Source organism: Pseudoliparis swirei, chromosome 20 (genome assembly GCF_029220125.1).
Source record: "Pseudoliparis swirei isolate HS2019 ecotype Mariana Trench chromosome 20, NWPU_hadal_v1, whole genome shotgun sequence".
Taxonomy (NCBI): Eukaryota; Metazoa; Chordata; class Actinopteri; order Perciformes; family Liparidae; genus Pseudoliparis; species Pseudoliparis swirei.
In genome coordinates this window covers 29,029,187-29,098,300 of record NC_079407.1, presented here as the reverse complement: position 1 = coordinate 29,098,300, position 69,114 = coordinate 29,029,187, and the positions used below count along the sequence as shown (strand labels likewise).

The 69,114-nt window shown below is 51.9% G+C and overlaps 3 protein-coding genes across 5 annotated transcripts; all 3 read left to right on the top strand.

The window, feature by feature from the left end:
• The first annotated feature begins 2,121 nt into the window (after positions 1-2,121).
• On the top strand, positions 2,122-9,362 carry zbtb38 (zinc finger and BTB domain containing 38). 3 transcript variants are annotated; one of them, XM_056441672.1, is made up of 2 exons: positions 2,122-2,269; positions 5,859-9,362. In XM_056441672.1, exon 2 carries the CDS (start codon positions 5,859-5,861, stop codon positions 8,961-8,963), a length of 3,105 nt encoding a protein of 1,034 aa, XP_056297647.1. In that variant the 5' UTR covers positions 2,122-2,269; the 3' UTR covers positions 8,964-9,362. The 3 variants fall into 3 exon arrangements, with proteins under 3 accessions (XP_056297647.1, XP_056297646.1, XP_056297645.1); XM_056441671.1 differs by lacking the exon at positions 2,122-2,269 and adding an exon at positions 5,510-5,672; XM_056441670.1 differs by lacking the exon at positions 2,122-2,269 and adding an exon at positions 5,510-5,724.
• Positions 9,363-15,758: 6,396 nt separating this feature from the next.
• LOC130211351 (ras GTPase-activating protein 2-like) lies at positions 15,759-58,906 on the top strand. The gene is made up of 15 exons (XM_056442090.1): positions 15,759-16,014; positions 18,309-18,432; positions 28,259-28,362; positions 28,440-28,534; positions 29,177-29,253; positions 31,720-31,803; positions 32,149-32,221; positions 44,044-44,120; positions 44,582-44,683; positions 46,209-46,362; positions 49,362-49,510; positions 54,809-54,923; positions 55,068-55,089; positions 55,549-55,816; positions 55,929-58,906. The coding sequence occupies exons 1-15, from the start codon at positions 15,960-15,962 to the stop codon at positions 55,957-55,959; spliced, it is 1,530 nt and encodes a 509-aa protein (XP_056298065.1). The 5' UTR covers positions 15,759-15,959; the 3' UTR covers positions 55,960-58,906.
• Positions 58,907-59,692: 786 nt separating this feature from the next.
• rnf7 (ring finger protein 7) lies at positions 59,693-62,369 on the top strand. The gene is made up of 3 exons (XM_056441219.1): positions 59,693-59,860; positions 59,943-59,990; positions 62,181-62,369. The coding sequence occupies exons 1-3, from the start codon at positions 59,695-59,697 to the stop codon at positions 62,297-62,299; spliced, it is 333 nt and encodes a 110-aa protein (XP_056297194.1). The 5' UTR covers positions 59,693-59,694; the 3' UTR covers positions 62,300-62,369.
• Positions 62,370-69,114: the final 6,745 nt, after the last annotated feature.

The window sequence follows — 69,114 nt, the reverse complement described above, 5'->3', positions numbered from 1 at the left end:
CAGGACCAGGGAACCTCCAGGACTAGGGAACCTCCAGGACTAAGGAACCTCCAGGACCAGGGAACCTCTGCAGGACTAGGGAACCTCTCCAGGACCAGGAACCTCTGCAGGACCAGGGAACCTCCAGGACCAGGGAACCTCTGCAGGACTAGGGAACCTCTCAGGACCAGGGAACCTCTGCAGGACCAGGGAACCTCCAGGACCAGGAACCTCTGCAGGACTAGGGAACCTCTCCAGGACCAGGGAACCTCCAGGACTAGGGAACCTCTCCAGGACCAGGGAACCTCTCCAGGACCAGGGAACCTCTCCAGGACTAGGGAACCTCTCCAGGACCAGGGAACCTCTCCAGGACTAGGGAACCTCTCCAAGACCAGGGAACCTCTGCAGGACCAGGGAACCTCTCCAGGACCAGGGAACCTCTCCAGGACTAGGGAACCTCTCCAGGACCAGGGAACCTCTCCAGGACTAGGGAACCTCTCCAGGACCAGGGAACCTCTCCAGGACTAGGGAACCTCTCCAGGACCAGGGAACCTCTCCAGGACTAGGGAACCTTTCCAGGACCAGGGAACCTCTCCAGGACTAGGGAACCTCTCCAGGACTAGGGAACCTTTCCAGGACCAGGGAACCTCTCCAGGACTAGGGAACCTTTCCAGGACCAGGGAACCTCTCCAGGACTAGGGAACCTCTCCAGGACTAGGGAACCTTTCCAGGACCAGGGAACCTCTCCAGGACTAGGGAACCTCTCCAGGACTATGGAACCTCTCCAGGACTAGGGAACCTTTCCAGGACCAGGGAACCTCTCCAGGACCAGGGAACCTCTCCAGGACCAGGGACTTTAGTTGACATGAGGTCATCGTTGGTGTGTTTCACTAGTTTTGTTCTCTTTGATGTTTCCCTGACTGTAAACAACAACAACAGCAGCTGCGCTGGTTTCCCCTCCAGACTGTGTCGTGGCTCGAGGATGCAGGAGGAAGAGCGGGTCCTGGTTGGCCCACTGTGTCACTGGCTGGTGGTGCTTGACCCCATAGAGCCGCTCATAGACGGATTAAGAAACCACGGGCCCCTGGGCCTGGACGTGTCAAGGCCCCCCGTCCGCAAATTGTATTACAAATACAATAAAGGTTAAAAAAAAAAAAAAAAAAAAAAAAAAAAAAAACCTTATCGTGAACTTGCCTGTCTCCAGTTTACTAACTTTAAATATTCGATAGTTGTAACTAGTGTTGTCAGTTTAACGGTGTTAACGCAAACCCATTTTAACGCCGTTCATTTTTTTATCGCGAGTTTACCGCGAGATATTTTTTTAAATAAACTGTTCAAAATAGTTTTTTTAAGCTCATGTAAGGAATCTCACTTGTCCCAGTTAAGGCCTACCAGTAAAACCTATTTAAAGGAGCATACAGTGAAATGTTATGATGTGTTATGATTGAGGGGCTCCATTCAGACAGATCAGGGGTGGATAACATCATAATGGGGTCTTCATGAAGAACAACTTTACAGAAATACATAAACAGCGCATTTGTGTGTGTTGGGGGTGCTTAGACAGAGCTCTACTGCTATTGTTTTGCACTTGCTTTTTGGATTTCTCCCTACAGAGTTGAAGGGCCCATATTGCATGGAGTACTCAGCTCCTCTAAAGTCCTCTAGATAAACTGAGGGGATAAACACTCACTTGAAAGGTATCATGATGGTTTCTTTCTTGTGACATCTTCAAAGTGAATGTTTAGGCTATTCTTTAGTTTCTCAGTCGGACTATTGGGGCCCTGTTACTGACATGAATGACTTAAGCCTGGCATATACCGGCTACGGCGCATCGTGTCATATCATCATATTCATATCAATACAATGTTAATCACAGCGACGTCACGCGCGGAGGCTCAGGCCCAGGGGCCCCCTGAGCTCATGGGCCCCTGGGCCCGGTAGGCCCGTTGGTTAATCCATCCCTGGAGCCGCTGGTTCCCTTCTCTGCATCATGTGACATGACACCTGCTGCAGGAAACGAGATGCTTCCTAAGGAGCCTCCCGCAGCAGAGGACCCGACGCTCTGTGAGGCTCCGCCCCCTCTCGCCCCCCCCCCCCCCCCCGGTCTGCAATGCTGACGCATCCATCAGCAGCTCCACGCCGGGACCGAGAGGCTGCGGAGAGCAGGACTCCCTCAGCCGCCGCTCTGCCTCTCAGCTCACTGGGAGAAGAGCATCCAGAGCATCCAGAGCATCCTCAGGTCTACAGGACGACGTCTCACAGGCTCTGACGACCTCACCACAGCTGTGATGTAATACCCTCTCACACAGAGGCATGAAGCAGATGGTGCAGCGTGATGCACCACGGTGCATGTTGTTGTTGTTGTGAGGCTAGAGAGACGGACTGAGCCTGATGCTCAAGAGGTTTCCCCTCGTGGTGAACATGGAGCTGTGAGGGTTAATGTGTCGTGTTGCACAGCGGAGACCCTCACACGCTGCTGCGCTGTAGCATGTAGCACGTAGCATGTAGCACGTAGCCTGTAGCACGTAGCCTGTAGCCTGTAGCCCAGCTGCTGCTGACGGGGCTCCAGCGTCTCGCTCTGGCTACAGAGACGTATCCGCTTCCTGCTGGAAGGCGTGCGCTGCTCAGCGGCACAGAGGCAGACAGTCAGCTGGAGCTGATGGAGGGAGGAGGAGCAGGAGGAGGAGGAGGAGCAGCTTCTGACAGCAGTGTTCAGCGACAGCAGAGGAACTCCACCAGCTCGTCACCGTCACACCGTGAGGACGCTCTGGAGGGACGTCTGCATGTTCCCATCACAGCGGATCCAGAGGAGCGCCGCTCTCTCTGTCTGTCGGGCTCCTGGTCTGAGGGTCTGAGTCGAGACTTAAAGAGAAGAAACACGAGCTCTGGAGGTGGAGGTGGCGTCGCTCTGGAGGTGAAGGTGGCGTCGCTCTGGAGGTGAAGGTGGTGTCGCTCTAGAGGTGAAGGTGGTGTCGCTCTGGAGGTGAAGGTGGCGTCGCTCTAGAGGTGGAGGTGGCGTCGCTCTGGAGGTGAAGGTGGCGTCGCTCTGGAGGTGAAGGTGGTGTCGCTCTAGAGGTGAAGGTGGTGTCGCTCTAGAGGTGAAGGTGGTGTCGCTCTGGAGGTGGCGTCGCTCTGGAGGTGGAGGTGGCGTCGCTCTAGAGGTGAAGGTGGTGTCGCTCTAGAGGTGAAGGTGGTGTCGCTCTGGAGGTGGCGTCGCTCTAGAGGTGGAGGTGGCGTCGCTCTGGAGGTGAAGGTGGCGTCGCTCTGGAGGTGAAGGTGGCGTCGCTCTGGAGGTGAAGGTGGTGTCGCTCTAGAGGTGAAGGTGGTGTCGCTCTGGAGGTGAAGGTGGCGTCGCTCTGGAGGTGAAGGTGGTGTCGCTCTAGAGGTGAAGGTGGTGTCGCTCTAGAGGGGAAGGTGGCGTCGCTCTGGAGGTGAAGGTGGCATCGCTCTAGAGGTGAAGGTGGTGTCGCTCTGGAGGTGGCGTCGCTCTGGAGGTGAAGGTGGCGTCGCTCTGGAGGTGAAGGTGGTGTCGCTCTAGAGGTGAAGGTGGTGTCGCTCTAGAGGTGAAGGTGGCGTCGCTCTGGAGGTGAAGGTGGCATCGCTCTAGAGGTGAAGGTGGTGTCGCTCTGGAGGTGGCGTCGCTCTGGAGGTGAAGGTGGCGTCGCTCTGGAGGTGGAGGTGGCGTCGCTCTGGAGGTGGAGTCGCTCTAGAGGTGAAGGTGGCGTCGCTCTGGAGGTGGAGGTGGTGTCGCTCTAGAGGTGAAGGTGGCGTCGCTCTAGAGGTGAAGGTGGTGTCGCTCTGGAGGTGAAGGTGGTGTCGCTCTAGAGGTGAAGGTGGTGTCGCTCTAGAGGTGAAGGTGGCGTCGCTCTGGAGGTGGAGGTGGCGTCGCTCTGGAGGTGGAGGTGGCGTCGCTCTGGAGGTGGAGGTGGCGTCGCTCTGGAGGTGGAGGTGGCGTCGCTCTGGAGGTGAAGGTGGCGTCGCTCTGGAGGTGGCGTCGCTCTGGAGGTGGAGGTGGCGTCGCTCTGGAGGTGGAGGTGGCGTCGCTCTGGAGGTGGAGGTGGTGTCGCTCTAGAGGTGAAGGTGGCGTCGCTCTGGAGGTGGAGGTGGCGTCGCTCTGGAGGTGGCATCGCTCTGGAGGTGAAGGTGGCGTCGCTCTAGAGGTGGAGGTGGCGTCGCTCTGGAGGTGAAGGTGGTGTCGCTCTGGAGGTGAAGGTGGTGTCGCTCTAGAGGTGAAGGTGGCGTCGCTCTGGAGGTGAAGGTGGTGTCGCTCTGGAGGTGAAGGTGGCGTCGCTCTGGAGGTGAAGGTGGTGTCGCTCTGGAGGTGAAGGTGGTGTTGCTCTGGAGGTGAAGGTGGCGTCGCTCTAGAGGTGGAGGTGGCGTCGCTCTGGAGGTGAAGGTGGCGTCGCTCTGGAGGTGAAGGTGGTGTCGCTCTAGAGGTGAAGGTGGCGTCGCTCTGGAGGTGAAGGTGGCGTCGCTCTAGAGGTGAAGGTGGTGTCGCTCTGGAGGTGGCGTCGCTCTGGAGGTGAAGGTGGCGTCGCTCTGGAGGTGAAGGTGGCGTCGCTCTGGAGGTGGAGGTGGCGTCGCTCTGGAGGTGGAGTCGCTCTAGAGGTGAAGGTGGCGTCGCTCTGGAGGTGGCATCGCTCTGGAGGTGAAGGTGGCGTCGCTCTGGAGGTGGCGTCGCTCTAGAGGTGGAGTCGCTCTGGAGGTGAAGGTGGTGTCGCTCTGGAGGTGAAGGTGGTGTCGCTCTAGAGGTGAAGGTGGTGTCGCTCTAGAGGTGAAGGTGGCGTCGCTCTGGAGGTGAAGGTGGCATCGCTCTAGAGGTGAAGGTGGTGTCGCTCTGGAGGTGGAGGTGGCGTCGCTCTAGAGGTGAAGGTGGTGTCGCTCTGGAGGTGAAGGTGGCATCGCTCTGGAGGTGGAGGTGGCGTCGCTCTGGAGGTGAAGGTGGCGTCGCTCTGGAGGTGGAGGTGGCGTCGCTCTGGAGGTGGCGTCGCTCTGGAGGTGGAGGTCCTCTGTGGAACCAGAACCTCTCTGTGAGCTCCGGCTCGGTCTCATCCGGTGAATCCCAGTCGGAGCTGTGTGTTGCTATGACGACGTAGGCTGAAGGGCGGCGGCCATGTTGGATTTGTTGCACTAACGCAAAACACACATAGCGCTCTGCCATGGTTTATTTACTATCATACAATAAGACTCGTCATTTAATTAAATAAGGAATCAAACTGCTTGTTATTTTCATTCAACTTGAGACTAACTTCAAAGTATAATTTGTGCAGATTAAAACCAGATAAATTAAAGTAGAAGTCTTAAAGAACGGAGAGTAAACAAGTGAACAGACCCATGGCGAGGAGCAGGAGAAGGAGGAGCAGGAGGTGGAGGAGGAGCAGGAGGAGCAGAAGGAGGAGCAGGAGGTGGAGGAGGAGCAGGAGGTGGAGGAGGTGGAGGAGGAGCAGGAGGAGCAGGAGGTGGAGGAGGAGCAGGAGGTGGAGGAGCAGGAGGAGAAGGAGGAGGAGGAGCAGGAGGTGGAGGAGCAGGAGGTGGAGAAGGAGGAGGAGCAGGAGGTGCTGTTGACTGAGACTGGAGGAGGAGCACAAACAGTCGTCCAGACTCTTCACCCATCTGCGTCTCTTCTCTTCAGACTCGTCCTGGGCCGTGTGCAGCAGCTGTAGCCACGCCCACTCCTCATCTCACCAGATGAGGTCAGAGCGCCTGTCAGTTATCATGTGCTGAATTAGTTTCAGAGCCGATGAGGTGAGGCTGAGCAGGACATCACTGCCCCCTAGTGGTAGAGCACCAGAACAGCTCAGATATAAATCCAATCCAAAGTGCAGACCTTCCTCTGGGTGTTCTGCAGTCTGATGACTCCTGGTCTCTTCTTCCTGTAGATGGCGGCGGCGTCCCCCAGCATGCAGAGCCTCGAGGACCGCTCTCACCCCCGCACGCTGCTCAGCCGGCTCGGCGAGCAGCGCTCCCACGGCCTCTTCTGTGACGTCACCGTGGTGGTGGAGGACGTGAAGTTTCGGGCCCACGGGAACATCCTGGCCGCCTGCAGCGGATACTTCAGGAACGCTCTGACGTCTCCGGAGGCCTGGAGCTCCGGCCAGGTGCTGGAGCTGAGGGACCTGAAGTCCGAGGTGTTCGCCAGCATCCTCGACTTCATCTACTGCTCCGAGGTGACCTCCCCCGGTCCAGAGCCCCCGGGGGGGCTGGTGGCCGCTGGGAAAAGACTGGGCATCCCTTTTTTAGAGAAGCTTGCAGAGCAACAGGCCGGACGTGTTGGATCCACAGACCGCAGGGCTCCGGAGGCCATCGCCAGAGGGCCCCGCATCACCAACGCCTTCTCCATCACCGAGGTGTGTCCGGGGAACCACCAGTTCACGCCTCCGGTCCAGACCAGAGAGAGGCTCCCACCGACTGACCCCTCCCCCTCCCGCCTGTCGGAGCACTCGTACGCAGTCAGCCGGTCGGCTGGAGGCGCGGACAGCAAGCCGAAGCTCCTCGACGGGAACGCCGGCCCTCTGAAGAAGCGCCACAGGCTGAGGGGAACTTTGTGTCTCGGCATTCTTCCGGCTGCGGCTGGAACACCGACAGATAAACTCACGCTGGCTGCACCTGCTGCCGCCGCGAGCCCGCCGCCGCCGCTGACTTCAGAGGCAGAGGCCGGCGTCGGCTCGCCTGACGACGCTCTAACGGAGCGAGGCCCCCCGACTCTGTCCCGCCACTCAGAGGACAGCATTTCCATCGACGGGTGTGACCTCTGCCCCGAGGTCTTCACCAATCGAGCTCTGCTCGGCGTCCACGCAGAGGTGCACAACAAGCGCTTCGTCAGTCATTTGTTTTGCAAGTTCTGTCACAGGAAGTTCATCCACCTCAAGCGGCTTCGCCACCACGAGCAGGCCTGTCCCCGAGCGGCCCGCGGCGCTCCTGGCATCTCCAGCAGAGAGGCGGAGCTCCATGCAGGCGGCGCCCCGGACACGGCAGAGCTCTCCACGCCGTACGCCCCGGGACCGCTTCCACCGGAGCGACCCCACGCGGAGAGGCCGGCGAGGCGGTACGGCTGCAGTGTGTGTCAGCGGGTCTACCGCACCGTGTCCAGTCTGAAGCGCCACGAGAACGTCCACTCCTGGCGGCGGGCGTATCCGTGCCACTACTGCAACAAGGTGTTTGCGTTGGCCGAGTACCGGACCAAGCACGAGGTCTGGCACACGGGCGAGCGGCGCTACCAGTGCATCTTCTGCCTGGAGACGGTCATGACGTATTATATCTTAAAGAACCACCAGAAGTCGTTCCACGGCATCGACCCCGGCCTGGCGGTGAAGAAGAAGTCGGCCAGCGTGTATCCCATCAAGCTCTACAGGCTGCTGCCCACGACGTTCAGGAAGAGGCGCTACAAGACGTACAGACAGACGTACGCGGAGGAGGAGGAGCCTGCGTTCCCTCTGACGTTCATGGCCACGACGAAGACGGTGGCGCCCGTCGTGCCTCGCATCGGCTTCGGCAAGCCGGACGTGGATGGAAGCCCGACCCGTGGCGTGGACATCCAGAGGGGCTCGAGAGCAGAGGACCGCGTCTCTGTGCAGGCGGAGGCTCCGGGAGGTCTGCCGGGGCTCAGGGACTCGGCGCACATCGGTCACGTGCCGTTCCTCAACTCTTTGAGCGCGGTGCAGAGGTTCGGTGAGTTCTCGGCTTCTGCAAAAAGAGTCGAGGATATGACCACGGAGACGCTTCAGTCGGGCGCCGACGGTCCGGGGCGCGACACGAAGATGGGAGCCAAGACAGAAACGTACATCGCCAAACCCGCGTGCCCGGGTCCGTCCGTGGCCGGCGGCGCCATGCCCCTCTGTCAGATAACCGTGAAGATGGGCAATGAAGCCGTCGTCCGGCGCCGGATCAAAGGCTCCAAACTCTTCCCTCGAAAGAAAAGGAGACTTCGAGAACTGAGTGAGGAGGAGAGTCCTCCAGCAAGGGAGGAGTCCGAGAGCCCGAGGCTGAGACAGGAAGTCCCGTCCGCCACAGAGACGGAGACGCTGGACGAGCCCGACTGTGATGCGGCGGACAAGCTGTGGCGTCCCTACTACTCCTACAAAGCCAAGAAGAAAAGGAAGAAGCTGAGGTTCAAGCACGGAAAGCTTCTGTTTCAGGTTCATCCTGAACCGCCTCCCGCCGAGGGCCGCCTCGACAGAGGGGCCCGGCTCACGGACGAGAGCCCGTCAGGCGGCGGAGAGGCGAGACGGAGAGAGACCTCCAGCCCGAGGACCCCCTACAGCTGTGACATCTGCGACAGCGCCTTCATCACGGAGACGGGGCTGAGAGCTCACGTCATCGGTTCACATCCCTGCTTCTGCCGGACCTGTGGGAAGCAGGGGCCCCCGGGGGAGGCCCCCACCGGCGGGGACTACGTCTGCGACCGCTGTATGGAGATAGGCTCCTGCTTCGACAACGCAGCCAGGAGCCCCAACCCGGAGAAGAAGTACCGCTGCTCCTTCTGCCCCCAGCGCTTCCTCTACCTCGCCACCAAGAGGAGCCACGAGCAGAAGCACCGGGGGGCCGCGGAGGAGGGGTACGAGTCCGACGACTCGGCACGGCGGAGGGAAGACGACATCAAAGCAGAGGACGGGGGCGGCGTCATCAAGAGGGAAAGGCTGGAAGAGGGACGTGGTCCCATTGGCTGCTCCATCGGGCCGAAAGCTGAGGATACGACGGACTTCACGTCCTCTTCAAACTTCAAAGGCCCGTTGTCTCCATTGTTTCCCCCGACAACCCCAAAGATGAAACATAAAATGTCTCAAAGAGATGCTCAGCCCCCTCCTCTGACGGCTGGCGACGCAGATGGAAACCAGGCCGTCGAGTCGGGGTCGAGGACAGCCGGTCCCGAGGGTCTGGAGAAGTCCTGCAGACCCTTCAGGAGAACCGACCCCGACTCTCAAGGTACCCACGCGTCTGGACGCAAGCCAGAGGAGTGGATGTGCAAAGAGGAGCCGTTGTTTTAGAGGTCTGTGGACATCGGCCAAAGAGGAAGTGAATCGACTTCACTTGGGAACGAAGGTTGTGACGTTCACAGCTGAGCTCAATAAAACGACTCTAAACACGAGGAACACGCATGACTCACATGATGTGGCTCCGTGACGATGGTTCACCCTCAGGACCATATGTTGGGATCATTTAGGACCTTCTGACAGACGTTGTCTATGCATCCAGGAACATGAGTTGGAGAACTGAGAAGCTTCCTGTCGTTACAGCACCACTTTAAAACATGTTGCACTTTATTCATAGACGACTATAGAGATATTCTGTTGGTTCAATACTTTGACCATTCAATAAGCACCATTAAAATCATTATCATAAAAAACATGTAAAACTACTTAAATAAATGTTGTAGGTATTCTGAACACATCCTGTCTTCCTTCAGCCAAGTATCGAACATGTTGATCATCAGTTCACAGAATTGAGTGACTTATAAGCAGATTCACTCGTTCTGACGGTGAGGACAAAGAGCTCAATATTTTAAAATGTATATTATATTATTTATTTTTTGTTGCAAAAACAAAACAAACAGAATATATATAGATTTTTTTTGTAACACCCCAAAATAAAAATACATTAAAAAAAAGTATTTTTTTTGTAACACCAAAAATATATATATATATACAAATTAAAAAAAGAAATCAAGGAGCAGTTACCCTCCTGGAGGCAGCAGTGTGTCAGTTACCCTCCTGGAGGCAGCCGTGTGTCAGTTACCCTCCTAGAGGCAGCCGTGTGTCAGTTACCCTCCTGGAGGCAGCCATGTGTCAGTTACCCTCCTAGAGGCAGCCGTGTGTCAGTTACCCTCCTAGAGGCAGCAGTGTGTCAGTTACCCTCCTAGAGGCAGCCGTGTGTCAGTTACCCTCCTAGAGGCAGCAGTGTGTCAGTTACCCTCCTGGAGGCAGCCATGTGTCAGTTACCCTCCTGGAGGCAGCAGTGTGTCAGTTACCCTCCTAGAGGCAGCAGTGTGTCAGTTACCCTCCTAGAGGCAGCAGTGTGTCAGTTACCCTCCTGGAGGCAGCCGTGTGTCAGTTACCCTCCTGGAGGCAGCAGTGTGTCAGTTACCCTCCTGGAGGCAGCCATGTGTCAGTTACCCTCCTGGAGGCAGCAGTGTGTCAGTTACCCTCCTAGAGGCAGCAGTGTGTCAGTTACCCTCCTGGAGGCAGCCGTGTGTCAGTTACCCTCCTGGAGGCAGCCGTGTGTCAGTTACCCTCCTGGAGGCAGCAGTGTGTCAGTTACCCTCCTGGAGGCAGCCATGTGTCAGTTACCCTCCTGGAGGCAGCAGTGTGTCAGTTACCCCCCTGGAGGCAGCCGTGTGTCAGTTACCCTCCCTGGAGGCAGCAGTGTGTCAGTTACCCTCCTGGAGGCAGCCGTGTGTCAGTTACCCTCCTGGAGGCAGCCGTGTGTCAGTTACCCTCCTGGAGGCAGCAGTGTGTCAGTTACCCTCCTGGAGGCAGCCATGTGTCAGTTACCCTCCCTGGAGGCAGCAGTGTGTCAGTTACCCCCTGAAGGCAGCCGTGTGTCAGTTACCCTCCTAGAGGCAGCAGTGTGTCAGTTACCCTCCTGGAGGCAGCAGTGTGTCAGTTACCCCCCTGGAGGCAGCAGTGTGTCAGTTACCCCCTGGAGGCAGCCGTGTGTCAGTTACCCTCCTAGAGGCAGCAGTGTGTCAGTTACCCTCCTGGAGGCAGCCGTGTGTCAGTTACCCACCTGGAGGCAGCAGTGTGTCAGTTACCCTCCTAGAGGCAGCAGTGTGTCAGTTACCCTCCTGGAGGCAGCAGTGTGTCAGTTACCCTCCTGGAGGCAGCAGTGTGTCAGTTACCCTCCTAGAGGCAGCAGTGTGTCAGTTACCCTCCTAGAGGCAGCAGTGTGTCAGTTACCCTCCTGGAGGCAGCAGTGTGTCAGTTACCCTCCTGGAGGCAGCCGTGTGTCAGTTACCCTCCTAGAGGCAGCAGTGTGTCAGTTACCCTCCTGGAGGCAGCAGTGTGTCAGTTACCCTCCTGGAGGCAGCAGTGTGTCAGTTACCCTCCTGGAGTCAGCCGTGTGTCAGTTACCCTCCTGGAGGCAGCAGTGTGTCAGTTACCCTCCTGGAGGCAGCCGTGTGTCAGTTACCCTCCTAGAGGCAGCAGTGTGTCAGTTACCCACCTGGAGGCAGCAGTGTGTCAGTTACCCTCCTAGAGGCAGCAGTGTGTCAGTTACCCTCCTGGAGGCAGCAGTGTGTCAGTTACCCTCCTGGAGGCAGCAGTGTGTCAGTTACCCTCCTGGAGGCAGCCGTGTGTCAGTTACCCTCCTAGAGGCAGCAGTGTGTCAGTTACCCTCCTGGAGGCAGCCGTGTGTCAGTTACCCTCCTAGAGGCAGCAGTGTGTCAGTTACCCACCTGGAGGCAGCAGTGTGTCAGTTACCCTCCTGGAGGCAGCAGTGTGTCAGTTACCCTCCTGGAGGCAGCCGTGTGTCAGTTACCCTCCTAGAGGCAGCAGTGTGTCAGTTATCCTCCTGGAGGCAGCAGTGTGTCAGTTACCCTCCTGGAGGCAGCAGTGTGTCAGTTACCTCCTGGAGGCAGCCGTGTGTCAGTTACCTCCTAGAGGCAGCAGTGTGTCAGTTACCCTCCTGGAGGCAGCCGTGTGTCAGTTACCTCCTGGAGGCAGCCGTGTGTCAGTTACCCTTCTGGAGGCAGCAGTGTGTCAGTTACCCTCCTGGAGGCAGCAGTGTGTCAGTTACCCTCCTAGAGGCAGCAGTGTGTCAGTTACCTCCTGGAGGCAGCCGTGTGTCAGTTACCTCCTGGAGGCAGCAGTGTGTCAGTTACCTCCTGGAGGCAGCAGTGTGTCAGTTACCTCCTGGAGGCAGCCGTGTGTCAGCTACCCTCCTGCAGGCAGCCGTGTCAGTTACCTCCTGGAGGCAGCAGTGTGTCAGTTACCCTCCTGGAGGCAGCAGTGTGTCAGTTACCTCCTGGAGGCAGCAGTGTGTCAGTTACCCACCTGGAGGCAGCAGTGTGTCAGTTACCCTCCTGGAGGCAGCAGTGTGTCAGTTACCCTCCTGGAGGCAGCCATGTGTCAGTTACCCTCCTGGAGGCAGCAGTGTGTCAGTTACCCTCCTGGAGGCAGCAGTGTGTCAGTTACCCTCCTGGAGGCAGCCGTGTGTCAGTTACCCTCCTGGAGGCAGCAGTGTGTCAGTTACCCTCCTGAGGCAGCAGTGTGTCAGTTACCTCCTGGAGGCAGCAGTGTGTCAGTTACCCCCTGAAGGCAGCCGTGTGTCAGTTACCCTCCTAGAGGCAGCAGTGTGTCAGTTACCTCCTGGAGGCAGCAGTGTGTCAGTTACCTCCTGGAGGCAGCAGTGTGTCAGTTACCTCCTGGAGGCAGCAGTGTGACAGTTACCCTCCTGGAGGCAGCAGTGTGTCAGTTACCTCCTGGAGGCAGCAGTGTGTCAGTTACCTCCTGGAGGCAGCAGTGTGTCAGTTACCTCCTGGAGGCAGCAGTGTGTCAGTTACCCACCTGGAGGCAGCCGTGTGTCAGTTACCTCCTGGAGGCAGCAGTGTGTCAGTTACCCTCCTGGAGGCAGCAGTGTGTCAGTTACCCTCCTGGAGGCAGCAGTGTGTCAGTTACCCTCCTGGAGGCAGCAGTGTGTCAGTTACCCACCTGGAGGCAGCAGTGTGTCAGTTACCCTCCTGGAGGCAGCAGTGTGTCAGTTACCCTCCTGGAGGCAGCCGTGTGTCAGTTACCCTCCTGGAGGCAGCAGTGTGTCAGTTACCCTCCTGGAGGCAGCCGTGTGTCAGTTACCCTCCTGGAGGCAGCAGTGTGTCAGTTACCCTCCTGGAGGCAGCAGTGTGTCAGTTACCCTCCTGGAGGCAGCAGTGTGTCAGTTACCCTCCTGGAGGCAGCAGTGTGTCAGTTACTGGCCTTCCGTGAGCATCAAAGGGCTCCAACTCCCTTAAGGATGCTCGCTCACGCTTCTATTCCAGCGTAATCAATAAAAACCCTGGAAACTCTAAACAGCTTTTTTCTACAATAAATCATCTCCTGAAGCCACAACCATCCTCTTCAACTGAGGCTACAGAGGAGCGATGCAACAGCTTCATTGACTTCTTCAGAACAAAGGTCAACAACATCCGCTCTCCGATGGCCAGCTCTCCGACTCGGCTTCCCTCTGACCCCAACATCTTATCTGCGAGTGTGCTGTCTCCTCTCGATCTCGCTGAGGTTCAGGAGAGCCATGTCGAGAAAATCCTCAGAAATATGAAATCCTGTACCTGTACCCTGGACCCCATTCCCACTGCTCTGCTCAAGTCACATATCCCCACTCTCAGTCCTTTCATCACCAAAGTTGTGAACCTTTCCCTTCGCTCTGGCTGTGTCCCTCCTGTGCTCAAGGTTGCTGTCATCCGTCCCATTCTGAAGAAGCCCACCCTGGACCCGGAGGTTCTCGCCAACTACAGGCCTATCTCCAACCTTGCCTTCCTGTCCAAGGTGTTGGAGAAGGTAGTTGCTTCTCAACTTCAAGACCATCTCAAAAACAACAACTTATTTGAAAAATTCCAGTCAGGATTTGGTTCAGCCCACAGCACTGAAACAGCTTTACTAAAGGTGACAAATGACCTGCTGATGTCAGCCGATGCAGGATCACCCTCACTCCTCATCCTCCTGGATCGGACTGCTGCCTTTGATCCAGTGGATCACACCATCCTCCTAGAGCGCCTCCACACCACCATTGGACTATCAGACTCTGCACTCCAGTGGTTCCAGTCCTTTCTGGCAGAACTGAATATGTTTCACTGGGAAGATGCAGGTCCAGACGGCTCCCAGTCTCCTGTGGTGTTCCACAGGGGTCGGTGCTCGGACCAATCCTCTTCATTATCTACATGCTCCCCCTCGGCCGTGTCATCAGCAGACATAGGATGTCCTTCCATTGTTATGCTGACGACACACAGCTTTACATCAAAACTGCCCCAAACCCCTCTGCAGCCATGTCATGTGTCACCGCCTGTCTTGGGGAGATAAAGGCGTGGATGAGCAACAACTTTCTCCAGCTCAACAGCAGCAACACTGAAGCCCTCCTTGTTGGCACTCCAGGTTCAGACATCATCCATAACTCACCTCACCTTTGACAGTCAGGTCATTCCCCTCTCCTCCACAATCACCAATCTGGGAGTTCGGTTTGACCCCCACCTGACCTTTACTGACCATATAAAATTCCTGTGCAAAACCTCCTTTTATCATCTAAAAAACATCTCCAAACTCCGCCCCATTTTAACCCTGTCAGACGCAGAGAAGCTCGTCCACGCCTTCATCTCCTCGAGACTGGACTACTGCAACTCTCTCTACACTGGGATCACTGACAAGAACATCACCAAACTACAATATATCCAAAACAGCGCTGCCAGGGTCCTGAGGGGAGTCCGGAAATATGACCACATATCACCCATTCTCCAATCACTGCACTGGCTGCCTGTTTCATTCCGGATTAACTACAAGGTCCTAGTACTCACATATAAATGCATCAACGGACATGCACCCCCCTACCTACAAGAACTTATCACTCGCCTAACCTCCACCCGCACCCTCAGATCCACAGGCCGCTCGCTCCTTCGGGTCCCCGACACCAAGCTCCGCACCATGGGCGACCGGGCCTTTGCTCGGCAGCGCCACGCTTGTGGAACAGTCTCCTGACCACCTGAGGGAAACTCAGACACTGAACTCTTTTAAAACTGGCCTAAAAACCTTTTTATTCAGGAAGGCATTTCTTTTACCTTGAGTTAATTTATTGTCAGCTATTACATTCTGATTTTTTTTCTTTTTATGGGTTGCTTTAACTATGTTATAATCGGTTTTATTTGTTTTTACTATATGTGTGGCACTGAGATTCTTTGAAGGAAGAGTGCGATAAAAATGAAATGCATTATTATTATTATTATTATTATTACCCACCTGGAGGCAGCAGTGTGTCAGTTACCCTCCTGGAGGCAGCAGTGTGTCAGTTACCCACCTGGAGGCAGCAGTGTGTCAGTTACCCTCCTGGAGGCAGCAGTGTGTCAGTTACCCTCCTGGAGGCAGCAGTGTGTCAGTTACCCTCCTAGAGGCAGCAGTGTGTCAGTTACCCTCCTAGAGGCAGCAGTGTGTCAGTTACCCTCCTGGAGGCAGCAGTGTGTCAGTTACCCTCCTGGAGGCAGCAGTGTGTCAGTTACCCTCCTGGAGGCAGCAGTGTGTCAGTTATCCTCCTGGAGGCAGCAGTGTGTCAGTTACCCTCCTGGAGGCAGCAGTGTGTCAGTTACCCTCCTGGAGGCAGCAGTGTGTCAGTTACCCTCCTGGAGGCAGCAGTGTGTCAGTTACCCACCTGGAGGCAGCAGTGTGTCAGTTACCCTCCTGGAGGCAGCAGTGTGTCAGTTACCCTCCTGGAGGCAGCAGTGTGTCAGTTACCCTCCTGGAGGCAGCAGTGTGTCAGTTACCCCCTGGAGGCAGCAGTGTGTCAGTTACCCTCCTGGAGGCAGCGTGTGTCAGTTACCTCCTGGAGGCAGCAGTGTGTCAGTTACCCTCCTGGAGGCAGCAGTGTGTCAGTTACCCTCCTGGAGGCAGCAGTGTGTCAGTTACCCTCCTGGAGGCAGCAGTGTGTCAGTTACCCTCCTGGAGGCAGCCGTGTGTCAGTTACCCTCCTGGAGGCAGCAGTGTGTCAGTTACCCTCCTGGAGGCAGCAGTGTGTCAGTTACCCTCCTGGAGGCAGCAGTGTGTCAGTTACCCTCCTGGAGGCAGCAGTGTGTCAGTTACCCTCCTGGAGGCAGCCGTGTGTCAGTTACCCTCCTGGAGGCAGCCGTGTGTCAGTTACCCTCCTGGAGGCAGCAGTGTGTCAGTTACCCTCCTGGAGGCAGCCGTGTGTCAGTTACCCTCCTGGAGGCAGCAGCGTGTCGGTGACGCGCCTCTCTCCGGCTGCCCGCTCAGGAACGGATGTGATGAACCGGCGCTGAGCGGCGACGACAGGCCGACATGGCGGAAGAGGACAAGCGGGTCCGGGTTCTCCAGAGCCTGCGGGGGAAAATATGTAAGTGTGACGGCCCCATGTTTACTCCCCCGGCTCTCCAGCTCCCCGCCGCCCGGCTCCCCGCGCGAGGAGCCGGGCGGCGGGGAGCCGGAGAGCCGGAGGGCCGGAGGGCCGGAGGGCCGCGGCGGCCGCGGTCCGCTGGTTGCTCCGCTGGTTAGCTCAACATGCTAACGGGGAGCTAGCCGCCGGTTGGGGGTTCTTCACCAACCGGCGGCTCACCAGGCGGCTTAACCGTAACGTTATTACTACGTGTTTGTTACCGGGGGTAATAGTCGGTGTGGAGCTACCGGGGGTTATGGCCGGTGTTACGGTTTAACCGGCGACTCTGTTAACTGGTGACGTTCAGCCGAACGGGTCCGTTGTTGCCGGTTCAACGTCGCCAGTTAACACGGTCGCTCCTTAAACCGCAACACCGGTGTGCAGGTACCGGGGGTAATGGCCGGTGTGGAGGTGTGTGTCTCTCTCTGAGTGCGTGTATGTCTCTCTGTGTGTGTGTGTGTGTCTCTATGTGTGTGTCTCTCTGTGTGTGTGTGTGTGTGTGTCTCTCTCTGTGTGTGTCTCTCTGTGTGTGTGTGTGTGTCTCTCTCTGTGTGTGTCTCTCTGTGTGTGTCTCTCTCTCTCTGTGTGTGTGTGTGTCTCTATGTGTCTCTCTCTCTGTGTGTGTGTGTGTGTCTCTCTATGAGTGCGTGTATGTCTCTCTGTGTGTGTGTGTGTCTCTATGTGTGTGTCTCTCTGTGTGTGTGTGTGTGTCTCTCTCTGTGTGTGTCTCTGTGTGTGTGTGTGTGTGTCTCTATGTGTGTGTCTCTATGTGTGTCTCTCTCTGTGTGTGTGTGTGTGTCTCTCTCTCTGTGTGTGTGTGTGTGTGTGTGTGTGGTCTCTCTCTGTGTGTGTGTGGTCTCTCTCTGTGTGTGTGTCTCTCTGAGTGTGTGTCTCTCTGAGTGTGTGTCTCTCGGTGTGTGTGTGTGTGTCTCTCTGAGTGTGTGTCTCTCTGAGTGTGTGTCTCTCTGTGTGTGTGTGTGTGTGTCTCTGAGTGTGTCTCTCTGTGTGTGTGTGTGTGTCTCTGAGTGTGTGTCTCTCTGTGTGTGTCTCTGAGTGTGTGTCTGAGTGTGTGTCTCTCTGAGTGTGTGTCTCTCTGTGTGTGTGTGTGTGTCTCTCTGAGTGTGTGTCTCTCTGAGTGTGTGTGTGTGTGTGTGTGTGTGTCGTTGCCCTCTGACCTGCACATGGAGGCTGATGAGGATCCAGGTGAACATGGAGTCATCCTGACGGTTCTATGAGCCTCAGAGGAAGAGTCAACAAATACACATACACACACATGGTGACACAGGTGTGTGTGTCAACAGATACACATACACACACGGTAACACACTACACAGGTGTGTGTGTCAACAGATACACATACACACACATGGTAACACACTACACAGGTGTGTGTGTGTCAACAGATACACATACACACACATGGTAACACACTACACAGGTGTGTGTGTCAACAGATACACATACACACACATGGTAACACACTACATCCGCTACATCTGGTTCACCTGGTTGTCCCCTCTCAGCTCACCTGTGGGCTCGTGTCCCTGAGGGTGGAGGTGGTGGTGGTGGAGGTGGAGGTGGTAGTGGAGGTGGAGGTGGAGGTGGTAGTGGTGGTGGTGGTGGAGGAGGTGGAGGTGGTAGAGGTGGAGGTGGAGGTGGTAGTGGAGGTGGTAGTGGAGGTGGAGGTGGTAGTGGAGGTGGTAGTGGAGGTGGTAGTGGTGGTGGTGGAGGTGGAGGTGGAGGTGGTAGTGGAGGTGGTGGTGGAGGTGGTAGTGGTGGTGGTAGTGGAGGTGCAGGTGGAGGTGGTAGTGGAGGTGGTAGTGGTGGTGGTGGAGGTGGTAGTGGAGGTGGAGGTGCAGGTGGAGGTGGTAGTGGAGGTGGTGGTGGTGGAGGTGGAGGTGGTGGTGGTGGTGGAGGTGCAGGTGGAGGTGCAGGTGGAGGTGGTGGTGGAGGTGGTGGAGGTGGTAGTGGTGGTGGTGGTGGTGGTGGTGGTGGTAGTGGAGGTGGTAGTGGAGGTGGAGGTGGAGGTGGTGGTGGTGGAGGTGCAGGTGGAGGTGGTGGTGGTGGTGGTAGTGGTAGTGGAGGTGGAGGTGGTGGTGCTGGTGGAGGTGGAGGTGGTGGTGGTGGTGGTGGTGGTTGAGGTGCAGGTGGAGGTGGTGGTGCTGGTGGAGGTGGAGGTGGTAGTGGAGGTGGTGGTGGTGGTGGTGGTGGTGGTTGAGGTGCAGGTGGTGACGTGTCCTCCTCTCGGTCTGCAGGTGAAGCTAAGAACCTCGGTCCGGTCTCGGGTCCAAACCGACAACGGGACCTCTGCACCTTCTGCACCATCAGTCTGGACCAGGAGGAGGTGTTCCGCACCAAGGTGTTCGACAAGAGCGTCAGGTGAGCACGGCCACACCTGGGCCTTCTTACTTCTACTAGTGCAGGGGTGCTCAATAGGTCGATCGCGGCGACCTGCCAGTCGATCGCGGCGTAGTATTGGTAGATCGCATGACATAAAAAAAATTGGCCCGCCCCCCTGTCACTTTCTCTATAGCGCAACATCACAGCAGAAGCATGTCATTTCTGTCTCTACGTGTTGCGTTGACAGTCCTCTGCCCGCCGTCTCGTGCGCCGCGGAGCTCCGACACCGGCAAAGAAAAAGTCACTAGCCCCCCCCCCCCCCCCCGTCGGTCGATCGCCTTGACTTGGTCACATAATAAGTAGCTCGCATGCTGAAAAAGTGTGAGCACCCCTGTACTAGTGGTACAGTCCAGGTGCTGCTGGGCCTTCTTCTTCTTCCTGGCTGACTTTGGTGACTTTCTGGCGTCCATTATCCGCTACGATAGGATCCTCATGCTCGGGGACTTTAACATCCACGTTAACAAGAGCGCGGATACATTCGCTGTGGACTTCATTAACCTTGCGGACTCTTTCAACTTCATTCAACATGTGTCTTGTCCGACCCACGAGAAAAGTAATACACTGGACCTTGTCTTCACTCTCGGGCTAAATATTCACAATGTATGCATTGAAGATATGCTGTTATCTGACCACATGTCCGTAATGTTCAGTTTATCTTTCGACAATGATTTTGTGCCAGAAAAACGTGTGAAAATATCTCGCATTATAAATAACAAAGCTGTAGTGAATTTCAGAACTAGTTTCCCCAGCAATGTTTTGATGGCGCAGTCTGATGACGTGGACTGCGCAGTGAGCTTGTTTAACGCCCACTGCGCAGCCATTCTGGATAGTGTAGCTCCCCTTGTCACCGCTCTGTCCGTCCAACTAATCCATCTCCTGGATGAATGAGGAAATCTATGCGCTCAGGCTACAACGGCGCAGAGCTGAGAGACGGTGGAGAGCTGCTAACCTAGAAGTCCATCGACTCTTCTATAAAGATCTCACAGCTGATTTTAACACTCTGGTGGAAACTACTAGGGCTGCTTACTTTAAAACCTCATTATCTCCAGCAAAACAACCCCAAAGTGTTATTTAACACCATCAGCAAAATCGTGGCTCGCCTCTTCCATCGATTCCTGTGTCTTCAGACAAGGAATGTAACACCTTCCTGTTGTTTTTTGTAAACAAGATTGCAGATGTTAGAGCCAACATCAACCCCCCCCCCTGCCCCGGTCCCCAGTCCAGTTTCTGTACCATCAATGAGCAACTTCTCACCTGTTGAGCTGGAGGAGGTGTTGGAGGTAGTAAATGCCATGAAGACCTCCTCTAGTCCCCTAGACATCCTGCCCACCTCCCTGCTAAAAGAAGCTATCTCTTCTGTTGCCCCAGTCTGGTCAAAATTATAAACATGTCTCTGGTCACGGGTGTGGTGCCTTCTTATTTTAAGCAGGCGGCTGTCCAACCTCTCCTCAAAAAGCCCAACCTGGACCCCTCCTCTCCCCTAAACTACAGGCCCATATCTAAGCTACCTTTTATTTCAAAGGTACTGGAGAAAGTTGTAGCTAACCAACTTAACCTCCACCTGGCCACACACAACATTGGTGACAAGTTTCAATCCGGTTTCCGTAAGAAACACTCCACCGAGTCTGCCCTTCTTGGAGTATCTAATGACATCATGATGGCCTCCGACTGTGGCAAAAGTTCTGTTCTGGTCCTGCTAGACCTGAGTGCAGCTTTTGACACAGTCGACCATAGTATTCTCCTAGATAGGCTAAAGAACTGGGTTGGGGTGTCAGGTCTAGCACTAAAATGGTTTGCCTCTTACCTCAGTGAGAGACATTTCTCAGTGTCAGCTGGTCCATATAAATCCGACTCCGCCCTCTGCACTGCGGGTACCACAAGGCTCGGTGCTGGCCCCGTTACTCTTTGCCCTATACCTGATCCCATTGGGTCAGCTGATCAGAACATTCTCTGGCATCACATACCACCTTTATGCTGACGACATCCAGCTGCTTTGCTCTTTTAACCGGAGCAAATGCAGTCCCTCAGCATCCTGATGGAGTGTTTAGCCGCCATCGGGGGTTGGATGGCTAACAACCTCCTGCAATTAAATGCAACCAAGACCGAGGTGTTGGTCATCGCCTCCGATGGCACCAGAGCCAGGGTACTAGAACATCTGGGCCCTCTCAAAAACAATGTCCACCCAACCATTAAAAACCTCGGTATTCATTTTGACCAGGCAATGCTGCTGGATAAACACGTCATGACTCTGAGTCGCAATTGCTTTATCCACCTGCGAAACATCGCGAAATTGCGTTCCATCATCGCCCACTCTGAGATGGAAATGGCTATACATGCCTTTGTATCCTCCAGACTGGATTATTGCAACTCACTGTTCACCTGTCTAAACCAGGCATCCATAAACCGCCTCCAACTGGTTCAAAATGCAGCTGCCAGATTACTCACCAGGTCAAAGAAATCGTGTCACATTACCCCTATACTGGCTGCCCTACACTGGTTACCAATCCAGTACAGGATCCAGTACAAAGTACTTCTCTTTACCTTTAAGTCCATACACGGCCTCGCCCCAGTTATATACATGACCTCATCATACAGCACACCCCAGCCGGTCCTTACGGTCAGCTGACCAGGGCTCCTGGCAGTGCCGCGCACACGATTAAAAACAAAAGGCGATCGGTCCTTTGCTGCAGTGGCCCCACGCCTGTGGAACACACTTCCGCAGGTGTTGAGAGCAGCTCAGTCCGAAAATAGCTTCAGAAATCAGCTAAAACACATCTCTACAAACAGGCATTTCTGGGTTAGGTTTCTGTGTGTTATCGGTTTTCTGCTCTCTATGTTTAATTTACTGTTTGTTGGTTTCTTCTACTGCGTTTGTGACTGCTCAAAAGTCTTGTGTACTGGAGGTAATGCACCCGCAATTTGTGATGTAGCACTGGCTTCTGCACCTTGCTGCTATGCTTAACATGATGATATTGATGATGTTGTACTGTTTTTACTGTTTTTATTGTAAAGCACTCTGTGTATTCGTACTGCGAAGGGCGCTATATAAATAAACTTTTACTTACTTACTTACTTACTTCTTACTTCTACTAGTGGTACAGTCCAGGTGCTGCTGGGCCTTCTTACTTCTACTAGTGGTACAGTCCAGGTGCTGCTGGGCCTTCTTACTTCTACTAGTGGTACAGTCCAGGTGCTGCTGGGCCTTCTTACTTCTACTAGTGGTACAGTCCAGGTGCTGCTGGGCCTTCTTACTTCTACTAGTGGTACAGTCCTGGTGCTGCTGGGCCTTCTTACTTCTACTAGTGGTACAGTCCAGTGAGGTGCTGCTGGGCCTTCTTACTTCTACTAGTGGTACAGTCCTGGTGCTGCTGGGCCTTCTTACTTCTACTAGTGGTACAGTCCAGTGAGGTGCTGCTGGGCCTTCTTACTTCTACTAGTGGTACAGTCCAGGTGCTGCTGGGCCTTCTTACTTCCACCAGTGGTACAGTCCAGGTGTTGCTGGGCCTTCTTATTTCTACTAGTGGTACAGTCCAGGTGCTGCTGGACCTTCTTACTTCCACTAGTGGTACAGTCCAGGTGCTGCTGGACCTTCTTACTTCCACTAGTGGTACAGTCCAGTGAGGTGCTGCTGATGGTGAAGTTACAGGTAACTCAACGTTGTAAGAAGTTCCACCGTTCATACTTTAGTTCCACGAGATGCCACCAGACTGTCATCATGATTCAGGAAGTGCAGACGTCCTTTTTCCAGTTGTTGGATGTCCAAACGGTAAGAAAGACTGAACACAGGTAGAAAGTATGAAGTCATAGAGAATCCAGCAGGTAGAGGTGAGTCCCCGTGAGTCCCCTGGAGGGTTGGTGCTCCAGAGACTCACAGGAGGAGCGTGTCTCCGGGTCCATGCGGGGCGCACCGCGTCTTCAGCTGTTTGCTGAAGGAATCCAAACGTCTTCATGGGGAGAGGCTCAGGATCAGGCTCAGGCTCAGGTTCAGGTTCAGGCTCAGGCTCAGGTTCAGGCTCAGGCTCAGGCTCAGGCTCAGGCTCAGGCTCAGGTTCAGGCTCAGGCTCAGGTTCAGACTGAGGCTCAGGCTCAGGTTCAGACTGAGGCTCAGCCTCAGGCTCAGACTGAGGCTCAGACTGAGGCTCAGGTTCAGGCTCAGGCTCAGACTGAGGTTCAGGCTCAGGTTCAGACTGAGGCTCAGCCTCAGGCTCAGACTGAGGCTCAGCCTCAGGCTCAGACTGAGGCTCAGACTGAGGCTCAGGTTCAGGCTCAGGCTCAGACTGAGGTTCAGGCTCAGGTTCAGACTCAGGCTCAGGTTCAGACTGAGGCTCAGGCTGAGGCTCAGGTTCAGGTTCAGGTTCAGACTGAGGTTCAGGCTCAGGTTCAGACTTAGGCTCAGGCTCAGGTTCAGGTTCAGACTGAGGCTCAGGCTCAGGTTCAGACTGAGGCTCAGGCTCAGACTGAGGCTCAGGCTCAGGTTCAGACTGAGGCTCAGGCTCAGGTTCAGACTGAGGCTCGGGCTCAGGTTCAGACTAAGGCTCAGGTTCAGTTTCAGACTGAGGCTCAGGCTCAGGTTCAGGTTCAGACTGAGGCTCAGGCTCAGGTTCAGGTTCAGACTGAGGCTCAGGCTCAGGTTCAGGCTCAGGCTCAGGCTCAGGCTCAGACTGAGGTTCAGGCTCAGGTTCAGACTGAGGCTTAGGCTCAGACTGAGGCTCAGGCTCAGGTTCAGACTGAGGCTCAGGTTCAGGCTCAGGTTCAGACTGAGGCTCAGGCTCAGACTGAGGCTCAGGCTCAGGTTCAGGTTCAGACTGAGGCTCAGGCTCAGACTGAGGCTCAGGTTCAGGTTCAGACTGAGGCTCAGGCTCAGGTTCAGACTGAGGCTCAGGCTCAGGTTCAGGTTCAGACTGAGGTTCAGGCTCAGGTTAAGACTGAGGCTCAGGCTCAGACTGAGGTTCAGGCTCAGGTTCAGACTGAGGCTCAGGCTCAGGTTCAGGTTCAGACTGAGGCTCAGGCTCAGGCTCAGGTTCAGACTGAGGCTCAGGTTCAGACTGAGGCTCAGGTTCCGGTTCCTCCTTTTGTTCTGAAGCAGCAGGGAAGCTGTCCTGAGGGTTTGCCGTGCAGCTGTCAATCAAACGAACTCCTTCACAGGTCCACTGGTCTGTAGATACAGTAAATCACACAGTGAAGACTTTTCGTGGTGGACTGCTCGTCTGCTGCAGAGGTCACGTGATCTGTGGACTGAAACATTCAGATCTCTAGACACAGGATTCATGTTCTACTCTCCGCTAACATGAATCTATCATCATGTCAACCAGCTATGGAGGGATATGAGCATAACACCGAATGGCACTAGAGGCAGCCGGTCTCTGCTCCTGTTCTGAGGCCGTGATCACCTGAAGGTGTCTCAGGTGGTACTCCAGGCGGAGGAGGGGGATGTGGACTGAACGCTGAACGTTTCGCTGGCCTCATGGAGCGCCCATAGTCAATGTGTGACTCGTGTGTTTCTGCCGGCGTGGGGGAGAAGTCTGACGGCGCCGCCCAGAGGAGCCCAGAGGAGCCCAGAGGAGCCCAGAGGAGCCCAGAGGAGCCCAGAGGAGCCCAGAAGAGCCCAGAGGACCACAGAGGAGCCCGGTTCTTATCTCGTTTCGCAACTCCTGAGACAGACCAACTTCCTCCTGACGCCGCCAGGAGGGTCAGCTCTGAGGGAGGGATCCTCCCACGCTCGCTCTCTCTCCCCCCTCCCTCTCTCTCCCTCTCTCCCCCCTCCCTCTCTCTCTCCCCCCCTCCTTCCCTCTCTCTCTCCCCCCTCCTTCCCTCTCTCTCCTCCCCCTCTCTCTCTCTCCCCCCTCTATCTCTCCCCTCCTCTCTCTCTCTCCCCTCTCACTCCTTCTCTCTCTCTCTCTCTCTCTCTCACTCTCTCCCTCTCTCTCTCCCTCCCTCTCTCTCTCCCTCTCTCTCTCCCTCCCTCTCTCTCTCTCTCTCTCTCTCTCCCCTCCCTCCTCTCTCTCCCCTCTCCCTCTCTCTCTCCCCTCCCTCCTCTCCCTCCCCTCTCTCTCTCCCTCTCTCTCTCTCTCCCCTCTCTCCCCACCCTCCTCTCTCTCCCCTCTCCCTCTCTCTCTCCCCTCCTTCTCTCTCTCCCCTCCCTCTCTCTCTCCCCTCCTCTCTCCCCCCTCTCCTCCCCTCTCTCTCTCTCTCCCCCCCCTCCCCCCCTGTGTGGTGTCTGACTCATGAGCTGCTGCTGATGTTCAGAAGGCTTCATGGAGGCCTGTGGTCTGGAGGAAGCAGACATGTCCTCCCTGTCCTCTGATGGAGGAGGCGGTGCAGGAGGGTTATGTTGCGTAATGGAGGATGTGTGGGCGTTCACCGGATGAGCCAGCAGAGCGTTGGTGTCCTCTCAGCAGCGATGAGGTGAGACCCTGAGGCGGCGAGCGTCACAGGGTCTCACCAGGTCACTAGAAGAGGGACTGAAGCTCTTGGCAGCTGATGGACGTCAGGCTCCGGATGGCCTGGATGAAGGTTAACAATATTTAATGGAAAGAAGTTTAACAAACAGTCGAGGCTCAGAGTCGTGGGTTTCGTGGTGATCCGGGCTCAACAGGAACCAGCCTGAAGGACCCGGGTCAAGACCAGAGAGAACCATGTTCCCCCAGTCCAGAGTCTTAGTCCCAGAATCAGCCAATCAGCTCCTCTCAAAGGTAGTTCAGCCTCTAACACCTTCCTGTTGGATAAAAGTCCCGCTATCAGAATGGAGGGGTCAAAGGTCACGACCCCCGGGTCAAAACGGCACTTCCGGTCAAGTCACTAAACAAGTATTTTCACAATAAAAGTCCCGTCTGTTATTGTCCTGTTAAAGTCACTTCACGGCTTCAGCCGGCTGAAACTAACATTCACTCCACACACACACACACAGGACCTCTTAAACAGAACATGACCTCTGCTTCACATTCATAACAATAATAATATTCTCCCTAATGTAATATCTTTCTGTATGTATTAATTTAAAGCTCATGACGTGTCACCTGTCTCTCTCTCTGGGTCCTCATGACGTGTCACCTGTCTCTCTCTCTGGGTCCTCGTGACGTGTCACCTGTCTCTCTCTCTGGGTCCTCGTGACGTGTCACCTGTCTCTCTCTCTGGGTCCTCGTGATGTGTCACCTGTCTCTCTCTCTGGGTCCTCATGACGTGTCACCTGTCTCTCTCTGGGTCCTCGTGACGTGTCACCTGTCTCTCTCTCTGGGTCCTCGTGGCCGTGTCACCTGTCTCTCTCTGGGTCCTCATGACGTGTCACCTGTCTCTCTCTGGGTCCTCGTGACGTGTCACCTGTCTCTCTCTGGGTCCTCATGACGTGTCACCTGTCTCTCTCTCTGGGTCCTCGTGACGTGTCACCTGTCTCTCTCTCTGGGTCCTCATGACGTGTCACCTGTCTCTCTCTCTGGGTCCTCGTGACGTGTCACCTGTCTCTCTCTCTGGGTCCTCGTGACGTGTCACCTGTCTCTCTCTCTGGGTCCTCGTGACGTGTCACCTGTCTCTCTCTGGGTCCTCGTGACGTGTCACCTGTCTCTCTCTGGGTCCTCATGACGTGTCACCTGTCTCTCTCTCTGGGTCCTCATGACGTGTCACCTGTCTCTCTGGGTCCTCGTGACGTGTCACCTGTCTCTCTCTGGGTCCTCATGACGTGTCACCTGTCTCTCTCTGGGTCCTCGTGACGTGTCACCTGTCTCTCTCTCTGGGTCCTCATGACGTGTCACCTGTCTCTCTCTCTGGGTCCTCGTGACGTGTCACCTGTCTCTCTCTGGGTCCTCGTGACGTGTCACCTGTCTCTCTCTCTGGGTCCTTGTGACGTGTCACCTGTCTCTCTCTCTGGGTCCTCATGACGTGTCACCTGTCTCTCTCTGGGTCCTCATGACGTGTCACCTGTCTCTCTCTGGGTCCTCATGACGTGTCACCTGTCTCTCTCTGGGTCCTCGTGACGTGTCACCTGTCTCTCTCTCTGGGTCCTCGTGACGTGTCACCTGTCTCTCTCTCTTGGTCCTCGTGACGTGTCACCTTTCTCTCTCTCTGGGTCCTCGTGACGTGTCACCTGTCTCTCTCTCTGGGTCCTCATGACGTGTCACCTGTCTCTCTCTCTGGGTCCTCATGACGTGTCACCTGTCTCTCTCTCTGGGTCCTCGTGACGTGTCACCTGTCTCTCTCTCTGGGTCCTCGTGACGTGTCACCTGTCTCTCTCTCTGGGTCCTCATGACGTGTCACCTGTCTCTCTCTCTGGGTCCTCATGACGTGTCACCTGTCTCTCTCTCTGGGTCCTCATGACGTGTCACCTGTCTCTCTCTCTGGGTCCTCATGACGTGTCACCTGTCTCTCTCTCTGGGTCCTCGTGACGTGTCACCTGTCTCTCTCTCTGGGTCCTCGTGACGTGTCACCTGTCTCTCTCTCTGGGTCCTCGTGACGTGTCACCTGTCTCTCTCTGGGTCCTCGTGACGTGTCACCTGTCTCTCTCTCTGGGTCCTCGTGACGTGTCACCTGTCTCTCTCTCTGGGTCCTCGTGACGTGTCACCTGTCTCTCTCTCTGGGTCCTCATGACGTGTCACCTGTCTCTCTCTCTGGGTCCTCGTGACGTGTCACCTGTCTCTCTCTGGGTCCTCATGACGTGTCACCTGTCTCTCTCTCTGGGTCCTCGTGACGTGTCACCTGTCTCTCTCTCTGGGTCCTCGTGACGTGTCACCTGTCTCTCTCTCTGGGTCCTTGTGACGTGTCACCTGTCTCTCTCTCTGGGTCCTTGTGACGTGTCACCTGTCTCTCTCTCTGGGTCCTCATGACGTGTCACCTGTCTCTCTCTCTGGGTCCTCGTGACGTGTCACCTGTCTCTCTCTGGGTCCTCGTGACGTGTCACCTGTCTCTCTCTGGGTCCTCATGACGTGTCACCTGTCTCTCTCTCTGGGTCCTCGTGACGTGTCACCTGTCTCTCTCTCTGGGTCCTCATGACGTGTCACCTGTCTCTCTCTGGGTCCTCGTGACGTGTCACCTGTCTCTCTCTCTGGGTCCTCGTGACGTGTCACCTGTCTCTCTCTGGGTCCTCGTGACGTGTCACCTGTCTCTCTCTCTGGGTCCTCATGACGTGTCACCTGTCTCTCTCTCTGGGTCCTCGTGACGTGTCACCTGTCTCTCTCTCTGGGTCCTCATGACGTGTCACCTGTCTCTCTCTCTGGGTCCTCGTGACGTGTCACCTGTCTCTCTCTCTGGGTCCTCGTGACGTGTCACCTGTCTCTCTCTGGGTCCTCGTGACGTGTCACCTGTCTCTCTCTCTGGGTCCTCGTGACGTGTCACCTGTCTCTCTCTCTGGGTCCTTGTGATGTGTCACCTGTCTCTCTCTCTGGGTCCTTGTGACGTGTCACCTGTCTCTCTCTCTGGGTCCTTGTGATGTGTCACCTGTCTCTCTCTCTGGGTCCTCGTGACGTGTCACCTCTCTCTCTGGATCGTCATGACGTGTCACCTGTCTCTCTCTCTGGGTCCTCGTGACGTGTCACCTGTCTCTCTCTCTGGGTCCTCGTGATGTGTCACCTGTCTCTCTCTCTGGGTCCTCGTGATGTGTCACCTGTCTCTCTCTCTGGGTCCTCGTGACGTGTCACCTGTCTCTCTCTGGGTCCTCGTGACGTGTCACCTGTCTCTCTCTCTGGGTCCTCGTGACGTGTCACCTCTCTCTCTGGGTCGTCATGACGTGTCACCTGTCTCTCTCTCTGGGTCCTCATGACGTGTCACCTGTCTCTCTCTCTGGGTCCTCGTGACGGGTCACCTGTCTCTCTGCCCGCAGCCCGTTCTACGGAGAGGACTTCTACTTCGAGATCCCACGGCCTTTCCAGTGTTTGTCCTTCTACATCTACGCCAAGAGTGTGTTCCAGAGGGAGCTCCCTGTGGGTGAGTCCACAGCACGGCCCTGCCCCCGGACGCAGCTCAACCTGTGTGTGTGTGTGTGTGTGTGTGTGTGTCCTCAGGCAAGGTGTCCATCCAGAAGGACGAGCTGTGTAAGTTCAGTGGGAGGGAGCTCTGGTGTGGGCTGCACCCCGTGGACGCCAACTCAGAAGTCCAGGTAACCTGGAGGATCTACCTGATCCACGTGTGTGTGTGGAGGTCACATGACTCTGATTACATGGAGGAGGCCTGATGATGAAGAGTCGTGTAGCGGATGCTAGAGGCTCATGTGGATTAGCTTATCGTAAAGTTACAAGTATTATAGTCTGTCTGCTTTGAGGCTCACGAGGTCTTCACCAGAGAGAGAGAGGGAGTGAGTGGGCGGTTTAGTTTAGTGCTCTCTCTCTCCTCTCTTTATTATCTCGCTATCTCTCTCTCTCTTCACCTCTCTCTTTCTCTAACTCTCTCTCTCTCTCTCTCTCTAACTCTTCCGCCAGCCTTCACCACATCCGAACTCGTAAAGATTTCTTATGAGTAATGACAACATGTTCAGCTGCTGTCACACACACACACACAGAGACACACACACACACACACACACACACACACATGTTACCTCCATTAATCTAAAACAACATGTGGGGGAGGGAGAGAGAGTTTTGAAACAAAGAGCAGAGGGAACATGTGTACCTGTATTAAAGGTGGATGATGACGTGTGATGAGCTCGTTGTAGTCTCAACACTCACCTGTCCTTGTGAGTCATCTCTCTGTTCACCTTTGACCTCCTGGGGTCAGATCAGTGAGACCTCCTCCTCCACAGGGTAAAGTTCACCTGGAGATGAGGCTGAATGAGGTGATCACCGTGAGCGGCTCCATGGGCCAACAACTCCTCGTCCGGTGAGTACCACGGCCTGATCCTATTGGCTGCCCAGTGACCTGATCCCATTGGCTGCCCAGTGACCTGATCCCATTGGCTGCCCAGTGGCCTGATCCCATTGGCTGCCCAGTGACCTGATCCTATTGGCTGCCCAGTGGCCTGATCCCATTGGCTGCCCAGTGACCTGATCCCATTGGCTGACCAGTGACCTGATCCTATTGGCTGCCCAGTGGCCTGATCCCATTGGCTGCCCAGTGGCCTGATCCCATTGGCTGCCCAGTGACCTGATCCCATTGACTGCCCAGTGACCTGATCCCATTGGCTGCCCAGTGACCTGATCCTATTGGCTGCCCATTGACCTGATCCCATTGGCTGCCCAGTGGCCTGATCCCATTGGCTGCCCAGTGGCCTGATCCCATTGGCTGCCCAGTGGCCTGATCCCATTGGCTGCCCAGTGACCTGATCCCATTGGCTGCCCAGTGACCTGATCCTATTGGCTGCCCAGTGGCCTGATCCCATTGGCTGCCCAGTGGCCTGATCCCATTGGCTGCCCAGTGACCTGATCCCATTGGCTGCCCAGTGACCTGATCCCATTGACTGCCCAGTGACCTGATCCCATTGGCTGCCCAGTGACCTGATCCTATTGGCTGCCCAGTGACCTGATCCCATTGGCTGCCCAGTGACCTGATCCCATTGGCTGCCCAGTGAAGTCTAATCTGACACACAACATCCCTGACCTTTGACCTCACATCGGATCAGGGGAAACTCCCAAACAATTCAGGGTGGCAGAGGTCGAGGTGGAGCAGCTCCTCACCCTGAGGCCGGGGAGCCGAGCGTGAATCCAGAGGAGCCCACGGGGACATCGTCATGACGACCTGGAGGAAGAAGCACAAACATCCTGACTGCTGCTCCCCCGGCCTCACTTAGAGACGCTCAGCCAGCAGCACTTCCTGTTCAGGCCCACAGGGGGCGTGTTGACACGGAGACACCTGAGAGACACCTGAGAGACACCTGAGAGACACCTGAGAGACACCTGAGAGACACCTGAGACACACCTGAGAGACACCTGAGAGACACCTGAGAGACACCTGAGAGACACAGAGACACAGAGACACCTGAGACACCTGAGAGACACCTGAGAGACACCTGAGAGACACCTGAGACACCTGAGAGACACCTGAGAGACACCTGAGAGACACCTGAGACACCTGAGAGACACCTGAGACACCTGATAGACACCTGAGAGACACCTGAGAGACACCTGAGAGACAGAGACACCTGAGAGACACCTGAGAGACAGAGACACACCTGAGAGACACCTGAGAGACAGAGACACCTGAGAGACAGAGACACCTGAGAGACAGAGACACCTGAGAGACACCTGAGACACCTGAGAGACACAGAGACACCGAGAGACACTGAGAGACACCTGAGAGACACAGAGAGACACCTGAGACACCTGAGAGACACAGAGACACCTGAGACACCTGAGAGACACAGAGACACCTGAGACACCTGAGAGACACAGAGACACCTGAGACACCTGAGAGACAGAGACACCTGAGAGACACCTGAGACACCTGAGAGACACAGAGACACCTGAGACACCTGAGAGACACAGAGACACCTGAGAGACACCTGAGAGACACCTGAGAGACACCTGAGACACCTGAGAGACACCTGAGAGACACCTGAGAGACACCTCAGAGACACCTCAGAGACACCTGAGAGACACCTCAGAGACACCTGAGAGAGACAGAGACACCTGAGAGACACCTGAGAGACACACTCAACACGAGGACCTGCTCCGAGATGAAGAAGCTCTAGATGAAGAAACTCTGGATGATGAAGCTCTGGATGAAGAAGCTCTGGATGAAGAAGCTCTGGATGATGAAGCTCTGGATGAAGAAGCTCTGGATGATGAAGCTCTAGATGAAGAAGCTCAAGATGATGAAGCTCTGGATGAAGAAGCTCTGGATGAAGAAGCTCTGGATGAAGAAGCTTTGGATGAAGAAGCTATGGATGAAGAAGCTCTGGATGATGAAGCTCTAGATGATGAAGCTCTAGATGATGAAGCTCTAGATGTAGAAGCTCTAGATGAAGAAGCTCTGGATGATGAAGCTCTAGATGATGAAGCTCTGGATGATGAAGCTCTAGATGAAGAAGCTCTGGATGAAGAAGCTCTGGATGATGAAGCTCTAGATGATGAAGCTCTAGATGAAGAAGCTCTGGATGATGAAGCTCTAGATGATGAAGCTCTGGGTGAAGAAGCTCTGGATGAAGAAGCTCTGGATGAAGAAGCTCTAGATGAAGAAGCTCTGGATGATGAAGCTCTGGATGATGAAGCTCTAGATGATGAAGCTCAAGATGAAGAAGCTCTAGATGAAGAAGCTCTAGATGATGAAGCTCTGGGTGAAGAAGCTCTGGATGAAGAAGCTCTGGTGGTATATGAAGTGTTGATGGTGTCCCTCTTCCTCGTTCCTCAGGATCATCGAGTGCCAGGGTCTTCCTCTGATCAGCGGGCAGAACTGTGACCCGTATGCCACCGTGTCGCTGGTGGGACCCGCCAGGTAGCTCTGGAACACCTGAGAGCTCTACGGCACACACACACACATGAAACATGACACACACACATGAAACATGACACACACACATGATACATGACACACACACATGATACATGACACACACACATGATATATGACACACACACATGATACATGACACACACACATGATACATGACACACACACATGATATGACACACACATGATACATGACACACACACATGATACATGACACACACACATGAAACATGACACACACACATGATACATGACACACACACATGATATGACACACACATGATACCTGCCGTGTCGAGGACGTGTGAGCGCTCCAGTCTGATCCTCAGGTGTGACCAGAAGAAGACGAAGGTGAAGAAGAAAACCAGCAACCCTCATTTTGAAGAGACCTTCTCCTTCGAGGTAGATTCACTTTGACTCCACGTGAGTGTTCATGTTCACGTGTTCATGTTCACGTGTTTATGTTCACATGTTCACGTGTTCATGTTCACGTGTTCATGTTCACGTGTTCATGTTCACGTGTTCATGTTCACGTGTTCATGTTCACGTGTTCATGTTCACGTGTTCATGTTCACGTGTTCATGTTCACGTGTTCATGTTCACGTGTTCACGTGTTCATGTTCACGTGTTCATGTTCACGTGTTTATGTTCACGTGTTCATGTTCACGTGTTAATGTGTTCACGTGCTCACGTGTTCATATTCGCGTGTTCATGTTCACGTGTTCATGTTCACGTGTTCATGTTCACGTGTTCATGTTCACGTGTTCATGTTCACGTGTTCATGTTCACGTGTTCATGTTCACGTGTTCATGTGTTCACATGTTCACGTGTTAGTATGTTCACGTGCTCACGTGTTCATGTTCACGTGTTCATGTTCACGTGTTCATGTTCACGTGTTGTTCATGTATTCACGTGTTAGTATGTTCACGTGTTCACGTGTTCATGTTCACGTGTTCATGTTCACGTGTTCATGTGTTCATGTTCATGTTCACGTGTTTATGTTCACGTGTTCATGTTCACGTGTTCATGTTCACGTGTTCATGTTCACGTGTTCATGTTCACGTGTTCACGTGTTCATGTTCACGTGTTCATGTTCACGTGTTCATGTTCACGTGTTCATGTGTTCACGTGTTCATGTTCACGTGTTCATGTTCACGTGTTCATGTTCACGTGTTCATGTTCACGTGTTCATGTTCATGTTCATGTTTCACGTGTTCATGTTCACGTGTTCATGTTCACGTGTTCATGTTCACGTGTTCATGTTCACGTGTTCATGTTCACGTGTTCATGTTCACGTGTTCATGTTCACGTGTTCATGTTCACGTGTTCATGTTCACGTGTTTATGTTCATGTTCACGTGTTCACGTTCACATGTTCACGTGTTTATGTTCACGTGTTCATGTTCACGTGTTCATGTTCACATGTTCACGTGTTCATGTTCACGTGTTTATGTTCACGTGTTCATGTTCACGTGTTCATGTTCACGTTCATGTTCACGTGATCATGTTCACGTGTTCATGTTCACGTGTTCATGTTCACGCGTTTGTTCATGTTCATGTTCACGTGTTCATGTTCACGTGTTCATGTTCGCGTTCACGTGTTCATGTTCACGTGTTCATGTTCACGTGTTCATGTTCACGTGTTCATGTTCACGTGTTCATGTTCACGTGTTTATGTTCACGTGTTCATGTTCACGTGTTCATGTTCACGTGTTCATGTTCACGTGTGTTCATGTTCACGTGTTCATGTTCACGTGTTCATGTTCACGTGTTCATGTTCACGTGTTCATGTTCACGTGTTCATGTTCACGTGTTCATGTGTTCACTTGTTCACGTGTTCATGTTCACGTGTTCATGTTCACGTGTTCATGTTCACGTGTTCATGTTCACGTGTTCATGTTCACGTGTTCATGTTCACGTGTTCATGTTCACGTGTTCATGTGTTCACGTGTTCATGTTCACGTGTTCATGTTCACGTGTTCATGTTCACGTGTTCATGTGTTCACGTGTTCATGATCACGTGTTCATGTTCACGTGTTCATGATCACGTGTTCATGTTCACGTGTTCATGTTCACGTGTTCATGTTCACGTGTTCATACTCACATGTTCATGTTCACGTGTTCATGTTCACGTGTTCATGTTCACGTGTTCATGTTCTTCACGTGTTCATGTTCACGTGTTCATGTGTTCACGTTCATGTTCACGTGTTAGTATGTTCACGTGTTCGCCGTGTTCACGCGTGTCATGTTCACGTGTTCATGATCACGTGTTCATGTTCACGTGTTCATGTTCACGTGTTCATGTTCACGTGTTCATGTTCACGTGTTCATGTTCACGTGTTCATGTTCACGTGTTCATGTTCACGTGTTCATGTTCACGTGTTCATGTGTTCATGTTCACGTGTTCATGTTCACGTGTTTATGTTCACGTGTTCATGTGTTCACTTGTTCATGTTCACGTGTTTATGTTCACGTGTTCATGTTCATGTTCACGTGTTCATGTTCACGTGTTTATGTTCACGTGTTCATGTTCACGTGTTCATGTGTTCACGTGTTCATGTTCACGTGTTCATGTTCACGTGTTCATGTTCACGTGTTCATGTTCACGTGTTCATGTTCACGTGTTCATGTTCACGTGTTCATGTTCACGTGTTCACATGTTCATGTTCACGTGTTCATGTTCACGTGTTCACGCGTGTTCATGTTCACGTGTTCATGTTCACGTGTTCATGTTCACGTGATCATGTTCATGTTCACGTGTTCACGTGTTCATGTTCACGTGTTCATGTTCACGTGTTCATGTTCACGTGTTCATGTTCACGTGTTCATGTTCATGTTCACGCGTGTTCATGTTCACGTGTTCATGTTCACGCATGTGTTCACGTGTTCATGTTCACGTGTTCATGTTCATGTTCACGTGTTCATGTTCACATGTTCATGTTCACGTTCACGTGTTCATGTTCACGTGTTCATGTTCACGTGTTCATGTTCACGTGTTCATGTTCACGTGTTCATGTTCACGTGTTCATGTTCACGTGTTCATGTGTTCACGTGTTCATGTTCACGTGTTCATGTTCACGTGTTCATGTTCACGTGTTCATGTTCACGTGTTCATGTTCACGTGTTCATGTTCACGTGTTCATGTTCACGTGTTCACGTGTTCATGTTCATGTTCACGTGTTCATGTTCACGTGTTCATGTTCACGTGTTCATGTGTTCACGTGTTCATGTTCACGTGTTCGTGTTCACGTGTTCACGTGTTCATGTTCACGTGTTCATGTTCACGTGTTCACGTGTTCATGTTCACGTGTTCATGTTCACGTGATCATGTTCATGTTCACGTGTTCATGTGTTCATGTTCACGTGTTCATGTTCACGTGTTTATGTTCACGTGTTCATGTGTTCATGTTAACGTGTTCATGTTCATGTGTTCATGTTCACGCGTTGATGTTCACGTGTTCATGTTCACGTGTTCATGTTCACGTGTTCATGTTCACGTGTTCATGTTCACGTGTTCATGTTCACGTGTTCATGTTCACGTGTTCATGTTCACGTGTTCATGTTCACGTGTTCATGTTCACATGTTCACGTGTTCATGTTCACGTGTTCATGTTCACGTGTTCATGTTCACGTGTTCATGTTCACGTGTTCATGTGTTCACGTGTTCATGTTCACGTGTTCATGTTCACGTGTTCATGTTCACGTGTTCACGTGTTAGTATGTTCACGTGTTCATGTTCACGTGTTCATGTTCACGTGTTCATGTTCACGTGTTCATGTTCACGTGTTCATGTGTTCACGTGTTCATGTTCACGTGTTCATGTTCACGTGTTTATGTTCATGTTCACGTGTTAGTATGTTCACGTGTTCACGTGTTAGTATGTTCACGTGTTCACGTGTTCATGTTCCGCGTGTTCATGTTCACGTGTTCATGTTCACGTGTTCATGTTCACGTGATCATGTTCGTGTTCACGTGTTCATGTTCACGTGTTCATGTTCACGTGTTCATGTTCACGTGTTCATGATCACGTGTTCATGATCACGTGTTCATGTTCACGTGTTCATGTTCACGTGTTCATGTTCACGTGTTAGTATGTTCACGTGTTCACGTGTTAGTATGTTCACGTGTTCACGTGTTAGTATGTTCACGATGCCACGTGTTAGTATGTTCACGTGTTCACGTGTTAGTATGTTCACGTGCTCACGTTCCGCGTGTTCACGTGTTCATGTTCACGTGTTCATGTTCACGTGTTCATGTTCACGTGTTCATGTTCACGTGTTCATGTTCACGTGTTCATGTTCACGTGTTCATGTTCACGTGTTCATGTTCACGTGATCATGTTCACGTGTTCATGTTCACGTGTTCATGTTCACGTGATCATGTTCACGTGTTTATGTTCATGTGTTCACGTGTTCATGTTCACGTGTTCTCATGTTCACGTGTTCATGTTCTCATGTTCACGTGTTCTCATGTTCACGTGTTCTCATGTTCACGTGTTCTCATGTTCACGTGTTCATGTTCACGTGTTCTCATGTTCACGTGTTCATGTTCACGTGTTCATGTTCACGTGTTCATGTTCACGTGTTCATGTTCACGTGTTCATGTTCACGTGTTCATGTTCATGTTCACGTGTTCATGTGTTCATGTTCACGTGTTCATGTGTTCACGTGTTCATGATCACGTGTTCATGTTCACGTGTTCATGATCACGTGTTCATGTTCACGTGTTCATGTTCACGTGTTCATGTTCATGTTCACGTGTTCATGTGTTCACGTGTTAATGTTCACGTGTTCATGTTCACGTGTTCATGTTCACGTGTTCATGTTCATGTATGTTCACGTGTTCATGTTCACGTGTTCATGTGTTCACGTGTTCGTGTTCACGTGTTCATGTGTTCATGTTCACGTGTTCATGTTCACGTGTTCGTGTTCACGTGTTCATGTTCACGTGTTCATGTTCACGTGTTCATGTTCACGTGTTCATGTTCACGTGTTCATGTTCACGTGTTCATGTTCACGTGTTCATGTTCACGTGTTCATGTTCACGTGTTCATGTGTTCATGTTCACGTGTTCATGTTCACATGTTCGTGTTCACGTGTTCGTGTTCACGTGTTCATGTGTTCACTTGTTCATGTTCACGTGTTCATGTTCACGTGTTTATGTTCACGTGTTTATGTTCACGTGTTCATGTTCACGTGTTCATGTTCACGTGTTCATGTGTTCACTTGTTCACGTGTTCATGTTCACGTGTTTATGTTCACGTGTTCATGTTCACGTGTTCATGTTCACGTGTTCATGTTCACGTGTTCATGTTCACGTGTTCATGTTCACGTGATCATGTTCATGTTCACGTGTTCATGTGTTCATGTTCACGTGTTCATGTTCATGTTCACGTGTTCATGTTCACGTGTTCATGTTCACGTGTTCATGTTCACGTGTTCGTGTTCACGTGTTCATGTTCACGTGTTCATGTTCACGTGTTCATGTTCACGTGTTCATGTTCACGTGTTCATGTTCACGTGTTCATGTTCACGTGTTCATGTTCACGTGTTCATGTTCATGTGTACGTGTTCATGTTCACGTGTTTATGTTCACATGTTCACGTGTTCATGTTCACGTGTTCATGTTCACGTGTTCAAGTGTTCACATGTTCATGTTCACGTGTTTATGTTCACGTGTTCATGTTCACATGTTCATGTTCACGTGTTCATGTGTTCATGTTCACGTGTTCATGTTCACGTGTTTATGTGTTCACGTGTTCACGTGTTCATGTTCACGTGTTCATGTTCACGTGTTCATGTTCACGTGTTCATGTTCACGTGTTCACGTGTTCATGTTCACGTGTTTATGTTCATGTGTTCACGTGTTCATGTTCACGTGTTCATGTGTTCACGTGTTAATGTTCACGTGTTCATGTGTTCATGTTCACGTGTTCATGTTCACGTGTTCATGTTCACGTGTTCATGTTCACATGTTCATGTTCACGTGTTCACGTGTTCATGTTCATGTTCACGTGTTTGTGTTCATGTTCACGTGTTCATGTTCACGTGTTCATGTTCACGTGTTCATGTTCACGTGTTCATGTTCACGTGTTCATGTTCACGTGTTCATGTTCACGTGTTCATGTTCACGTGTTCATGTGTTCACGTGTTCATGTTCACGTGTTCATGTTCACGTGTTCATGTTCACGTGTTCATGTTCACGTGTTCATGTTCACGTGTTCATGTTCACGTGTTCATGTTCACGTGTTCATGTGTTCATGTTCACGTGTTCATGTTCACGTGTTCATGTTCACGTGTTCATGTTCACGTGTTCATGTTCACGTGTTCACGTGTTCATGTTCACGTGTTCATGTTCACGTGTTCATGTTCACGTGTTCATGTTCACGTGTTCATGTTCACGTGTTTATGTTCACGTGTTCATGTTCACATGTTCATGTTCACGTGTTCATGTGTTCATGTTCACGTGTTCATGTTCATGTTCACGTGTTTATGTTCATGTGTTCATGTTCACGTGTTCATGTTCACGTGTTTATGTTCACGTGTTTATGTTCACGTGTTCATGTTCACGTGTTCATGTGTTCACTTGTTCACGTGTTCATGTTCACGTGTTCACGTGTTCATGTTCACGTGTTCACGTGTTCATGTTCACGTGTTTATGTTCACGTGTTTATGTTCACGTGTTTATGTTCACGTGTTCATGTTCACGTGTTCATGTTCACGTGTTCATGTTCACGTGTTCATGTTTACGTGTTCACGTGTTCATGTTCACGTGTTCATGTTCACGTGTTTATGTTCACGTGTTCATGTTCACGTGTTCATGTGTTCACGTGTTCATGTTCACGTGTTCATGTTCACGTGTTCATGTTCACGTGTTCATGTGTTCTCATGTTCATGTTCACGTGTTCATGTTCACGTGTTCATGTTCACATGTTCAAGTGTTCACATGTTCATGTTCACGTGTTCATGTTCACGTGTTTATGTTCACGTGTTCATGTTCACGTGTTAATATGTTCACGTGTTCATGTTCACGTGTTAATGTTCACGTGTTCATGTTCACGTGTTCATGTTCACGTGTTTATGTTCACGTGTTCATGTTCACGTGTTCATGTTCACGTGTTCATGTGTTCATGTTCACGTGTTCATGTTCACGTGTTCATGTTCACGTGTTCATGTTCATGTTCACGTGTTCATGTTCACGTGTTCATGTGTTCACATGTTCATGTTCACGTGTTCATGATCACGTGTTCATGTTCACGTGTTCATGTTCACGTGTTCATGTTCACGTGTTCATGTTCACGTGTTCATGTTCACGTGTTCATGTGTTCATGATCACGTGTTCAGTTCACGTGTTCACGTGTTCATGATCACGTGTTCATGTTCACGTGTTCATGTTCACGTGTTCATGTTCACGTGTTCACGTGTTCATGTTCACGTGTTCATGTTCACGTGTTCGTGTTCACGTGTTCGTGTTCACGTGTTCGTGTTCACGTGTTCGTGTGTTCACGTGTTCATGTTCACGTGTTCATGTTTTCATGTTCACGTGTTCATGTTCACGTGTTCATGTTTTCATGTTCACGTGTTCATGTTCACGTGTTCATGTTCACGTGTTCATGTTCACGTGTTCATGTTCACGTGTTCATGTTCACGTGTTCATGTTCACGTGTTCATGATCACGTGTTCACGTGTTTATGATCACGTGTTCATGTTCACGTGTTCATGTGTTCATGTTCACGTGTTCATGTTCACGTGTTCATGATCACGTGTTCATGTTCACGTGTTCATGATCACGTGTTCATGTTCACGTGTTCATGATCACGTGTTCGTGTTCATGTTCACGTGTTCATGTTCACGTGTTCATGTTCACGTCTTTATGTTCACGTGTTCACGTGTTCGTGTTCACGTGTTCGTGTTCACGTGATCGTGTTCACGTGTTCATGTTCACGTGTTCATGTTCACGTGTTCATGTTCACGTGTTTATGTTCACGTGTTCATGTGTTCATGTTCACGTGTTCATGTTCATGTTCACGTGTTTATGTTCATGTTTATGTTCATGTGTTCATGTGTTCATGTTCACGTGTTCATGTTCACGTGTTCATGTGTTCATGTTCACGTGTTCATGTTCACGTGTTCATGTGTTCACTTGTTCACGTGTTCATGTTCACGTGTTCGTGTTCACGTGTTCACGTGTTTATGTTCACGTGTTCATGTTCACGTGTTCATGTTCACGTGATCGTGTTCACGTGTTCATGTTCACGTGTTTATGTTCACGTGTTCATGTTCACGTGTTCATGTTCACGTGTTCATGTTCACGTGTTCATGTTCACGTGTTTATGTTCACGTGTTCGTGTTCATGTGTTCACATGTTCGTGTTCACGTGTTCATGTTCACGTGTTTATGTTCACGTGTTTATGTTCACGTGTTCATGTTCACGTGTTCATGTTCACGTGTTCACGTGTTCATGTTCACGTGTTCATGTGTTCACGTGTTCATGTTCACGTGTTCATGTTCACGTGTTCATGTTCACGTGTTTATGTTCACGTGTTCATGTTCACGTGTTCATGTTCACGTGTTCAAGTGTTCACATGTTCATGTGTTCATGTTCACGTGTTTGTGTTCACGTGTTCATGTTCACGTGTTCATGTTCACGTGTTCATGTTCACGTGTTTATGTTCACGTGTTCATGTTCATGTGTTCACGTGTTCATGTTCACGTGTTCATGTTCACGTGTTCATGTGTTCACGTGTTCATGATCACGTGTTCATGTTCATGTGATCATGTTCACGTGTTCATGTTCACGTGTTCATGTTCATGTTCACGTGTTCATGTGTTCATGTTCACGTGTTCATGTTCATGTTCACGTGTTTATGATCACGTGTTCATGTGTTCACGTGTTCATGATCACGTGTTCATGTTCACGTGTTCATGTTCACGTGTTCATGTTCATGTTCACGTGTTCATGTTCACGTGTTCATGATCACGTGTTCATGTTCACGTGTTCATGTTCACGTGTTTATGTTCACGTGTTCATGTGTTCACGTGTTCATGTTCACGTGTTCGTGTTCACGTGTTCGTGTTCACGTGTTCGTGTTCACGTGTTCACGTGTTCGTGTTCGCGTGTTCGCGTGTTCATGTTCACGTGTTCATGTTAACGTGTTCGTGTTCACGTGTTCGTGTTCACATGTTCACTTGTTCACGTGTTCATGTTCACGTGTTCAAGTGTTCATGTTCACGTGATCATGTTCACGTGTTCATGTGTTCATGTTCACGTGTTCATGTTCACGTGTTCACTTGTTAACATGTTCATGTTCACGTGTTCATGTTCACGTGTTTATGTTCACGTGTTTATGTTCACGTGTTCATGTTCATGTTCACGTGTTTATGTTCACGTGTTCATGTGTTCATGTTCACGTGTTCATGTTCACGTGTTCATGTTCACGTGTTTATGTTCACGTGTTCATGTTCACGTTTTCATGTTCACGTGATCATGTGTTCATGTTCACGTGTTCATGTTCACGTGTTCACTTGTTCACATGTTCATGTTCACGTGTTCATGTTCACGTGTTTATGTTCACGTGTTTATGTTCACGTGTTCATGTTCACGTGTTCATGTTCACGTGTTCATGTTCACATGTTCATGTTCACGTGTTCACATGTTCATGTTCACGTGTTTATGTTCACGTGTTCATGTTCACGTGTTCATGTGTTCACGTGTTCATGTTCACGTGTTCATGTTCACGTGTTCATGTTCACGTGTTTATGTTCACGTGTTCATGTTCACGTGTTCATGTTCACGTGTTCATGTTCACGTGTTCATGTTCATGTTCACGTGTTTATGTTCACATGTTCACGTGTTCATGTTCACGTGTTCATGTTCACGTGTTCATGTTCACGTGTTCATGTGTTCACGTGTTCATGTTCACGTGTTCACGTGTTCATGTTCACGTGTTCATGTTCACGTGTTCATGTTCACGTGTTCATGTGTTCATGTTCACGTGTTCATGTTCACGTGTTCATGATCACGTGTTCATGTTCACGTGTTCATGTTCACGTGTTCATGTTCACGTGTTCATGTTCACGTGTTCATGTGTTCACGTGTTCATGTTCACGTGTTTATGATCACGTGTTCATGTTCACGTGTTCATGTGTTCACGTGTTCATGTTCACGTGTTCATGTGTTCATGTTCACGTGTTCATGTTCACGTGTTCATGTTCACGTGTTCATGTTCACGTGTTCATGTGTTCACGTGTTCATGTTCACGTGTTCATGTTCACGTGTTTATGTTCACGTGTTCATGTGTTCACATGTTCGTGTTCACGTGTTCGTGTTCACGTGTTCGTGTTCACGTGTTCGTGTTCACGTGTTCGTGTTCACGTGTTCGTGTTCACGTGTTCGTGTTCACGTGTTCATGTTCACGTGTTCATGTTCACGTGTTCATGTTCACGTGTTCATGTTCACATGTTCACGTGTTCATGTTCACGTGTTCAAGTGTTCACGTGTTCATGTTCACGTGTTCATGTTCACGTGTTCATGTGTTCACGTGTTCATGTTCACGTGTTCATGTTCACGTGTTCATGTTCACGTGTTCATGTTCACGTGTTCATGTTCACGTGTTCATGTTCACGTGTTCATGTTCACGTGTTCATGTTCACGTGTTTATGTTCACGTGTTCATGTTCACGTGTTCATGTTCACGTGTTTATGTTCACGTGTTCATGTGTTCACGTGTTCATGTTCACGTGTTCATGTTCACGTGTTCATGATCACGTGTTCATGTTCATGTTCACGTGTTCATGTTCACGTGTTCATGTTCACGTGTTCATGTTCACGTGTTCATGTTCACGTGTTCATGTTCACATGTTCATGTTCACGTGTTCATGTTCACGTGTTTATGTTCACGTGTTTATGTTCACGTGTTCATGTTCACGTGTTCATGTTCACGTGTTCATGTTCACATGTTCACGTGTTCACATGTTCATGTTCACGTGTTTATGTTCACGTGTTCATGTTCACGTGTTCATGTTCACGTGTTCATGTTCACGTGTTTATGTTCACGTGTTCATGTTCACGTGTTCATGTTCACGTGTTCATGTTCACGTGTTCATGTTCACGTGTTCATGTTCACGTTCACGTGTTCATGTTCACGTGTTCATGTTCACGTGTTCGTGTTCATGTTCACGTGTTCATGTTCACGTGTTCATGTTCACGTGTTCATGTTCACGTGTTCATGTTCACGTGTTCATGTTCATGTTCACGTGTTCATGTTCACATGTTCATGTTCACGTGTTCATGTTCACGTGTTCACGTGTTCATGTTCACGTGTTCATGTTCACGTGTTCATGTGTTCACATGTTCATGTTCACGTGTTCACGTGTTCATGTTCACGTGTTTATGTTCACGTGTTCATGTTCACGTGTTCATGTTCACGTGTTCATGTGTTCACGTGTTCATGTTCACATGTTCATGTTCACGTGTTCATGTTCACGTGTTCATGTTCACGTGTTAATGTGTTCACGTGTTCATGTTCACGTGTTCATGTTCACGTGTTTATGTTCACGTGTTCATGTTCACGTGTTCACATGTTCACGTGTTCATGTTCACGTGTTCATGTTCACGTGTTTATGTTCACGTGTTCATGTTCACGTGTTCATGTTCACGTGTTCATGTTCACGTGTTAATGTTCACGTGTTCATGTTCACGTGTTCATGTTCACGTGTTTATGTTCACGTGTTCATGTTCACGTGTTCATGTTCACGTGTTCATGTGTTCACGTGTTCATGATCACGTGTTCATGTTCACGTGTTTATGATCACGTGTTCACGTGTTCACGTGTTCATGTTCACGTGTTCATGTTCACGTGTTCATGATCACGTGTTCATGTTCATGTGATCATGTTCACGTGTTCATGTTCACGTGTTCATGTTCACGTGTTCATGTGTTCATGTTCACGTGTTCATGTTCATGTTCACGTGTTCATGTTCATGTGTTCATGTTCACGTGTTCATGTTCACGTGTTCATGTTCACGTGTTGATGTGTTCACGTGTTCATGTTCACGTGTTCATGTTCACGTGTTTATGTTCACGTGTTCATGTTCACGTGTTCATATGTTCACGTGTTCATGTTCACGTGTTCATGTGTTCACGTGTTCATGTTCACGTGTTCATGTCTTCACGTGTTCACGTGTTCATGTTCACGTGTTCATGTCCACTAACATGTCCCCCTCAGGTCACCCGGCTGGGCAGCTACACCAAGAAGTCTCACTTCCAGGTGGAAGAGGAGGACATCGAAAAGCTGGAGATCAAGTAGGTGTTGCTTTGACTTCTCTCATGTTTCACTTTCTGTGTCTCTCTCTCTCTGTCTCTCTCTCTGTCTCTGTCTCTCCCCCTTCCTCTCTCATCTCTCTCCCCCTTCCTCTCTCTCTCTCCCTCTCTCTCTCCCTCCCGCTTGTCTTGACAGAAGAACATGTGTGTTAAGGTCTTGAGGACTAAAGGTGATGTAGATGTTCTGCTTTAGAGTTTCTTGGTTTCATGTAGAGAGAGGCTTCAAGGTACTCTCATGGTGAGGAGGAGGTGTGGAGGAGTGGAAGAGGGGTGAAGGGGTGGAGGTGTGAAGGGGTGGAGGTGAAGAGGTGTGGAGGAGGTGTGGAGGGGTGGAGGTGTGGGTTTGAGGTGATTGTGTGTAATGCTCCACACGGTTGTTGTGCATCCCCCCTGATGGACCTGTAGTTGATGAAGAGCATCCCTGACCTCCTCTTCCTCCGCAGAGTGGACCTGTGGAACAATGAGAGTCTGGCTCAGGACGTGTTCCTGGGGGAGACCAGGGTCCCCGTGAAGGTCCTGAGGAACGCCCACATCCACAAAGCCTGGTAAAGACCAGAAGACCAGGTCTACAGGAGACCAGGTCTACAGGAGACCAGGTCTACAGGAGACCAGGTCTACAGGAGACCAGGTCTACAGGAGACTAGGTCTACAGGAGACCAGGTCTACAGGAGACCAGGTCTACAGGAGACTAGGTCTACAGGAGACCAGGTCTACAGGAGACCAGGTCTACAGGAGACCAGGTCTACAGGAGACCAGGTCTACAGGAGACCAGGTCTACAGGAGACTAGGTCTACAGGAGACCAGGTCTACAGGAGACTAGGTCTACAGGAGACCAGCTCCACAGGAGACTAGGTCTACAGGAGACCAGGTCTACAGGAGACCAGCTCCACAGGAGACTAGGTCTACAGGAGACCAGCTCCACAGGAGACTAGGTCTACAGGAGACCAGCTCCACAGGAGACCAGGTCTACAGGAGACCAGGTCTACAGGAGACTAGGTCTACAGGAGACCAGGTCTACAGGAGACTAGGTCTACAGGAGACCAGGTCTACAGGAGACCAGGTCTACAGGAGACCAGGTCTACAGGAGACCAGGTCTACAGGAGACCAGGTCTACAGGAGACCAGGTCTACAGGAGACCAGGTCTACAGGAGACCAGGTCTACAGGAGACTAGGTCTACAGGAGACCAGGTCTACAGGAGACTAGGTCTACAGGAGACCAGGTCTACAGGAGACTAGGTCTACAGGAGACCAGCTCCACAGGAGACTAGGTCTACAGGAGACCAGGTCTACAGGAGACCAGGTCTACAGGAGACCAGCTCCACAGGAGACTAGGTCTACAGGAGACCAGCTCCACAGGAGACTAGGTCTACAGGAGACCAGCTCCACAGGAGACTAGGTCTACAGGAGACCAGGTCTACAGGAGACCAGGTCTACAGGAGACCAGCTCCACAGGAGACTAGGTCTACAGGAGACCAGCTCCACAGGAGACTAGGTCTACAGGAGACCAGCTCCACAGGAGACCAGGTCTACAGGAGACCAGGTCTACAGGAGACCAGCTCCACAGGAGACCAGGTCTACAGGAGACCAGGTCTACAGGAGACCAGGTCTACAGGAGACCAGCTCCACAGGAGACCAGGTCTACAGGAGACCAGGTCTACAGGAGACCAGCTCCACAGGAGACCAGGTCTACAGGAGACCAGGTCTACAGGAGACCAGCTCCACAGGAGACCAGGTCTACAGGAGACCAGCTCCACAGGAGACCAGGTCTACAGGAGACCAGGTCTACAGGAGACCAGCTCCACAGGAGACCAGGTCTACAGGAGACTAGGTCTACAGGAGACCAGGTCTACAGGAGACCAGGTCTACAGGAGACCAGGTCTACAGGAGACCAGGCAGCAGAATGAAGAGCAATATTCTCTCAGTGGGTTATTTAACAAATCCACATTTAAAGTGTAAGTGCTCTGAGACATGGAGGAAGAGGAAGAGGATGTGTTGGTGCTCCTGAAGGCCCCATGATGGCTCCACAGGTGTGATGACATCACAGTGCTGAGGTGTCATGTGGTCCCTCAGGTACCTCCTCCAGCCCAAGGGGACCAGCAGCAGGCCCCGGTGTGAGGAGCTGGGCTCTCTGCGTCTGAAGCTGACCTACATCCAGGACACGGTGCTGCCGCCGGGCTGCTACACGGCGCTCTGCAGCCTGCTGCTGCGCTCACCTGACGTCAAGGTAGGCCTGGAGGGAACCTGGAGAGAACATAGAGAGAACATAGAGAGAACCTGGAGAGAACCTGGAGAGAACCTGGAGAGAACATGGAGAGAACCTGGAGAGAACATAGAGAGAACACAGAGAGAACACAGAGAGAACATAGAGAGAACATGGAGAGAACCTGGAGAGAACCTGGAGAGAACATGGAGAGAACCTGGAGAGAACCTGGAGAGAACATAGAGAGAACATAGAGAGAACATGGAGAGAACATGGAGAGAACCTGGAGAGAACATGGAGAGAACATAGAGAGAACCTGGAGAGAACATGGAGAGAACCTGGAGAGAACAAAGAGAGAACATAGAGAGAACACAGAGAGAACACAGAGAGAACCTGGAGAGAACACGGAGAGAACACAGAGAGAACATAGAGAGAACATAGAGAGAACATGGAGAGAACATAGAGAGAACATGGAGAGAACCTGGAGAGAACCTGGAGAGAACATAGAGAGAACATAGAGAGAACATGGAGAGAACCTGGAGAGAACCTGGAGAGAACATAGAGAGAACATAGAGAGAACATAGAGAGAACCTGGAGAGAACATAGAGAGAACATGGAGAGAACATGGAGAGAACATGGAGAGAACCTGGAGAGAACATAGAGAGAACATAGAGAGGACATAGAGAGAACACAGAGAGAACCTGGAGAGAACATAGAGAGAACATAGAGAGAACCTGGAGAGAACACAGAGAGAACCTGGACAGAACACAGAGAGAACATAGAGAGAACATGGAGAGAACATGGAGAGAACCTGGAGAGAACATAGAGAACCTGGAGAGAACACGGAGAGAACACGGAGAGAACATGGAGAGAACACGGAGAGAACATAGAGAGAACCTGGAGAGAACATAGAGAGAACATAGAGAGAACATGGAGAGAACATAGAGAGAACATAGAGAGAACATAGAGAGAACCTGGAGAGAACACAGATAGAACCTGGAGAGAACATAGAGAGGACATAGAGAGAACCTGGAGAGGACATAGAGAGAACCTGGAGAGAACGAGAGAACATGAGAGAACCTGGAGAGAACATGGAGAGAACCTGGAGAGAACACGTGAGAACACGAGAGAACATGAGAGAACATGAGAGAACATAGAGAGAACCTGGAGAGAACATAGAGAGAACATAGAGAGAACATAGAGAGAACACAGAGAGAACATAGAGAGAACATAGAGAGAACACAGAGAGAACATAGAGAGAACATAGAGAGAACAAAGAGAGAACATAGAGAGAACCTAGAGAGAACATAGAGAGAACATAGAGAGAACCTGGAGAGAACATAGAGAACATGGAGAACATAGAGAGAACACAGAGAGAGAACACATGAGAGAACACAGAGAGAACAGAGAGAACATAGAGAGAACCTGGAGAGAACTGGAGAACATAGAGAGAATAGAGAGAGAGAACACAGAGAACATAGAGAGAACCAGAGAACACAGAGAGAACATAGAGAGAACCTGGAGAACATAGAGAAACACAGAGACGCACATTTAGACCTTCAGGCCAGCTCAGAGTCTAGGCCGGAGTTGATGCTGTGGAGAACACTCCTCCCTCTCTCCCCCTCCCTCCTCACCTCTCTCTCCTCCCTCCCCCTCTCTCTCTCCTCCCTCCCCTCTCTCTCTCTCCCTCCCTCCCCCTCTCTCTCTCTCTCTCCCTCCCTCCCTCCCCCTCTCTCTCTCTCCCTCCCTCTCTCTCTCTCTTTCCCTCCCTCCCCCTCTCTCTCCCTCCCTCCCCTCTCTCTCTCTCTCTCCCTCCCTCCCCCCTCTCTCTCTCTCTCTCCCCTCCCTCCCCTCTCTCTCTCCTCTCTCCCCTCTCTCTCTCTCTCCCTCCTCCCCTCCTCCCTCTCTCCCTCCTCCTCCCCCCTTCTCTCTCTCTCCTCCTCCCCTCTCTCTCCTCCCTCTCTCTCCTCCCCCCCTCTCTCTCTCTCCTCCCTCTCTCTCTCCCTCTCCCTCCCTCTCTCTCTCCTCCCTCCCTCTCTCTCTCCTCCCTCTCTCTCTCTCCCTCTCTCTCGTCCTCTCTCTCCTCCTCCTCTCCTTCATATAATGTGTGTGTGTGTCATAAAATTAATCAGTGTAATTCATTAATGGTCATGTGTGTCATGGTGTGTGTGTGTCAAGGTGTGTGTGGTCATCATTAATTAGTGGTCATGGTCATGTGGTCATGGTCAGTGTGTGGTCATGTGTGTGGTGTGTGGTGGTGGTCATGGTGGTGTGTGTGTGTGGGTGGGTGGTCATGTGTGTGGTCAGTGTGTGTGTGTGTGTGTGTGTGAAATATGTCATAAAATAATCATGTGTGTGTCATGTGTCATTAAATAATTAATTAAGTGGGTGTGTGTCGTCATGTGTGGTCAATTAAGATGGTCAGTGTGTGTGTGTGTGTGGGTGTGTGTGGTGTGTGTGTGATGGTGGGTCATGTGTGTGTGGTGGGTGGTGTGTGTGGTGTGTGTGGGTGGTGTGTGTCATGTGTGTGTGTGTGTGTGCTCCCCTCCTCCCCTCCTCTCTCTCTCTCTCGTCCATCCCTCCCCTCTCTCTCTCTCCCTCCCCTCTCTCTCTCTCCTCCCCATCCCCTCTCTCTCCTCTCTCCTCCTCCTCCCCCTCTCTCCTCCTCCTCTCTCCTCCCCTCCCTCCTCCCCACTCTCCCTCCCCCCTCTCTCTCTCCCTCCCACTCCCTCCCTCCCTCCCCCCTCTCTCTCTCTCCCTCCTCCTCCCTCTCTCTCTCTCTCTCCCTCCTCCCCCTCTCTCTCCCTCCCCTCTCTCCTTTCCTTTCCCCCTCTCTCTCCTCTCCCTCCCCCCTTCTCTCTCTCCCTCTGTCTCTCTCCCTCCCTCCCCTCCCTCTCTCTCTCTCCCCTCCCCCTCCCTCTCTCTCCCTCTGTCTCTCTCCCTCCCTCCCCCATCCCTCTCTCCCTCCCTCCCTCTGTCTCTCTCCCTCCCTCCGTCTCCCTCCCCCCCCTTCCCTCCCTCAGCCCATCTCGGCCTCTGCGGCCCACATCCTGGGGGAGGTGTGCGGTGGCCGTTCTGAGGCGGTGCAGCCGACGGCTCGTCTGCTGCTGCAGAGCCAGCGGCTGCTGCCCTACGTCTGCGCTGTGGCGGAGCTGGAGCTGGACCACACCCAGTGAGGACCACTGTGTGTGTGTGTGATGGTCTCTCTGTGTGTGTGTGTGTGATGGTCTCTCTGTGTGTGTGTGTGTGATGGTCTCTCTGTGTGTGTGTGTGTGTGTGTGTGTGTGTGTGTGTGTGTGTGTAAGGTCTTGTGTGTGTGTGTTCTCTGTGTGTGTGTGTGATGGTCTCTCTGTGTGTGTGTGTGTGTGTGTGTGATGGTCTCTCTGTGTGTGTGTGTGTGTGTGTGTGTGTGTGATGGTCTCTCTGTGTGTCTCTGTGTGTGTGTGTGTGATGGTCTCTCTGTGTGTGTCTGTGTGTGTGTGTGATGGTCTCTCTGTGTGTGTCTGTGTGTTCGTGTGTGTGTGGTCTCTGTGTGTGTGTGTGTGTGTGTGTGTGATGGTCTCTCTGTGTGTGTGTGTGTGTGTGTGATGGTCTCTCTGTGTGTGTGTGATGGTCTGTGTGTGTGTGTGTGTGTGTGTGTGTGTGATGGTCTCTCTGTGTGTGTGTGTGTGTGTGATGGTCTCTCTGTGTGTGTGTGTGTGTGTGTGTGTGTGTGTGTGTTGTGTGATGGTCTCTCTGTGTGTGTGTGTGATGGTCTGTGTGTGTGTGTGTGTGTGTGTGTGTGTGATGGTCTCTCTGTGTGTGTGTGTGTGATGGTCTCTCTGTGTGTGTGTGTGTGTGTGATGGTCTCTGTGTGTGTGTGTGTGTGTGTGTGTGTGATGGTCTCTCTGTGTGTGTCTGTGTGTGTGGATCTGTGTGTGTGATGGTCTCTGTGTGTGTGTCCTGTGTGTGTGTGTGTGTGTGTGTGATGGTCTCTGCTGTGTGTGTGTGTGTGTGTGATGGTCTCTCTCTGTGTGTCTGTGTGTGTGTGTGTGATGGTCTCTGTGTGTGTGATGGTCTCTGTGTGTGTGTGTGTGTGTGTGTGTGTGTGTGTGTGTGTGATGGTCTCTCTGTGTGTGTGATGGTCTCTGTGTGTGTGTGTGTGTGTGTGATGGTCTCTGTGTGTGTGTGTGTGTGTGTGATGGTCTCTCTGTGTGTGTCTGTGTGTGTGTGTGATGGTCTCTGTGCTGTGTGTGTGTGTGTGATGGTCTCTCTGTGTGTGTGTGTGTGATGGTCTCTCTGTGTGTGTGTGTGTGTGTGTGTGTGTGATGGTCTCTGTGTGTGTGTGTGTGATGGTCTCTGTGTGTGTGTGTGTGTGTGATGGTCTCTCTGTGTGTGTGTGTGTGTGTGATGGTCTCTGTGTGTGTGTGTGTGTGTGTGTGATGGTCTCTGTGTGTGTGTGTGTGTGTGTGTGTGTGATGGTCTCTCTGTGTGTGTGTGTGTGTGTGTGTGTGTGTGTGTGTGTGTGATGGTCTCTGTGTGTGTGTGTGTGTGATGGTCTCTCTGTGTGTGTGTGTGTGTGTGATGGTCTCTGTGTGTGTGTGTGTGTGTGATGGTCTCTGTGTGTGTGTGTGTGTGTGTGTGTGTGTGTGTGTGTTGGTCTCTGTGTGTGTGTGTGTGTGTGTGATGGTCTCTCTCTGTGTGTGTGTGTGTGTGTGTGTGTGTGTGATGGTCTCTCTGTGTGTGTGTGTGATGGTCTCTCTGTGTGTGTGTGTGTGTGTGTGTGTGTGTGTGTGTGATGGTCTCTCTGTGTGTGTGTGTGTGTGTGTGTGTGTGTGTGATGGTCTCTCTGTGTGTGTGTGTGTGTGTGATGGTCTCTGTGTGTGTGTGTGTGTGTGTGTGTGTGTGATGGTCTCTGTGTGTGTGTGTGTGTGTGTGTGATGGTCTCTGTGTGTGTCTCTGTGTGTGTGTGTGTGTGTGTCTGTGGTCCTCTGTGTGTGTGTGTGTGTGTGTGATGGTCTCTCTGTGTGTGTGTGTGATGGTCTCTGTGTGTGTGTGTGTGATGGTCTCTCTCTGTGTGTCTGTGTGTGTGTGATGGTCTCTGTGTGTGTGTGTGTGTGTGATGGTCTCTGTGTGTGTGTGTGTGTGATGGTCTCTGTGTGTGTGTGTGATGGTCTCTGTGTGTGTGTGTGTGTGTGTGTGTCTCTCTGTGTGTCTGTGTGTGTGTGTGTGTGTGTGTGTGTGTGATGGTCTCTCTGTGTGTGTGTGTGTGTGTGATGGTCTCTCTGTGTGTGTGTGTGTGTGTGTGTGATGGTCTCTCTGTGTGTGTGTGTGTGTGATGGTCTCTCTGTGTGTGTGTGTGTGTGTGTGTGTGTGTGATGGTCTCTCTGTGTGTGTGTGTGTGTGTGTGATGGTCTCTCTGTGTGTGTGTGTGATGGTCTCTCTGTGTGTGTGTGTGTGTGTGTGTGATGGTCTCTGTGTCTGTGTGTGTGTGTGATGGTGTGTGTGTGTGTGTGTGTGTGTGTGTGTGTGTGTGTGTGTGTGTGATGGTCTCTCTGTGTGTGTGTGTGTGTGATGGTCTCTCTGTGTGTGTGTGTGTGTGTGTGTGTGTGTGATGGTCTCTGTGTGTGTGTGTGTGTGTGTGTGTGTGTGTGTGATGGTCTCTCTGTGTGTGTGTGTGTGTGTGTGTGATGGTCTCTGTGTGTGTGTGTGTGATGGTCTCTCTGTGTGTGTGTGTGTGTGTGTGTGTGTGTGTGTGTGTGTGTGTGCTCTGTGTGTGTGTGTGTGTGTGTGTGTGTGATGGTCTCTGTGTGTGTGTGTGTGTGTGTGATGGTCTCTCTGTGTGTGTGTGTGTGTGTGTGTGTGTGTGTGATGGTCTCTCTGTGTGTGTGTGTGTGTGTGTGTGTGTGTGTGTGTGTGTGATGGTCTCTGTGTGTGTGTGTGTGTGTGTGTGTCTCTGTGTGTGTGATGGTCCTGTGTGTGTGTGTGTGTGTGTGTGTGTGTGTGTGTGTGTGTGTGTGTGTGTCTGTGTGTGTGATGGTCTCTGTGTGTGTGTGTGTGTGTGTGATGGTCTCTCTGTGTGTGTGTGTGTGTGTGTGTGTGTGTGTGATGGTCTCTGTGTGTGTGTGTGTGTGATGGTCTCTCTGTGTGTGTGTGTGTGTGTGTGTGTGTGTGTGTGATGGTCTCTGTGTGTTTGTGGGTGTGATGGTCTCTCTGTGTGTGTGTGTGATGGTCTCTGTGTGTCTCTCTGTGTGTGTGATGGTCTCTCTGTGTGTCTCTGTGTGTGTGTGTGTGTGTGTGTGTGTGATGGTCTCTGTGTGTCTGTGTGTGTGTGATGGTCTCTCTGTGTGTCTCTGTGTGTGTGTGTGTGTGATGGTCTCTCTGTGTGTGTGTGTGTGATGATGATGATGATGATGATGATGATGATATATTTATTTGTCGTTTGCCAGAGTACAGGTACAAAAGCATCGAAATTACAAGAAAGGGTGGATGAAAGATTACAGCATAACATGAGGGAAGAAGGCGAGAAAAACACCAACCCCGACTATGCCCCGAGAGGGTACAGTGTGGGAGCAGGAAAAAACACCTTAGCACATAAGCACATACATTTTAGACATGACTTGCAGCGAGTAGGAAGGGGAGGTAATCCAACAACTGGGTGATCTAAGCCCATCCATTGGGGCAGAAGGTAACCAGCACCGACAAGCAACCAGCGGTCCGCGCCAACATAGCAGCGCCAGCCACAGCCCCGTCCGGTCCCACTGGGGTGAAAAGCAGGCGGCGTGGGATGGGGAGGGGGTAGTGAATGCCATCAGTATTATTGAAAGTTCGTGTGCGTGTTCTGGTATGTCGTCCTCCCCAGGCCACAACAGACAGAGTTCTCAGTCCATAAGATGGTGGTTGCCATGGAGATAGCCTTGAAAGGACCTGGGAGAAAACAACCACAGGTGTCTGTGGATAGGGGAAGGAATGAGAGGTTCTCACTTCAGCGATCTTCAGGGAGTTGTTGTTCCAGTAACGGCCTTGGCCAAGGCACCGTTCTGGTTGAGGGCGAAAGCAGATAAGATTGGGATTGTTTGGTCTGCCAGCAGCTACATCCAATTTGCGCACCTGCTATTCCACCACTTTCCTCCCATTTTCAAATCGATCCAATTTCGTCGGGCAGCCTTAGGGGCTTTTAACGGCTGTCACCGTTTCCTTAATTTTCCGATAAACCAGGGCAACGCCAAATCAAACAGCAGAAATCCTGTAATCATAGTTCCGAATAGGTAGATGTCATCTACGTCCTCCACGGAAAGGCTGCTAGGCACGACACGTCCATCGTGTAACCAGTTGCAGCGTCCGGCAGGACGGGCAGGTTCCCCGAACCCAAGCTTCGTCGAGAAGGCGGTGTCAATTAGTTGAGAGACCAGTTGATCAGATGATCAGTTGATCGGTCCATGGTTTTTAGTTCAAGAAGCGATGAGGAGAGAGTCTCTCAAGTATAAAACAAGACAAGACATGACGAGAGAAGCCAAGCAGGGAAGGGAAGATCATGGGGAGGAGATGGAGAGAAAATGCGACCGCCTCCGAAGAGAGCCAAGAGAAGAATCTCTGTGTGTGTGTGTGTGTGTGTGTGATGGTCTCTCTGTGTGTCTCTCTGTGTGTGTGATGGTCTCTCTGTGTGTCTCTGTGTGTGTGTGTGTGTGTGATGGTCTCTGTGTGTCTGTGTGTGTGTGTGTGTGATGGTCTCTCTGTGTGTGTGTGTGTGTGTGTCTGTGTGTGTGTCTCTCTGTGTGTGTGTGTGTGTGTGTGTGTGTCTCTGTGTGTGTGTGTGTGTGTGTGTGTGGTCCTCTGTGTGTGTGTGTGATGGTCTCTCTGTGTGTGTGTGTGTGTGTGTGTGTGTGTGATGGTCTCTCTGTGTGTGTGTGTGTGTGTGTGTGTGTGATGGTCTCTCTGTGTGTGTGTGTGTGTGTGTGTGTGTGTGTGTGTCTCTGTGTGTGTGTGTGTGTGATGGTCTCTCTGTGTGTGTGTGTGTGTGTGTGTGTGATGGTCTCTCTGTGTGTCTCTGTGTGTGTGTGTGTGTGTGATGGTCTCTCTGTGTGTGTGTGTGTGTGTGTGTGTGTGATGGTCTCTCTGTGTGTCTCTGTGTGTGTGTGTGTGTGTGATGGTCTCTCTGTGTGTGTGTGTGTGTGTGTGTGTGATGGTCTCTCTGTGTGTGTGTGTGTGTGTGTGTGTGTGTGTGATGGTCTCTGTGTGTCTCTGTGTGTGTGTGTGTGTGTGTGATGGTCTCTCTGTGTGTCTGTGTGTGTGTGTGTGTGTGATGGTCTCTCTGTGTGTGTGTGTGTGTGTGTGTGTGTGTGTGTGTGTGTGTGTGTGATGGTCTCTCTGTGTGTGTGTGTGTGATGGTCTCTGTGTGTGTGTGTGTGTGTGTGTGTGTGTGTGTGTGTGTGATGGTCTCTCTGTGTGTCTCTGTGTGTGTGTGTGTGTGTGATGCTCTGGTTTTCTTCAGGGAGGTCAACACTATCTTCCGGGGGAACTCTCTGGCGACTCGCTGCATCGACGACATGATGAAGATCGTTGGGAAGAATTACCTCACAGTGATCCTGAAGCCTGTGATAGACGAGGTACACACACACACACACACTCACACTCACACTCACACTCACACACTCACTCACACACTCACTCTCACTCACACCACACTCACCTCACTCACCACTCACTCCACACCTCCGCCTCCCATGTGGCCCGCCCCTGCACAATACCAGAGTCGCGTTCCGATGTATTATTGTGTTCACCTGGCCCGCTGCCGTTGAGATTACAGTGAGACGCGGAGAAAATGTGGAGTGGTGCTCTTCACAATAGAACATCTTTGATGGGCGTGTCGCGTCTCGGCCAATCAGCGTTCAGATGTCCACAGCGTTTGGGAAGTTAGGTTAGCTTGAATGTTAGTCCGCTACATCTGCTGCTGTCACGCTGCACGGTGTAGCGATGCTAACGAAGTACCGTACATTAAAAACGATGTGATTTAGCATAGTTTTAATATCGATACTTCATTAAAAGAGCGATCAGAGCGCACGCAATGCTTCGCTCCGCTAAATGCTGTCTGCACGCGCAGCGCTCAGCCGTGATGCGCTCACAGGTGAGCACACTCTCACTAGCCCCCCCCCCCCCGGCTGGCCCTCCAGCAGACAAGGGAAACGTTATGTGGCCCTCTCAGGAAAAAGTATGGGGACCCCTGCTCTTAAGGGACCCCAGCCCCTATAGCGGGACCCCAGCTCCTCTTAAGGGACCCAGCCCCTCAACCTGCTCTCATGATGTGTTTCCTGTCTGCAGATGCGTGTGCCAGTCTGGCGGTCTACCAGGGTCCTCAGCGGGACCAGGAGGACTACTCCAAGTTCACCATCCAGGAACCCAAAGAGACCTTCCAGACCCTCAAGCAGCTCCGGAACATCATGGAGGACCTCCAGAAGCAGCACCGCGTCAGGAGCGACAGCACGGCGCAGTACGGGAGCCTGTGAGTCCTCCAGAGCCCACAGGACTGCTTCTGTGCTGGTCCCTGGGAGTCCCAGGGGGAACCAGTAGGAACCGGTGTGAACCGGTCTTCTTACGGCTGCTCTTCGTTTCAGGGACAACCCCATCGTCGGGAAATGCTCTTAACCCGGAGAGGAGGCGTGGCCTGAACGCCGTACCAGCTGGTGCCGTAGCCTGAAGGGTCCTAGAGGGTCCTGAAGGAGTCACTGTCCCAGTGAGACCGCCCGCTGTGAGTCCAGGAGATCCACCCTGTCCTCCAGACAGCATGAGTCCACTACAGACGAGGAACCAGACCCCTTCTGTTGGCTCCTCCCCCCTCGGCCCCTCTCAAGAGTCCTCCTGGTCCTCCTGGTCCTCTTGACTTCATCACGGTAGATTCTGTGTGAATAAGCCGCTCATCTTTTATATGTTTTATATCAGCAGCTGTGATGCAGCGCTCCTCTCTCCAGAGGTTACTCCTCCTATTGGATCCCTCCTCTGTGATTGGTCCACAGAGAGCTATGACTCCAGATGGGCTCTGATTGGTCCACAGCGAGCGCTATGACGACGGCGTGTGAGCGCCACACTGACGACCGATAGACATGTGACGTGAATGGTGTCTTCTGATTGGCTGTCGGGTGGCGATGGACTCCACTTGTAAAGCTTTGTAGTGTATTTATAGTTCTAGACGTTCTGATCATATCAGAGGAACCGATCGCCTTATTGATCACACATTAACGATGCAGCAGCACTTTACACGTCTGGAGCGCTCCAGATGAACCGATCGGGTGAATTGATCAGATACTTGTTATCAGCATTTTGATCAGTTACATGATCGTGAATAATAATTTTTTGTTTTAATTTGTGTATAATAACTTTTATAGATTTTAAAGATATATTTCTTGACCAAAGACAGTTTCATAATTTTTACTTGAAAAAAATAAAATAATGTATTTTAAATATAATTTTTCTTTAAATGGAGTAAATTATATTTATGTGTATATATATATATACGTTATATATATATACACACACATTTTATATATGTATATATATATGTATATATATGTTCATGTTCATGTGTGTGTGTTTGTATTTTGTCAAAATATTTGTTTAACTCTTTAGTGTCTTCTGTCTGGATCCTGATGGCAGATGATTGGTTGATTGATTGGTTGGTTGGTTGATTGATATGTTGATTGATTGATTGATTGATTGATTGATAGTTGTAGTCGTGTTCCCTGTGATTGTGAATCTTGTTTACAGTGAACATCTGATGTTTCTGTCGCAGCATCTTTAGTGCCTTATGTAAAATATGATGATGAGGAACCAGAATATTGTCTTGATTTAGTTTAAACAATCACTTTGTTTGTTCCTTTGTTCTGAACCACAGAGGTCCAGAGGTTCTCTGTGGTCCTCTGAGGTTCTCTGTGGTCCTCTGAGGTTCTCTGTGGTCCTCTGTGGTCCTCTGAGGTTCTCTGTGGTCCTCTGAGGTCCTCTGAGGTTCTCTCTGGTCCTCTGAGGTTCTCTCTGGTCCTCTGAGGTTCTCTCTGGTTCTCTGAGGTTCTCTCTGGTCCTCTGAGGTTCTCTGTGGTCCTCTGAGGTTCTCTCTGGTCCTCTGAGGTTCTCTCTGGTCCTCTGAGGTCCTCTGAGGTTCTCTCTGGTCCTCTGAGGTTCTCTCTGGTCCTCTGAGGTTCTCTCTGGTCCTCTGAGGTTCTCTCTGGTCCTCTGAGGTTCTCTCTGGTCCTCTGAGGTCCTCTGAGGTTCTCTCTGGTCCTCTGAGGTTCTCTCTGGTCCTCTGAGGTCCTCTGAGGTTCTCTCTGGTCCTCTGAGGTTCTCTCTGGTCCTCTGAGGTTCTCTCTGGTCCTCTGAGGTTCTCTCTGGTCCTCTGAGGTCCTCTGAGGTTCTCTCTGGTCCTCTGAGGTCCTCTCTGGTCCTCTGAGGTCCTCTGAGGTTCTCTCTGGTCCTCTGAGGTTCTCTGTGGTCCTCTGAGGTTCTCTCTGGTCCTCTGAGGTCCTCTGAGGTTCTCTCTGGTCCTCTGAGGTTCTCTGTGGTTCTGTGTGTGAAGTTATTCTCTAAAGTTCAGAGTCCTCAGTGAAGGAGAAGATGCATCATTAATAATGATGCACATTATTTAACAGAACAATCATCTTTGAGAAGTCGAGCTGCATCTGATGAATGCAGTGATGGATCATAGAGTTTGAGTCTCTGAGTCTTTGTGTCTCTGGGTCTTTGAGTCTTTGTGTCTCTGAGTCTTTGTGTATCTGAGTCTTTGTCTCTCTGGGTCTTTGAGTCTTTGTGTCTCTGAGTCCTCAGCAATGATTTATTCCCCCGGGGGTTCAACAGAGTTAAATGAATGCCTGAAGCGTCTGAAGAGCCAGACGAGTTTCTACTGATTGTTTTCCTGTCATCTGACTATTGATTGGTCAACAAATCGTATTGTGATAACAATCAAACTTTGATTCCTCTGCTTTTGTCTTTTGTCTGTTTGAACAATGAAGAAACTTAAATTTATCGTAACAGGATGACGTGAGCCGGTGAACGTTGTTTAGTTTCTGGTCCGTCATATTTCTAACGTGCATATCTGGTGAATTTAACCATGTATATTTTTGTAGGAAGATATTTTTGTATTTTTTTAACACTGTTGTATCGTGTTGGTACGTTTCCTCTGGTTGTAGCTGCTGGATGGGTTACTGCAGTGGCTTGTGGGTAATATCCCACAGCGGCAGCCAATCGGAGGCTCCGCCTCCCGAGAGGCGCCCAGACGGCACGTTTTGGGTTTCTGATCTTTGATCTGGTTCTAAAGAGGGAACATTTTTCTATGTCTAAGTTCCACCAGCTGCCAGAGGACCAACGTCTTCATCGCTTGTAATATTGCCAAATTCAAAAGGGAAGATGAGATCATAAGAATCAATAATCAACTCCGGTTGGAAAGGAGTGACTCATCGATGAGTCCGTCGACACGTTGGCGCTCAGAGCTTGTGACTCGTGTTTTCTTGAGTTGCTCCAGCGCTCTGGCCTGCAGCTCCGTGTGAGAGACTCATGAAGCTTCAATACTATGTACGCTATTTTTATACACATTAAATATTTTATTTTCCATTCCTGGTCTTCTCTGTGTCCATTTGAAACAAACAACACTTTGTTATTATTATCTCTATTTACTTACTTATACACTTTGCCAACGCGTCTTCAAACTGTGGAGTATATCATGATATATATATAAAAACTCCACAATGTTCTATATTTCATGATCTTTAGTGTGTTGATTGGTTGACGCTGCATAACAATGATGTCATGACCTCGTCTGTAGTCATAAAGGAAATTATTCAAGTTTAAATAACATGTGGTCCTCAGCAGCCTGCAGAGACATCTCTCTCTCATTAACCCTTTTATTCCTGCGTTGTGCCTGAAAACAAACATCCAGTCTGATCGGTTTCATGAATGACTCGAAGATGTAGAAATTAATTCTTCTTCACGATTTTGAAATGAAGCGGCTGCATTTCAAAGAAAACCTGTAAACTGAATCAATATGTAGGAATGAACATAGAAATATACATAAATGTTTTAACATTTATATATTATAGATTTTGTTATATATATACAAAATATATATATATTTAAAATATATATATAAATATATTTATTAATAATTTCATTATTAAATATTAAAATTAATTTAAAGCCGGTGAAAAGAGATTCTCTTGAGTTTTGGGGTAATTTATTTCTTAATATTTAGTCATTAGGACTTCCCTTCCTAGAAAACAGCGCCATCTGGTGTCGCGGCGGCGCTGTGACGTTCGCCGATAACGGCGGCGTCCATTTAGTTTAGCCTCGCTAGCTCCTCCGGCTAACGTCACGTCGGCCGGCTGACGACCCGCAGCAGAGATGGATGACGGCGACGAGCCGGGCGTCGTGCTCTCCCACAACACGGCTTCAGGCTCCAAGTCGAGCGGGGACAAGATGTTCTCCCTGAAGAAGTGGAACGCCGTGGCCATGTGGAGCTGGGACGTGGAGTGCGACACCTGCGCCATCTGCCGGGTCCAGGTGATGGGTGAGTCCGCGGGGCCGACGCCGCCGGGCCGCGAGCTCGACGCGGCGGCAGGAACTCACGCTCCGTGTTCCTTTGTTCACAGACGCGTGTCTGCGGTGCCAGGCGGAAAACAAGCAGGAGGACTGTGTCGGTGAGTCGGTGAAATACGTGTTTTAACGGCGTTAAACACGAAGCTAGCGCGGAGCTAGCCGGTGTTACGGATGAAGAAGCGACCGTGCTAACTGGCGGCCAACCGCCCGTTGGTGTCGTCGTTACAGGCCGCGGTTTACGATGGGAATGCCCCGTTGTTGTGTATAGCATCACGTGTCAACCCCTCACTTATACAGATTATATTAAGATGTGTGTGAGAGGGTTGACGCTTCATGACGTCATCACAGAGCGGCCTTCACGGGGCCGCGATGCGGGGAAAGTCTCCAGTTAACACGGTCGCCTGTTTAACCGTAACACCGGTTCATCCAGCATGCTAACGTTAGCTTGCTGCTAGCGGAGCTGTCAGAGAAACCGACCGAGGGGGAGGTTATTGTTATTGTTGTTTGTTCCAATTAAAGACACATGAGCGTGGAGGTATGACGTCATTGTAGATGACTAGAAAACGTTGAGTGAATTAAACGTGAGCTGACAGATTGTTTAGCCACGTTTTGATAAGAGCTGAACACATAACGTTAATGACAATATAACACATGTTAACGTAACTTTAGAGTGAACAGTGAAGACGTTTAACAGCGTGGCCCTCAGGAGATGCCTCTTTATGAGACCCGTCACAGGTCACGTGTCCGGCTGTTGCTTTAGGAGAGGAACGAGATGGAAATAATTAATCACAGATGAACTTAAAGTAGAATTATCCACCTTTAAATGAACGGTTTACTTTAGCATCCTGTGTGTCCTCTGTGTGTGTCCTCTGTGTCCTGTGTGTGTTCTCTGTGTGTCCTCTGTGTGTGTCCTCTGTCTCCTCTGTGTGTGTCCTCTGTGTGTGTCCTCTGTGTGTCCTCTGTGTGTGTCCCCTGTGTGTCCTCTGTATGTGTGTCCTCTGTGTGTGTTCTCTGTGTCTCATCTGTGTGTCTCCTCTGTGTGTCCTCTGTGTGTGTGTCCTCCGTGTGTCCCCTGTGTGTCCTCTGTGTGTGTGTCCTCTGTGTGTGTCCTGTGTGTGTGTCCTCCGTGTGTCCCCTGTGTGTCCTCTGTGTGTCCCCTGTGTGTCCTCTGTGTGTGTGTCCTCTGTGTGTCCTCTGTGTCCTGTGTGTGTGTCCTCTGTGTGTCCTCTGTGTGTGTGTCCTCTGTGTGTGTGTCCTCTGTGTGTGTCCCTGTGTGTCCTGTGTGTGTGTCCTCTGTGTGTCCTCTGTGTGTGTGTGTCCTCTGTGTGTGTCCTCTGTGTGTCCTCTGTGTGTGTGTCCCCTGTGTGTCCTCTGTGTGTCTCTGTGTGTCCTGTGTGTCCTCTGTGTGTGTCCTGTGTGTCCTCTGTGTGTCCTGTGTGTCCTCTGTGTGTGTCCTCTGTGTGTCCTGTGTGTGTGTCCCCTGTGTCTGTGTGTGTCCTCTGTGTGTCCTGTGTGTGTGTCCTCTGTGTGTGTGTCCTCTGTGTGTCCTGTGTGTCCTCTGTGTGTCCTCTGTGTGTGTGTCCCCTGTGTGTCCTGTGTGTGTCCTCTGTGTGTCCTCTGTGTGTCCTGTCCTGTGTGTCCTCTGTGTGTGTCCTGTGTCCTGTGTGTGTCCTCTGTGTGTGTCCTGTGTCCTGTGTGTGTCCTCTGTGTCCTGTGTCCTCTGTGTGTCCTGTGTCCTGTGTGTGTCCTCTGTGTCCTGTGTCCTGTGTGTGTCCTGTGTGTGTCCTATGTGTGTCCTCTGTGTCCTGTGTGTCCTGTGTCCTCTGCGTGTCCTGTGTCCTCTGTGTCCTGTGTCCTCTGTGTCCTGTGTCCTCTGCGTGTCCTGTGTCCTCTGTGTGTGTCCTGTGTGTGTCCTCTGTGTGTGTCCTCTGTGTCCTGTGTCCTCTGTGTGTCCTCTGTGTCCTGTGTCCTCTGCGTGTCCTGTGTCCTCTGTGTGTGTCCTGTGTGTGTCCTCTGTGTCCTGTGTCCTCTGTGTGTCCTCTGTGTCCTGTGTCCTCTGCGTGTCCTGTGTCCTCTGCGTGTCCTGTGTCCTCTGTGTCCTGTGTCCTCTGTGTGTCCTCTGTGTGTGTCCTGTGTGTGTCCTCTGTGTCCTGTGTCCTGTGTCCTGTGTGTGGTCTGTGTCCTCTGCGTGTCCTGTGTCCTCTGTGTGTGTCCTCTGTGTCCTGTGTCCTCTGTGTCCTGTGTCCTCTGTGTGTGACCCTCCCTCATGGCTGCTCCCTGTGTCTCTGCAGTGGTGTGGGGTGAATGCAACCACTCGTTCCATAACTGCTGCATGTCTCTGTGGGTGAAGCAGAACAACCGCTGTCCGCTCTGCCAGCAGGACTGGGTGGTGCAGAGGATCGGCAAGTAGCTCCTCTAGGGGAGCACCGGAGGGGCTGAGGGCCGCAGAGACGGCCAGGAGGAGGAGGAGGAGGAGGAGAGGAGGAGGAGGAACCTGCTGGGCCCGAGAGGAGGAGGAGGAGGAGGAGGGGGGGAGGAGAGGAGGAGGAACTTCATCACACCTGCTGGGCCCCGAGAGGAGGAGGAGGAACTTCATCACACCTGCTGGGCCCCGAGAGGAGGAGGAGGAACTTCATCACACCTGCTGGGCCCCGAGAGGAGGAGGAGGAGGAGGAGGAGGAGGAGGAGGAGGAGGAGGGGGGGAGGAGAGGAGGAGGAGGAGGAACTTCATCACACCTGCTGGGCCCCGAGAGGAGGAGGAGGAACTTCATCACACCTGCTGGGCCCCGAGAGGAGGAGGAGGAACTTCATCACACCTGCTGGGCCCCGAGAGGAGGAGGAGGAGGAGGAGGAGGAGGAGGGGGAGGAGAGGAGGAGAGGAGGAGGAGGAGGAACTTCATCACACCTGCTGGGCCCCGAGAGGAGGAGGAGGAACTTCATCACACCTGCTGGGCCCCGAGAGGAGGAGGAGGAGGAGGAAGCTGATTGGTTGATGAGGAGGCGGAGGAAGGGTGAAGCTTGGTCCCGTTGTCTCATGTTAGCGTGACGTTGTCTGTGGCGTTCAGCACATCTTGAAAATGTCTTTTTAAATAATAATAAACTGTATATATCTGTAAACGTGTCTGGTCATTTGAATAGATGCATTATATATATTATATATATATTATATATCTCTATAATATAGATATATATATATATAATCAGGCATGAGAATCCCTCACCTTTCGGCGAAATTCGCCGTTTTGAAACCAAAATAGGTGACTTGAGTGAATCGTGTAGATCCGAAGAGTTTTTGTTTTGGGGGAAGGGGGGGGGGGTCAATTGGCCGGCCGGCGTTTATGAGATTGGAGTGGGACACGGAGAAAGTGTGAAGTGTTGCTCTTCGCAATAAAACATCTTTGATGGGACGTGTCGCGTCTCGGCCAATCAGCGTCAAGATGTCTTCAGCGTTAGCTTGAATGTTAGCCCGCTACATCTGCTGCTGTCACGCTGCACGGTGTAGCGATGCTAACAAAGTACCCGTACGTGAAACACGATGTGATTTAGCAGATTTTTAGCATCGATACTTCAATAAAAGAGCGATCAGAGCGCACGCGCTGCTCCGTGTCGAGCTGTCTGCGCAGCGCTCACAGAGAGGGGCGTTAAGTGGCGGAATTTTCGGCTTTAAAAATAAAAATAAAAAAAGATGCCAGAAGGTAAATGTTTAAGTACTGTAGCGACCCTGGGTCAGGAACGCTACGAGACGTAGATGGCTTATAGGGTGTTTATTCAAGGAACATAGAACAGGCTCCTGTTGGCCGTAGCCTGCGCCAAAACCACAGCAAAACGCCGTGAAAACCTCCAAACCAGCTTCACGTCTGCTCCGGTCATAGCTCTGCTCCGAACGAGTCGTAACACAACAACATCACTCGCTGTCCAATCACAGACACGCCTCACAGCTACCAGCTCGTGAGGCGTTCACTTACATCCGGAACATAACATTTATAACATAACATTCCCTCAGTCCGTTACACTACCCTCCCCCCACAAAGTCCCTTGCCCTCGAGGGGGCAAACAAAGTCTCTCAGGTGGCCAGGGGGCCTGCGGTTCCTCTGAGGCTGCCGTCGGCGCTGGGGAGAAGGAAAAGGGGTTGAGGGGACGCTGGGACCAAGGGCAGGGATGGGAAGGGGGGGGCGGGGCCAGGGACACTAAGAGTCTGTGAAGGGGCGGCCGAAAGGCTGGGCCCATTGGGAAGGGTTTGGGGGGTAGTCTGGGCTGAGTCCAGGGTTCCCCGTGCCCCAGGCTCTTGTCCTGATGGGGTGGATGTTCCCCGGTAGGGGGCCAGCCTGTCTCTATGCAGAGCGACTTTCCTTCCTCGTGGTGGCAGTTGGACCCTGCCTCTCCAAGTCTCTCCAGGACTCAGCAGGGCCCCGCCCACTCACTATCGAGCTTTGGGCACCTGCCCTTCTTCCTCTGAGGGCTATACACCCAGACCAGCTCTCCGACTTCAAAATGGCGTCCTCTGACGTGCACATCGTAGTTCCTCTTTTGCCTTACGCCCGCACTGCGCATCTGGTTCCTGGCAAACTCGTGGGCCGACTCCAAGCGGTCCTGGAGTTTCCGAGCATAGTCGAGCCCCGGGGGACCCGCAGGGGCGTCAGGAGGTTTCCCCATCATCATCTCCCCTGGCGTCCGGATTTCCCTGCCGAGCATGAGAAGGGCAGGAGAGCAGGAAGTGGAGTCCTGCACCGCAGACCTGTAAGCCATCAGCACCAGAGGCACGTGGTCGTCCCAGTCACGCTGATGTTTAGCTGCCACTATGGCCAGCTGTTGTGCCAGCGGTTGAATCTCTCGACCAGCCCATCGCTCTGTGGATGGAGGGGTGTAGTGCGGGTCTTGTGGGATCCCAGTTTGTCACACATGGCGGCGAAGACACGGGACTCAAAGTTTCTGCCCTGATCTGTGTGGATGACTTCAGGGGCCCCAAATCTGCTGAACATTCCCCCCACCAGAGCATCCACAATCGTCTCTGCCTCCTGGTTCGGCATGCAGTACGCTTCGGGCCACTTAGTAAAATAGTCCATGGCAGTGAGGATGTAACGGTTGCCCCTCTCTGAGTGAGGAAACGGTCCAAGAACATCAATCCCCACCCTCTCCATGGGACACCCAGCCGGAAACTGCTGGAGCTGGGCGTGAGATCTGTCTGCAGGGCCTTTCTTCACTGTGCAGTAGTCCTCCACATCCCGCCTATGTTGGCCCCAGTAGAACCCCTGGCGGAGGCGACGGAGGGTCTTCGTAACTCCGAAGTGACCAGATCCCGGAGCTCCATGTATTGCCCGGAGCACCGTCTCTCTCAGAGCCCTGGGCACCACCACTTGCCACCGTGTCTCTCCAGTCGCCGGCTCTTTCCACCCCCTCTGCAGGACACCATCACGCAGTTGCAGGGCTTGAAAAATTGACCAGAGTCCCTTTGTGGCTCGAGAACACATGGTAACCTCTCCCCAAGGTGGTCGCTGTTGGGATCCCACCCAAGCGAGCACTGGCCTTATGTCGACATCCTCTTCCTGTTTGCACCCCCACTCTGCTGCGTCCACAGCTGTCAGTCCATGGCCCGCTGGCGTGCCCACGGTCCCACGGCAGCACATTTCACACCAGGTTGCAGCCGCTCTTCTTCCTGCGCCTCTCTTTTCTCACAGTAGTTGCAGCCATCAGCGCTGCAAGGCCGGCGTGAAAGCCAGCATTTCCGTGGCGTGCCCCCGGTCTGTGGACCACAGTGAAATCATACGCCTGTAGCTCCTCAATCCAGCGTGCCAGCTGGCCTTCTGGCTCCTTAAAAGACATGAGCCACTGTAAGGCAGAGTGGTCGGTCCGGACTGTGAAGTGGAGGCCCCCAAGGTAATATCTGAAATGTCGGATGGCACAGACCATAGCAAGCAGCTCCCGTCTCGTGACACAGTAGCGGCGTTCAGCCTTGTTGAACTGTCTGCTGTGATACGCCACCACTCTCTCTCCTTCAGGAGTCTCTTGGGCCAGCACAGCACCTGCGCCTGCATTACTGGCGTCCGTGTCGAGGATAAAAGGCAGGGTGAGGTCAGGCGGTGAGAGGACTGGGGCCTCCACAAGGGCTCTCTGCAGTGAAGTGAACGCTGCATGGCACTCCTCTGTCCAATCAAACACCACCCCTTTTTGCAGCAGGCGGAACAGTGGTACAGCTATGCAGGAAAAACCCCTCACAAACTTCCTATAGTAGGAGGCCAGGCCCAGGAAGCTTTTCAGGTCCTGCACAGTGTTGGGGTAGGCCAATCCTTCACCGTCTGCACTTTATCATCCATGGTGCCGACACCGCCCCAAGCTTGTGCCCCAGAAATGTGACCTCCTGTTGCATGAAGGAGCATTTCTGTGGGTGCAGCTTAGCCCGGCTGCTGCCACTCTCTCCAGCACCCGCCTCAGGGCCTCGAGAGCCGCCTGGAAGGAGTCACCATGCACCAGTATGTCGTCCAGGTACACAACACACTCCTGCCGAGGATACCAGCGAGTACCCTGTCCATTAGCCTCTCGAGCGTGGCAGGAGCATTGCAGAGGCCAAACGGAAGGACTTTAAACTGCCACAAGCCCCATTAGTGATGAAGGCAGTTTTGGCCCTAGCTTCAGGGCTGAGAGGGACCTGCCAATACCCTCCGCAGGTCCAAAGAGGAGTACCAGGCTGACCCTGCCACCGTGTCGAGGGCCTCGCCGATGCGTGGAAGGGGTAGGAGTCCTTGTCACTTTGTTGAGGGCCTGTAGTCCACACAGAAACGCCACGCCTCCTTCTGCTTTTGGGGACCATGACGATCGCCGAGGCCCAGGGGCTGGTGGAAGGCTCGATGATTCCCCCTCGCTGCATCTCTTGCAGGGCTTTGTCTGCCGCAGCCTGCCTGGCCAGTGGAAGGCGTCGAGGTCTCATCCTAATCGGCCGTGCATCTCCTGTTTCGATGTCATGCTGGATGAGATCTGTGCGGCCCACATCGTCCTCCGACATTGAAAAACAGTCCTTGAACTCAAGAAGCAGCTGCCACAACAGGTCTTGTTCGCTAGGAGTCAGACCACCACAGTTTGCCTGCCAGACCTCCTTCACTGCCAAGACTCTTTCACGGTCGTCAGGTGGAGTCGTTTGTCACGTTTGTGTGTGGACTTGTAGGTGGCGGGACCGAGGCTGGGGGTGGGTGCAACTCAGCAGCTGGCAGGGTGGAGGGCAGTGTGGATAGCTCATTTGAAGGGATGCAGCTAGGGGCAGCATCATTTGTTGTCTCAGCCGTCAGTGTGGCAACGGTGTGGGTCGCAACACAGCCAGGCCCGGGTGGCTGGCGCCACATCTGGATCACATGACCATCAGGAACGTGAGAGTTCCTCTCTTTGTGTCGATGACACAGTCCAATGCCCCGAGAACATCCAGTCCCAGTATACAGTCCTCCAGGTTAGCAACCCACACCGGGCAGCGGATAGACTTTTTCCCCAGGCCCAGAGTCACTATTGCTTCCCCAACCATAGGAGTTCGCTCCCCGGTGACTGACTGCAGTTTCACGATAGTGGGAAAAATATCAGTTCCATTTGTCACCACATCAGAATCAGAATCAGAATCAGAAACAGTTTTATTGCCAGGAATGTTTACACAAACGAGGAATTTTTTTTGGTGGAAGGTGCAACATTTGGACATGACAAACAAACAACAATCAACACGACAGAAAGACAACAAATAATGTGAAAGTGTTTGGGTGTGTGCTTCAAGTGGTGTGTTTTAGTTAAAAGTGTATGTTACGCGTGGCATGTGTTTAAGTTAAAGTGCATGCAAATAAAGTGGCATGTGTGTGGAGGAGGCCTCAAGTTAAAGTGCATGTTAAAGTGACGTGTGTGGAGGAGGGAAGAAGAAGGAGGAGGGAGGAGGAGTGGGAGGAAGAGGAAGAGGAAGGAGCGGGAAGAAGGAGGAGAGAGGAAGGTGGAAGAAGAGGTGGTAGTCCTGGGGGTGACAGTCAGTCAGTCCCGGTTCCATTGATGAGCCCGACTGCCGACGGGAAAAACTTTGGTGTGGCGGGTGGTCTTTGTCATGATGGATCGCAGCCTCCTCCCGAGGAGGGACTCGAACAGGGAGTGTTCAGGGTGGGAGGGTCAGCGACAATCTTTCTGGCCCGCTTCAGTGACCTGGAAGTGAACAGGACCAGGAGAGAAGGCAGATTGCAGCCGATAACCCTCTCGGCCGAGCGGATGATGCTCTGCAGCCTGCACTTGTCTTTGGCTGTGGCTGCAGGGTGCCAGACGGTGATGGAGGAGCAGATGATGGACTCAACGATGGCCGTGTAGAATTGTACCATCATTCTCCTGGCAGGTTGAATTTCCTCAGCTGCCTCAGGAAGAACATCCTCTGCTGGGCCTTCTTGGTGATGGAGCCGATGTTCAGCTCCCACTTGAGGTCCTGGGTGATGATGGAGCCCAGGAAGCGGAAGGACTCCACAGCGTCGACGGGGGAGTCACACAGGATGAGAGGGGCGGGTGGGGCTGCATTCCTCCTGAAATCCACAACCATCTCCACTGTCTTTAGAGCGTTGAGCTCCAGGTTGTTCTGGCTGCACCAGGTCACCAGGTGGTCAGTCTCCCACCTGTAGGCGGTCTCGTCCCCACCAGAGATGAGTCCAATGAGGGTGGTGTCATCCGCAAACTTTAGGAGCTTGACGGACTGGTGACTGGAGGTGCAGCTGTTGGTGTACAGGGAGAACAGCAGAGGGGAAGAACACAGCCTTGGGGGGAACCTGGTGGTCCGGGAGCCTGAGACGTGTTTCCCCAGCCTCACGTGCTGCTTCCTGTCGGTCAGGAAGTCTGTGATCCACCTGCAGGTGGAGTCGGGCACGTGCAGCTGGGAGAGCTTGTCCTGCAGCAGGGACGGGATGACTGTATTGAAAGCAGAGCTGAAGTCCACAAACAGGATCCTGGCGAGGTTCCTGGGAGTCCAGATGCTGGAGGATGTAGTGAAGGGCCATGTTGACTGTGTCGCCTGCAGACCTGTTGGCTCTGTAGGCGAACTGCAGGGGTCCAGGAGTGGGTCGGTGATGGTCTTGAGGTGTGACAGGACCAGCGTTCAAAGGACTTCATGACCACAGAGGTCAGGGCGACGGGCCTGTAGTCATTGAGTCCTGTGATCTTGGGTTTTGGGGACGGGATGATGGTGGAGGCCTTGAAGCAGGCTGGAACGTGGCATGTCTCCAGGGAGGTGTTGAA

What these genes read in the sequence shown, in the direction of transcription:
- zbtb38 (XM_056441672.1), top strand. Translation starts at nt 5,859, where the DNA reads ATGGCGGCGGCGTCCCCCAGCATGCAGAGCCTCGAGGACCGCTCTCAC.
- LOC130211351 (XM_056442090.1), top strand. Translation starts at nt 15,960, where the DNA reads ATGGCGGAAGAGGACAAGCGGGTCCGGGTTCTCCAGAGCCTGCGGGGG. An exon ending in TCGCTGGTGGGACCCGCCAG is followed by an intron (nt 31,804 to 32,148) that starts GTAGCTCTGGAA and finishes TCTGATCCTCAG; the next exon opens with GTGTGACCAGAAGAAGACGA. An exon ending in ACGGCGCAGTACGGGAGCCT is followed by an intron (nt 55,817 to 55,928) that starts GTGAGTCCTCCA and finishes TCTTCGTTTCAG; the next exon opens with GGACAACCCCATCGTCGGGA.
- rnf7 (XM_056441219.1), top strand. Translation starts at nt 59,695, where the DNA reads ATGGATGACGGCGACGAGCCGGGCGTCGTGCTCTCCCACAACACGGCT. An exon ending in CTGCCGGGTCCAGGTGATGG is followed by an intron (nt 59,861 to 59,942) that starts GTGAGTCCGCGG and finishes CTTTGTTCACAG; the next exon opens with ACGCGTGTCTGCGGTGCCAG. An exon ending in CAAGCAGGAGGACTGTGTCG is followed by an intron (nt 59,991 to 62,180) that starts GTGAGTCGGTGA and finishes GTGTCTCTGCAG; the next exon opens with TGGTGTGGGGTGAATGCAAC.